At 36.9% G+C, this 72,089-nt stretch overlaps 1 protein-coding gene across 3 annotated transcripts; it reads right to left on the bottom strand.

The window, feature by feature from the left end:
- Positions 1-237: 237 nt before the first annotated feature.
- LOC131971267 (vasopressin V2 receptor-like) lies at positions 238-45,014 on the bottom strand. Of its 3 annotated transcripts, none has more exons than XM_059332621.1 (7): positions 44,465-45,014; positions 42,336-42,402; positions 21,914-22,305; positions 15,016-15,261; positions 10,162-10,308; positions 7,331-7,898; positions 238-1,162 (listed from the first exon to the last, which is right to left on the bottom strand). In XM_059332621.1, exons 3-7 carry the CDS (start codon positions 22,301-22,303, stop codon positions 963-965), a joined length of 1,551 nt encoding a protein of 516 aa, XP_059188604.1. In that variant the 5' UTR covers positions 22,304-22,305; positions 42,336-42,402; positions 44,465-45,014; the 3' UTR covers positions 238-962. The 3 variants fall into 3 exon arrangements, with proteins under 3 accessions (XP_059188604.1, XP_059188602.1, XP_059188603.1); XM_059332619.1 differs by having other exon boundaries at positions 238-1,165; XM_059332620.1 differs by having other exon boundaries at positions 238-1,165; positions 44,461-45,014.
- Positions 45,015-72,089: the final 27,075 nt, after the last annotated feature.

The following is a 72,089-nucleotide window of genomic DNA, read 5'->3' on the forward strand; positions in this document are numbered from 1 at the left end:
GCATGTAGAAGCATGAGTGAGTGAAATTATCTGTCCATGCAGCAAGATCATTTCACTCAGATTTAGTGTTTTTATCTTGTTTTTAGACACACCTTTTTTGCAGTGTGTGTGTCTGTGTGTGTGTGTGTGTGTGTGTGTGTGTGTGTGTCTGTTAGTGTGTGTGTGTGTGTGTGTGTGTGTTTTCCATCTGCATCAATCCCCTCTGTTCCAGTTCCTCGTGTCTCGACTGAGTGAAAACTGCTAAAAAAAAAAAAAAAACCCACTCTTTATGTTTCGAACCAGATTCCTCCTGAGCGAATATGAATTCGGCCTGGAGCGTCCGCCTCTAATCCACTTTCTTTGATTCACCAAAGTTTGTTCACATTATTAGATTTCTCCTGCAGCTGTAACATCCATGTCATCCCTCCTGTCTGTCCTCTGTCTGCCGCTACACCCAGATCTTTGTCTGTCTGCTGCTTTCTACATTATAGGTGTGCCGTCAGGCTGCTAATGCCGTGACCCACCTCTCGCATTCCTGCTGCTCTGCCTCTCTCTGTCTGAGCAGGGGGGGGTTTTTTCCTCATATGAGTCAATGCACCAATGCACAAAGTCCTTCAGCAGTCTTTACGTTCAAGGCCTTTCTGCATTGTCACTAGCAGTCACTGTATATTCCACAGCGGCCCATAAAATGGTGTTGACATCCTCAATGACACCCTTCCTCCCTGCCCGGCTGGAGAGGAACGGTGATTACTGATAGAGGGCCTGTTGACAGTACAGCTGTCCTTTGTTGTTGGAAACATCTGGTAGAGGTCAGTGCGCTGTGTTCTCAGGCGGCGTCGCTGGAGGTGGTGGTGGCGGTGAGGGCGGTGGCGGTGGCGCTGGTGGCGGTGGCAGCGCGTCCTTGCAGCAGGGCCTGTGTGCATCCGTGCGTGTCTTTTTCAAACATGCCTGTTTGTATCTTTCCCATCAGTCTCTCCCGTCTGTCAGTACAGGCTGTCCTTGGTGGTGGAGGTGTGTGTGGTGGAGGAGTCGTCGGGCAGAGAGCCCCGGCGGCCGGACCGCGAGCGACACTGCAGCAGGCTCTGCAGCTCCCGGGACACGCTGCTGGAGAACGCGGTGTAGATCCACGGGTTGGTGCACGAGTTCAGACTGGCCAGCAGCATGAGGATGGTGAAGGCCACTCCTGCTGAGCACACACACACACACACACACACACACACACACACACACACAAACACACACACACACACACACACATATATTATAAGACAAGTGCACTTTCAAATGCAAGGACAAATTATAAAAGCATGAAAAATATTCACGTTTAGCTGGGGACGGATGATTACATCCCTTTACAGCCCTTTTTGTGTTTATTCTGGTCATTTTGTGTCTCTTTTTGGTCATATTGTGTCTTTTTTTTTAGGTCATTTTGATAATTTTGTGGTCAATTTGTGTCTTTTTTTGATAATTTTGTGGTCAATTTGTGTCTTTTTTGGTCATTTAGTTTCCTTAGTTTTGGTCATTTTATGTCTTTTTTTTGGTCAACTATTCAGTTTGAATGTAAACATTCATGATTATTGTTTTTCATTTGTTTTTCTCGACGAAATGCCCCTAATTTGAATACGAGCCGTCCGGAGCTGACTTTTTTTTCGGACTTTTTTGTCCCTGTAGAAGGGCAGGGTCTTTTTTCTCCCCTGAAATAATCCTGGTTACTGATTGGATAGAACGTTAAGCAGGATGTGATGTAGCACTCTACACCAGTTCTACACCTATTACACCTTCTACACTCCAGTTCTACACTCTACACCTATTCTCAACCTTGGGGTCCGGACCCCAATTGGGGTCTTGAGATGATTTCTGGGGGTCGCCAAATCATTATAGAAGTCAGCTCTGTCTCCACTTGGTCATATTGTGTCTTTTTTTTGGTCACTTTGTGTCTTTTTTTTTGATAATTTTGTGGTCAATTTGTGTCTTTTTTGGTCATTTAGTTTCCTTTTTTTGGTCATTTTATGTATATTTTTTTTTTTGTCATTTTGTGTCTTTTTTTGGTCATTTTGTTTCTTTTTAGGGCCGTTTTGTGTCCTTTTTTTGTCATTTTGTGGTCATTTTTTGTCATTTTGTGGTCAATTTGTGTCTTTTTGGTCATTTAGTTTCCTTTTTTTGGTCATTTTATGTCTTTTTTTGGTCATTTTGTGTCTTTTTTGGTCATTTTGTTTCTTTTTAGAGCCGTTTTGTGTCTTTTTTTTGTCATTTTGTCTTTTTTTGGTCAATTTGTGTCTTTTTGTGGTCATTTTTTGTCATTTTGTGGTCAATTTGAGTCCTTTTTTGCTTAATTTTATGTATTTTTTTGGTCATTTTGGTCAGAGAGATGTTTTAGTTGTTGTCTGCTTCATTATTTGTCCAAAATTCGTCATATCAACTGAGTTTGTCTGATCTGAACTGTGAGATTCTGTTCAGTGAGTGGGGGTCGCGACTCAAAAAGGTTGAGAACTACTGCTCTACACGGCAACAACACAAGTCATTTGTAAAAGCCGGTGAAGCAGTGTTGCCAACTTAGCGACTTTGTTGCTATATTTAGCGACTTTTCAGAACCCCTTAGAGACTATTTTTCAAGAAAGGGACTGGAGACAAATCCAGCAAGTTTTTCTGGTGTTATTGGAGATTCGAGGCTTGTTAAGCATGAGGATGATGAAGGCCAATCCTGCTAAGCACACACACACACACACATTATAAGACAAGTGCACTTTCAAATGCAGGGACAAATTATAAGAGCATAAAAAAATAGTCACGTGTTCAGCTGGGGACGGATGATTACATTGTTCTCTCTTATGAAACAAACAGAAATATGTAGAGCAACTATTCAGTTTGAATGTAAACATTCATGATTATTGTTTTTCATTTGTTTTTCCTCCAGGGACAGCTGTAAATATCCCAGAGGGAGAAAAAAATCTTGCATACTTCCCTTTCCACTTGTTTAAGTGCTATAAATATGGTTTCTTTTGACGCAATATGTCAGAAATGCTTATTTCTTTATGGCCAGTTGAGGACAATACATCAGGAAAAACAGATTTTTGGAATACAAAGCTGATAATAATCAGCTGTTTGTGTGTGTGTGTGTGTGTGTGCCAGAGATAAGGGCTGTCTGCCAGTGAACAACCTCATTCATGTGTATGAGCACTTGTATGTCCATGTGAGTACATTCTGTTTAAGTGTGTCTTTCCGTGTGTGTGTGTGTGTGTGTGTGTGTGTGTGTGTGTGTGTCTGTGTGTGTGTGTCTGTATGTGTCTTTGTTTCTGTGTGTGTGTGTGTGTGTGTGTGTGTGTGTGTGTGTGTCTGTGTGTGTGTGTGTGTGTGTGTGTGTGTGTGTCTGTGTGTGTGTGTGTGTGTGTCTCGGTGTGTGTGTGTGTGTGTGTGTGTGTCTGTGTGTCTGTGTGTCTTTCCGTGTGTGTGTGTGTGTGTGTGTGAGTGAGTATGTGTCTGTGTGTCTGTGTGCGTGAGTGTGTGTCTGTGTCTGTGTGTGTGTCTGTGTGTGTGTGTGTGTGTGCGTGTGTGTGTGTGTGTGTATGTGCGTGTGTGTGTGTGTGTATGTGTGTCTGTGTACGTGTGTGTGTGTGTCTGTCTCTGTCTGTGTGTGTGTGTGTGTGTGTGTGTGTGTGTGTCTGTGTGTGTCTGTGTGTGTGTGTGTGTATCTCTGTGTGTCTGTGTCTTTCTGTGTGTGTGTCTGTGTGTTTCTGTTTGTGTGTGTGCCAGAGATAAGGGCTGTCTGCCAGTGAACAACCTCATTCATGTGTATGAGCACTTATATGTGCATGTGAGTACATTCTGTATAAGTGTGTCTTTCTGTGTGTGTGCGTGTGCGTGTGTGTGTGTGTGTGTGTGTGTGTGTGTTTCGATGATGTGTACAAGCTGTTGGCATGGAACATTGTTGATGAAATGTCAACATCTGGCCTTGTTGCAAAACCAGCCGGGGATACAAACAGGTTATTTACTGGCCACTGATGTTTGTCTTCAGCTTTAGATCTGAGGACATCCACCTCGTACAGACTAGCAGCCACACCTTCAAGTCACACCAGTCTCACTCGCTGGGTCACTGGCTGCCAGTAAGGACATCAACAGATGCTGTTTGTGTGCCAAAATGTACAGAGCAGGCCAGAGATGTCATCCAGAGGTTTCTGGTTGTGGATCAAAACAAACATTGTTTCTGACCTTGTGTTTCACTCACTGTTACCACATCTGAGCGGGAACCAGGTGCCCTTGGAACAATGACTCAGTATTTAGACTCAATAAAGACTGTTTCCACTACCGCCCAATACCTGGAATGAGGCGGGTCTCACTCGCCGAAACGCCCCCAATTTGAATATGAGCCGTCCTGAGCTGACTTTTTTGGGACTTTTTTTGTCCCTGTAGAAGAGCAGGGCCGTTTTTTCCCCCTGAAAAAAGCCTGGTTACTGATTGGATAGAACGCTAAGCAGGATGTGACGTAGTACTCAACACTATACAACAACACGCAACATTTGTAAAAGTCGGTGAAGCAGTGTTGCCAACTTAGCTAGTTTGTTGCTACATTTAGTGACTTTTCAGACCCCCTTAGCAACTATTTTAAGAAAGCGAGTCGAGACAAATCCAGCGACTTTTTCTGTGTTATTGGAAATTCGATCTTACTCTTCTTAAAGACGTTAAGAAGAGTAAGAACGAGTCGAAGCGACACAGTCCCCCTGCAGCAGTCTCTCCCAGCTGCAGAGCCTGAGGGGATGTTAACCCCTTAGCGTCCAGTCTGCAAATTGCTAACAGGCTAACAGTTAGCTCTGTAGCAGTACAGTGTGTATGTGCTGCTGCTGCAGGAGGTGTTCACTTAGCGATCTCTGTTTGTTTACAACAAGCCCTGGACACTCTGTGCACAGTTAGTGATGCCGGTTAATACAAGATCACTTTGTTTGACGTTGTGCATAATTAGCAATGCTGCTGGTGGCCCAGCGGCAAAAACAAACAGCGGCTGTCAAACAGCCGAACACTTGGAGAACTGGCTGTGAACTTCAATTCTGAGGTGCTAAATTTAACATTTGTGTGGACAATAACACAGTGATAAACTAACTGAATTCCCCCTCGTGGATAAATAAAGTAAATTTGATTTGATTTGATTGATTTGATTTAGCTTACGGCTGACGATCAGAATGTTATCAGGTTATTTCTATTTACGTTGCAGCCACGAACGTCTTTGGAACGCGGTTTGGAGACACTTCTGTGTGTTTGAGTGATTTAACGAGCAGTCAATGGACTTTATGTCTTCTTATATCAGGCGGCAACCTCCTGGTCTGAGCAGGGAGGCAAACCAGGAAGTGCCTTAAGCTGCATTCTACCAAAAATTCCAGCAGGGGGCGCTAAGTTTGGCTGCAAAAACATTTCTGTCCATTCATTTCAATGCAAAATAACAAAACTTCTCACTTGATTTATTACCTCAGAAATGTTTTTTTAGGACAACACTATGGTCTCAATCACTGGTAAAAAATCTTCTTCAAGACAATCTCATGTTTATAGTGTAAATAGTGGCCCCATTTAGAAGAAAATAGAAGATAAAGAATCGTATGATTTGGGGCGGGGCTACCTTTGATTGACAGGTCACTAACAAGGCGAGCCGTCACCAGGAGAGAAGCAGAACAATGCGTATCCACGGCAATGTGTCGATAACTGATTTTAACTGAAATTCCCATTGGGGATGAATAAAGTAATTTTGATTGATTTGATTGATTGATAAAGATATATAACGTTATATAGATATAAAAAAAGGACGTTTAGCGGTTTGGTCTCATAACTTTGACCCTTTCACTGTATTTTCACTTAATGACAGTTTATTTGAACGTTTTGTTCAGTAAAAATGTCTTGTTCAGTGTTTGGTTGGACTAACAGACACTCCAAGGAGTCGCTGCTCAGTTTTCTGAGGTCAGTAAAGAACATTTTGTTTTTGTGTTTTTGCTAGCCAAAATGCTAACATCCCAGTTAATGCTAACGCTAACGCTAACATGAATTAGCAGCAGCTTCTCTCAGTCAGGTTGAGGTGTAGAGAGGCTGTAGTCAGTGATATTGACTATACAGTCTATGTCTTATGTTAGTAGCTAGTAATGTTGCGGGTTGCTATCACTTCTGCACAAAAACGATTACCAGCAGGACGTCCCGTAGGCTCAGTTCTTCCAACCCAGAGGGTCTGGGATCGAATCCCGCTCGGAGCCGTCCCTGCAGGGCTGCAGCACCTTTCAGGTTTATCTTTTCCCTGCTGCTGTGTTTCAAGGCACCTTTCCAGTCTGCTGACTTTGTTTTGGAACAGAAACTTTCAATGGTCTATTCACACCATCATGGTTTAATAAATGGACATTTATTGATACAGACTCCTCGACCTCTGAGTGCCAAGTCACATTTGGAGTAACTTAATACAGCGGCTCAAGGTAAGGTCAAGCTTTTGGTTTATTATGAGCTGCGGCCGAGCACTGATTGTCAAACAGTGGTTTCACAGTAATACATTTGTTGCAGGAAAATGGGTTTGTCTGTGTTGCTGTGTGCTGTTCAAAACAGGGTTTTTAACTGGTTATCGTGTTGAGCCTGTTTGGGTACGCTTAAAATAAGAAATTAACTCTTAAAACAAGATAAATTAAAGCTGCCAGCAGCGATGAACTGGCCCGAGCAGAATGACCTGACTATTATTTGTTTCTTACCAAGATAAAAAAAAACCTTTTTGTGTCTTTTTGTTTTTTTTTTTTTCTTTTTGTGTCTTTTTTTGGTGACTTTATGTCTTTTGTGTCTTTTTTTGTCTTTTTATGTGTTTTTGGTCATTTTACATCTTTTGTTTCTTTTTTGGTCATTTAACGTCTTTTTGTGTCCTTTTTTGGTCTTTTTGTGTATTTTTTTGTGGGTTTTTTTTTTGTCTTTTTTGTGTCTTTTTTGTGTCTTTGTGTCTTTTTTGTGTCTTTTTTTGTCCATTTTGTCTTGATACATCTTTTTTTGGTCATAAAATGACCAAAAAAGACAAAAAATGTACAAAAGAGATAAAAAATTAAAGCTGCCAGCAGCGATGAACTGGCCCGAGAAGACTACACTGCAAATTCTTTGTTTCTTACCAAGATAAAAAAACTTTAGAAGTGTTAGATAATTTATCTTGTTTTAAGAGTTAATTTCTTATTTGAAGCGTTCAACATGCTTATTTCTAGATTTAACAATCTTAATTTAAGAAATCTTGTCAAGGGAAATTATCTGTCCATGCAGCAAGATCATTTCCCTCAGATTTACTGTTTTTATCTTGTTTTTAGACTAAACACCTTTTTTGCAGTGTGTGTGTGTGTGTGTGTGTGTGTGTGTGGCTGACCTGGCTCTGGAGGGTTGGGGTCCCAGGCCGCCCAAAGCTGGACGATGAAGAACGGCGACCAGCAGATGGTGTAGACCAGCACGATGACCAGAGTCATCCTCACCGTCTTGGACATGGCTTTAGTGATGCTGGGGGGCGGGGTGGTTGGAGGGGGAGGGGGGGCGTAGTCGAGGGAGGAGCGGGGGGACCCTGAACGCACCTCGAAGGACCCGAAGGAGTCCTGACAGTCTGAGGCGTTCAGGGTCTGCTGCTGCGTCGGTGATATCGTCACGTTCTCACCGCGGGAGCTGTTGTACTGGATCGCTGCAGGAACATAGTCGTAGCACTCCTGGCTGTTATGGCTGTTGTTATGAGGGTTGTTATTAACAGACTTTAGGAGCTGTCCTCCTCTTCCTCCTCCTCCTCCCGACGCCCTCCTCCCCCTCTCCCTCTCCCGCTCCCTCGCCCGATCGTTCTCTTTCCTGAAACTGTGGAAGCGGAAGAAGATTTCATTCTTCTTTAACTCGGCCATCACCATCCGCTCCGACTTCAGGTAGATGTTGTTGTGGATCTCTCTGAAGATTCTTATCTGAAAAATGAATCAAGAATTAGCAAACAGCAAACAAGACGTTGCATCATTCAAAGACCTCCGGGCCTCGGGGTTAAGTTTTACGACTGGCCCGTGCCAGATTCAGATTCTTGTCTTTGCTATTTGCAGTCTGCCTTGTTTGCATTTTGGCTTAACCCTTTATAGGCTCATTGAAATAATTGGAAATTGAAAATGTCAACCCAACCAAATGTTTTTATGTTTTTTGTTTTGTTTATTTTGTGTCTTTTTTAAGTAATCTAGTGTTTTTTCAGTCATTTTTTGCCTTTTTTTTGTAATTTTGTGTGGTTTTTTTGGGTCATTTTGTGTGTTTTTTATATATTGTTCTTTGCCCCATAAAAGGGTTAAACAGTGGCAGGATATTTGACACAGTATGTGTTGAACTTTACCATTAGCCATAAACCGTCTTCAAGACATTTTTATGCAAACCGCTGCTTTTCCACTCTGTTACAAATAGAAAAGACACCATAAAATTTTATTGCAGCAAAATGATTCTTCATGCTCTTCTGCGAAACAAAAACAATAATTTGAAATGGAATCCTAATGTGATTCATGCTTTTTTTTTTCTTCTTCTTTTATTATGATTTTATGATTTGTTACAGCCAGCTTTAACTTCTAAAAACAGATTTACTGCCAGTGCAATTTAGACACTGCAAACTTTCAGAAGTACTTCATCTTACTTCTGGAAAAAGTGTCAAAAGAGGCCTCTCGATTTGAAATCCGATAATGAAAAAAAGGTCAGTGATTCTATGTTTGGCTGAGATCTGGTACATTCCACCTCCTGGCGGGAGCTTCTTGGAGTGGGCAGATTTTCTGAGCAGCCGTCTCAGCAGTAGTGCTGTGTTAATTAGGGGAAATAACTGGACCCTGGAAATATCTTTCCCTAAATAGAGCGGCGGGGCTGATGGCCCAACCCGCCACGGGACGCTACATAACACCAGCCACGCTCCCCCACGGGTCGGCAAACAATGCACGCCAAATGTACCCGACATTAAAACAAAACAGAATTTCATTCATGCCACACGCTTCATTGTTGGATAATGTTACTCCCAGCGTGTTCTCCTATTGAAAGACATTGTGCAGGCCGGTTGAACCAGTATTACCTGGCACAGTGGCGGTTCTAGACCAGTTTTACTGTGGGGGCCAAGGAGGGGCCAGTGTTTAATCAGAGGGGCACATTAGCACATGAAAAAATGGTAAAGACGATATTCAAGCATTCAAAATATTTATTTTAGCTTATTTAAACATCTCATTTAAGTATATTTTTAAGATACAAATACATTGATTTAAATAATGAGACTTAAAGGAACACTCCACCGTTTTTTCATATTAAAACATGTTATTCGGTCAAGTAAGACGAGTTGATACAGACCTCTTGCGTCTCAATGCGTGCACTCAATCGCCCTGGCGCGCGGCGCCACTTGGCTAGCACTTAGCTTAGCCCAGTTCATTCATTAGGATCCAAACAGATGGACAGTTAGAAGCGACCAAACTCCTCCACGTTTTCCCTATTTAAATACAGCTACACGAGTAGTTAAACGACCAAGTATGGCGACACAAAATAAAACGTGGCGCTTTTCTAAGCGGATAAAAAGGATAACTATAATGTATGGCGGAATAGCACTTGGGAGCACTTCGACTCGGCGCAGTAATATCATCACTCCTGATGGAAGTGAGAGGGAGCGGAAGTGATGATATTACTGCGCCGAGTCGAAGTGCTCCCAAGTGCTATTCCGCCATACATTATAGTTATCCTTTTTATCCGCTTAGAAAAGCGCCACATTTTATTTTGTGTCGCCATACTTGGTCGTTTAACTACTCGTGTAGCTGTATTTAAATAGGGAAAACGTGGAGGAGTTTGGTCGCTTCTAACTGTCCATCTGTTTGGATCCTAATGAATGAACTGGGCTAAGCTAAGTGCTAGCCAAGTGGCGCCGCGCGCCAGGGCGATTGAGTGCACGCATTGAGACGCAAGAGGTCTGTATCAACTCGTCTTACTTGACCGAATAACATGTTTTAATATGAAAAAACGGTGGAGTGTTCCTTTAATGTACACATTCTGGGTTCCTTTTGTGTACAATGAGATATTGTTTGAACAAAAAAAGGTTAGAATTGTTCCATTGTTCATCGTTATAAATAATTGATCATTTTATTATTAATTTGACACAGGGGCCACAGCAGGGGCCAAGGGCTTCTTCACAAGGGCAGTGGCCCCTGAGGGCCCCTGTGTAGAACCGCCACTGACCTGGCAGATGGTGATGATGAGGGCGGGCAGCAGGAACACGGCCACGGTCATCCAGGTGATGTAGGCCTTCAGCCCCCACGGCTCCGCAAAGTGGCCCCAGCACTCGAACTCTCCAGGAGTCACTTCAGTGCGGGAGAAGATAAACACCTGAGGGAGCAGACAGGAGGAGGCGTCAGTGCAGTCTGAGACTCAAAAATGACCCCATAGGTGGTTTGTATAGACAGCAATCTACGATTTAGCGCAGGGTGGGCAACTGGAGGCCCGGGGGCCGCATAAAGCCTGCAACCTCAGCTGAAGTGGCCCTCAGTACAACTACATGCATTTGAGCATGAAATCTTAAAAGTGCAGTGTAAAAATGCACGAAAGTACTTCTTGCAATTAATGTTGGTCTGCTGTTCTTGCACTGAAAAAAAAGAAATCACAGTGGTTATTTTTATTTGCTTCAAACCTTTTGTATTCCTATTTATATTGTTCTACATGCATTTGAGCATGAAATATGTTAAGTTACTGCACTGTAAACATATTTAAAATGGAAACACAAAATGACTAAAAAAGACACAAAATGACTAAAAAAAGACCCAAAATAACTAAAAAAGACACAACAACAGACACAAAATGATACAAAAAGACACAAAAAAGACACAAAATGACTAAAAAAAGACCCAAAATAACTAAAAAAAGACACAACAGACACAAAATGACACAAAAAAGACACAAAATCACCAAAAAAAGACACAAAATATCTAAAAAAGACACAACAACAGACACAAAATGACCCAAAAAAGACACAAACGGACAAAAAAGACACAAAATGACCACAAAAAAAAGACACAAAATAACTAAAAAGACACAACAACAGACACAAAATGACACAAAAAGAAAAAAAATCACAGTAAGTGGTTATTTTTTATTTGCTTCAAACCTTTTGTATTCCTATTTATACTGTTATACATGCATTTGAGCATGAAATATGTTAAGTTACTGCACTGTTAACAATTTTAAAAGTGCAGTTTCATCATCTCTGGTTACGTGCACGGTCCTATATGTGGCCCTGCGGTAGAGAACATGAAAAATTGTGGCCCCCTGCAGCATTGAAGTTGCCCATCCTTGATTTAGAGTATAAAACTCAGAAGTTGATGGGTCGAACAGATGTTTCACCTCGGAGAACGGGATTTGTGTCCCATGTGGAAAACAAAAGTAAATTGTGTCACTTCCTGCATTTACGTAAATTTATTTACTCTTCAAACTGTCTTCTATAACGCCTTACCAGGAAGTTTTTGCCCTAAACCTAGATCAGTGGTTTTGTAGCCTAAATTCAATGAAACTGGAGCCTTTTTTTTTTTTTTTTTACAGCAGTGAACCTTACATTTATGTACATCCTCATACCTACATCACTTCCTGCATTTACATACCTTTATGTAGCATTTAATAATTTTGTGTGTTTTTTAAATAATTTGTGTCTTTTTAAAATAATTTTGCGGGGTTTTTTTTGGTAATTTTGTGTGTTTTTTTTTAATTTGTGTCTTTTTTAAGTAATCTAGTGTTTTTTCAGTAATTTTTTGCATTTTTTTTGTAATTTTGTGTCTTTTTTTGGTAATTTTGTGTCTTTTTTTGGTCATTTTGTGTGTTGTTTTATATATGGTTCTTTGCCCCATTAAGGGTTAAACAGTGGCAGGAAATTTGACACAGTATGTGTTGGACTGTTGTATTGTGTGTCTTTTTTAATAATCTTTTTTTTTTTTTTTTACAGCGGCAAACCTTACATTTATGTACATCCTCATACCTACATCACTTCCTGCATTTACATACCTTTATGTAGCAAGTTCAGATGTGAATTCCACAAAAAAATATATTTTCCTCCATTATATTTTGTTTTAATCTCCTGCCTGTATGTGTGTTTTGCCTCAGTTGTGTGTATGTGTGTGGGGTCCGTCTGTGCGATGACGTAAGACCGTACGTGCGCGCCGGTGAAATCTGTCTTCTGTTTGACCGGAGGTAAGCGCAAAACTACCGTTGTCTTCCATTAAAAGCTCATATAAACATAACTTACAGTTGAAATAATGTCAGATTAACATATATAATGGATGATGATGTCACAGATGTTGCCTGTAAGTTTCGCCGTAGTCTGTACAGCTTATGTTGAGTTTTTTGTGTGTAATTATCTAGTGCTAAATGTGTTAGCATTGGTTAGCTGAGAGAACACACCACGTCACTCATCACACTGTATGCTGTTTTTGTTTCTTGTGCCACTGCAGTAAAATCTTGGGTCTCCTAAATCCTCATTTATCGAACACAACACAGAGAATATACACACCGGTTACCTTTAGTTACTGCTTAAACTGTCTTTTTTAACTCCTTACCAGGAAGTGTTTTGCAGTACAGTGAACCCTCGTTTATCGCGGGGGTTACGTTCCAAAAAGAACCCGCGATAGGCGAAATCCGTGAAGTAGAAACCTTTATTTTTTTACAGTTATTATACAATGAAATACTCCATAAAACATTGAAAGCAAGGAACAAAACCTTTTTACAGGCCCAAGCATTTGTTTAACAAATAAAAGTACTGTGTAAACGTTTGTTGTTGTTGTTGTTTTTTTGTTGTTGTTTTTTTACAAATAACTACTGTACTGTACTGTAAAATAGTATAGTTATAAATAAATAAATAATAATTTTAATCATCAATACGAACTGAAGGGTTAATATTGCGGGGATCAGCACCGCCCCACCGTGACGGATTGGAACGGGAGAAAATGAAAAATTATTATGAAAAAAAATACAAAGCACAGTAGGACAAATAGTGACTCACGTGTACAGTACAGTATTTCACTGCTCTTCTGACTGAGCCGCTGCATCCTGACTCCGCTCTGTGGCGTTTTTACTTATTGCTTACTTATTGCTGCTGTCGTCCTTATGTTATTTTCCTCCTTCGTTATGGAACGAACGGAAGATTCATTAATTCCGTAATGGCGACCTACAGCCGCATAGCTTCTACCTTCCTTTAGCATGTCCAGAAGTTTAACTTTTTCTGCGATAGTGAGCATCTTCCTCTGCCTTTTGGGCCCGACCGCAAGTGCCTTTGTCGGTGCAGAACGTTTTGTCGACATTATGGGTTTTAGAGAAACTTGAAATTGCAAGAGAATTAGCAAACTTCAATTTGGCAAGCGGTTTTACGTACGTGTACATATTAAACCATAACGTTATTGACACACAGGTAGAGAAGACGCGGAGAGACTGTTTAGCCAATCAGAATGCAGAACACAATGCATGATGCAAATCCGTGAAGCAGCGAGACCGTGAAAAGTGAACCGCGTTATAGCGAGGGTTCACTGTACACCAAGGTCAGTGGTTTTGGAGCCTAAATTCGTTCATTTATGTATAATGATGTGTTTCCTAACGCTCTGAATCAGCAAAATGCTCATATGGGTCATTTTGACAAACGCTTCTATGTGTCGTTATAGGTGGTATTATTGACAAACGACCTATTCTGTCATTTAGGTTGGAGATCTTGGGCCGGATTCAGAAAAATGTTCTTAAGATAAAACTTAAGAAAATTCTTAAGATCTTAATAAGATGTTCCTAAGAATGTTCTTAATTGCTTTTCACCATTTTCTTAAGAATTGTCGTATGTCTTAGGAACTTCTTAGTTTTCTCACTTAGGACGTTCTTAGATTTTTAACTTAAGTATTATGAAATAAAACAACTGCCTCTGTGATTTACTAAGAGAACGTAGTAGATTGTAGTGTAATCTAGGAATAAACCTACATGTCACACAGACTAAAAGGACATTTTAATTATTTGTCAACTGCCAGAATAATATTCTAACTATTCTGATCAACTTCAATTAACTAAATTTGTTAACACATTGTCTAGGGCTAAACTGAATATTAAAGAAATCAAATAAATGTCATACAAATTTGTTTAACTAAATAAATATCTTTTTTTTTTCACTGCAGCTGTTTTCAGACTGCTCTTAAAGTTGTGAAGAAATATGAGAAGAAATCTAAGAACGTTGTTTTCAAGAATCTCATTTGTTCTCAAGTTCTATCTTAGGAAAAAAATTAAGGGTAACACTTTACAATAACCAACTAAAAAAGGTTTATAGATGGTTTATCAACCAATTATTAACATTTACAAAGTGCTATACATATTTAATCTTAAAAAAAATTCAACCAATTTCTTAAAGGTATATGCATTATTTAAAAAATCATTAACATACTTAATATGGTGTTTAAAATGTTAAAATGAGTGCAACTAAAACTATTAATAAACTATTAATTATAATGTAGTTGTTTGTTAATGTTAAAGTAACAATAAACTTGCATTAATATACCATCTATTAGCCATTTATAAATGATGTAGTTAGTTAAACATTAATAAATGATGTATTTACCATTCTATATGGCCTATATATGGTTTATAAATGATGATTAAACATTAACAAACTATCTGTTTACCATTTATAAATGATGGTTATTGTAAAGTGTTACCAAATTAAGAAGAAAGTTAAGAAAAAAACTAAAGAAAAGATAAGAATCTCTTCATGAATACCAAATCTTACATTTTGTCTTAAGAGCAAAGTTAAGAAAAAAAAGCATTTTTTTCCTTAAGAATGTTTGTGAATCTGGCCTCTTTTTGGCTTTTTTTTTTCATTCTTCCATTAGCTGAACTGCACTGACCTCATTGAGGTAAAAATAGCGACAACATCTTGAATCCTCCTGTAGAAATCAGGGTGTGAACGCCCGCTGACGTCTCATTTCCTATGTCACCATGTGTTTGTTCTGGTGTGTGTGTGTGTGTGTCAGGTTTTGTTTGTGTGTGTGTGTGTGTGTGTGTGTGTGTGTGTTGGTCCCTGGGTACCTGAGGTATGCTGAGGACGAGCGCCAGGCCCCAGGCCACCATGACCGGGGTGTTCCAGCGGGACATCGCTCCCCCCCGATAGGCCTGCAACGGGCAGCAGATGGCCTGGTGCCGGTCTATCGTCATGGCAACTATCATGTAAGAGGAAGCAAACATGCCCACAATCTGCAAGTACTTGATGGAGCGGCAGAGAAAGTCAGGCCCCTGGAACTTCTCTGTGATGTCCCATATTAGCTGGGGAAGAACCTGCGAAAACACATTAAAATAGAAACACTTTAACACATTAACCCTCTAGAGTCCATGAAAACACCTACATATTACTTCTTCATGACGTGAAGACATAAAAATGAAGCAACGTCGAGCCATCAGCTTCCCTCTAAAGTTCTGGCTTGAAACATATTAACCCTCTCGAGCAGGGGTGTCAAACTCAAATACACAATGGGCCAAAATTCAAAACTTGAATAAAATCGCGGGCCAACATTGAACAAATAAACCTTTTAATATATACCAAACATGTTTTGCTTTAACATTAAATATGGAACCAGCAACGCTTATAAACATACAATATATAACTAAATAGTGCAGACATGCAAAATCAAATTTCAAATAAAAAACACATCAATGTCATTAATTTATTAAATAAAAAATAAATAAAAATCGTATGCCTCTTTTCTATTTGCATCCTTCTGGTTTAAATATCAAAATAAAGTTTTTCAACAGGTTAATACATTTAAAAATGAAATAACAATAATAAATCTAGTATTAGCGGTAAATGCGCCGTATAATACCGGTGGGTCAGCTTTTATAGTACAATAATAATATAATAATTTGATATTGGCTCGCGGGCCAAATAAAATTACACTGCAGGCCAAATGTGGCCCGCGGGCCAGAGTTTGACACCCCTGCTGTAGAGTCCATGAAACCACCTATTACTTCTTCATGACGTGAAGACATAAAAATTAAGCAACATTGAGTCTAGCCATCAGCTTTCTTTTAAAGTTCTGGATTGAAACTCCATGCCAGATTTTTTTTGGATTATATTCGGCCAAGTAAAACTGGAGATAATGTCAAATATATTTAGTATAAAAATATAGAACTAGATAATATCCTCATTTTACCTGTTACATGTAATATTTCCAACCTGTTTTCATATTTGCAACATTTAAAATTCTGTGTATTGAATTATAATTTTCAGGATCAGATTTTATGTTTCCTTTGTTTCTTTTGGGTTCAACATTTGTATCAAGTAAGTCAAAGTTAAAAATTAATTGTCAGGACATATAGGTGAGGTATCGCTGAAAAAACTGGTACCAACATGGCATGGTAAAGATTTTTTACCACTCAAGTTCGAGCCTCTTTATGTTTTCTATTTCTATTTCTTTGGTCTTGGTGTGTTTTTTCGAGTCTTTTTGTGTCTTTTTTTGGTCTTTTTGTGTCTTTTTTGGTCTTTTTGTGTCTTTTTTGGTGATTTTTTAAAAATCTTTGTACGTCTTTTTTTTGTGATTTTACGTCTTTTGCTTTTTTTGGTCATTTTGTGTCTTTTTGGTGTCTTTTTTGGTCTTTTTGTGTCCTTTTTTGGTCTTCTAATGTCCTTTTTGGTCTTTTTGTGTCTTTTTGGTGTCTTTTTTGGTCTTTTTGTGTCCTTTTTTGGTCTTCTTGTGTCTTTTTTGGTCTTTTTGTGTCTTTTTGTGTCTTTTTTGTGTCTTTTTTGGTCTTTAGATTTAGAAGTGTTCGAAAATGTATCTTGTTTTAAGAGTTAATTTCATATTATAAGAGTACAACATGCTTATTTCTAGATTTAATAATCTTAATCTAATAAATCTTGTCAAGTGAAATTATCTGTCCATGCAGCAAGATCATTTCCCTCAGATTTAGTGTTTTTATCTTGATTTTAGAACCACTTTTTTGCAGTGTGGGTTTTGCATGTGCAGCCTGAGCTTGATGTGGCTTTGTCATTGACGTTATTGTGGTCCAAAAACTGCTAAGAGCAACTCATGTGATGTAGTAAAAAGCACGAAAGAGAAGAGGAGGAGATGGTTTAATCCTCTAAACTCTAATCTGTTTAAGGGCATTTGCTCTTTTTACATCTACTCACTGTTGTCTTGTATTTCACTGCGATATGTAAGTCAAATAAGTTAAATTGGAATAAAATTTCATTTATATTTGCAACATTTTCCCAAGTGCCCACAAGAGTCATGAATATAGGAAAAAAATGGGTCTCCACATGTTATACATATTGAACAATTTACAATTTTACAACCTCTTCTGTCCTCTCCTCTCAGCTCTGTGTAAACAGACAGCTATTTGTCTGATTTTCAGTAAATATTTGTCACGTGACCTTTCGTCTCAGCAGAATCAATCGTGGCTTCACAGTGTTGCCGAGGAGCAGAATTGAATGTTTTTGCTAGGATCTAGTTATTCCAAACAGTTTAGTGTTTGGTATTTTTGTTTGTTTTTTGTTTTGTTTCTTTCACTTTTGTCAATTCTTATCAATTCTGCACTTTTTGCACTTTTATGTGAAGCACTTTGGTGTAGCTCAGCCGTCTGTAAATCAAATCAAATCAAATCAAACTTTATTTATATAGCGCTTTTCATACATAAAAATGCAACACAAAGTGCTTTACAAAAAAAAATAAGAATAAAAACAAACAATGCACTATATAAATAAATTTGAATGTCTTAAATGTTAAAGAATAAAGTGATTTTGACAGAAATATCACAATTTTAAGCTTCGTTTTGGTGACTTTTTTCTCACAGAAACATTCGTTCCTTCCATCCGTTCTAGAACCGTCAGAAAGTTAAAATATCAAAGGACAATACCAGTTTTTACAGATTCAAAGCACAAGTTTACAGGGTCAGAGGGTTAAAAAAAATCACATGACTTTTACCCAGGAGGCCGCTGTTTGTGCCCTGTGTGAAACCAAAAGTCTAAGAACTATTGGCTACTCATTTTAAAGACACTAAATAATTTTAGGTTACAAACATTTGTTTTAACCTCAGCCATGATCGTATCCTAACAGTTTGACGCCAAAATGTGTGTTAATCCACTGCCAAAATTTGCAGACAGTGCCGAGCTGTTTAGGAAGTGACAGAACTTTTTTGAATAAAGAAACTATATGTTTGTGAACCAATTTTAAAGACTTACACTGCAAAAAAGCCAACTTGTATTTTTTGGCCTAAAACGTTAAGTTGGTAAAACTTGGAAATATAAATTATTGACATTTAGGGCAATAATGTAAGTTAGCACAACAAAGGAAGCCAGTTGTCTGCTCAAAAACAAGTTGGTGAGTTGTTGTTACTTATATCTTTAAGTTGGGGTTCACAACAAGGGACAATAGTTCTGATAACTCTTATTTCTTTGTTGTGAAATGCGGGAAATGGGTGAAATTCGGTCATTAGCGAAAGCTAGCGGCTAACTGATGCTAGCGGCTAACTGACGCTAGCGGCTAACTGATGCTAGCGGCGCTGCTTGTTACAGCTACAAGAGTAGCCATTAGCGTATCAATGCTAACTCAAAATTGTGGTTGCAACATTAGCTGACATTTCATAGCAGCGCTACAATCGTGCCAATTCAGCACATTGCAGAAGTTAGCAGAAGTAAGGATTAAAAGTTATTACAATGTAAAATTATAAGTTAGTACAACTTACAGTTGAGCTGACAAAAATCTGAATTCAGAGTTGAGAAAACTAAAAAAAAAAAAAATTAAAATATTTAGTTTCATTGTCCAACTTGAAATTTTATCGAAGTTTGTTGCCTTGAAATTTTGAGTTCACCCAACTTTTCTTTTTTTGCAGTGTGTATGCGAAGCAGGAACCAGTGGGCTCGGGCTAAAAGCCACATGGTATTGAGAGATGGTCTTTTCATTGGATTTGTTGACAAATATAAAATAACACCAAGACTTTTGTGTCCAGCTGAAACCCACTAAAATTTGATAGCATTAAATTATTTTTTGTTGCTTGTCAGAAGGGTTATTTTTGTGGACACAGCTACATTGTTGTTCAGCAGTTAAGGCTAAGTACTAATAATCACATTAAAAGCATAAATATCAGTTACAAAGACAGCTGGTACAGCACAGTTAATACGGAATAATTTGCAGCATGTGTAATTTAATTTACAGATGTCACATTTAACTGTCTTCTCACTAAATTGCATTAGTGGTAAATAAATCTGTAAACTGTTTACTGTTTCAGGAAAAAAAACCTTTAAGTTAATGATATTTTTGGGGGAAATACTTTATATTAAGGTACATGTATTCAACATTAATCAGTTGTTTATTAGCATGCAAATTAGTAAAATATTGGCTCTCAATTAGTCATTATTAATTACTAATTACAGTATGACCTGCTAATACATTTGATACCAGATTGTATGACATGTTTATATACACACATACTTGCCAGTGGTTCATTAAATGATATATTTGTGTCTTTTTTTGTGTCATTTTGTGTCTTTTTTGTGTCATTTTGTGTCTTTTTAATAATTTTAATAATTTTAATTATTTCTACCACTGAATGAGAAGGAACCAACGATAGATCAATTTCGTTCAAAGGTGTAACCCATCACTTGTTCGTTGCAGTTTTTATGTGCTATAATATATTAAAGTCTTTTTTTTGTTGGTGTTTTTTTTGTCTTCTTGTGTCTTTTTTTGGTGATTTTTAAAAAATCTTTGTATGTCTTTTTTTGTGATTTTACTGTCTTTTTGTGTCTTTTTTTGGTCTTTTTGTGTCTTTTTTGTGTCTTTTTTTGGTCTTTTTGTGTCTTTTTTGTGTCTGTGTCTTTTTTGTATCTTTTTTGGTCTTTCGATTTAGAAGTGTTAGATAATTTATATTGTTTAAGAGTTAATTTCTTATTTTAAGTGTTCAACATGCTTATGTCTAGATTTGACAATCTTAATTTAAGAAATCTTGTCAATTATCTGTCCATGCATAAAGATCATTTCCCTCAGATTTAGTGTTCTATCTTGTTTTTAGACACACCTTTTTTGCAGAGTGGATCAAAGTCCTGTGTTTATTTTTGACCCAAATCTTTGTTGAATCTAGTTCTAAAGTTTCTCTTGTTCCTTTCATGGTCTTTCATGGTCTTAAGTGAGTTATTTTTGGTAATTTTATGTCTTTTTGTGTCTTTTTTTGGGTAATTTTATGTCTTTTTGTGTCTTTTTTGGTCTTTTTGTGTCTTTTTTTGGTCTTTTTGTGTCTATTTTGTGTCTTTTTGTGTCTTTTTTTGGTCTTTTGTGTCTTTTTAAGTGTTTTTGTGTCTTTTTTGGTCTTTTTGTGTCTTTTTGTGTCTTTTTTTGTCTTTTTGTGTCTTTTTGAGTCTTTTTGTGTCTTTTTTGGTCTTTTAGTGTCTTTTTTGTGTCTTTTTTTGGTCTTTTTGTGTCTTTTTTGTGTCTGTGTCTTTTTTGTGTCTTTTTTGGTCTTTCGATTTAGAAGTGTTAGATAATTTATCTTGTTTAAGAGTTAATTTCTTATTTTAAGTGTTCAACATGCTTATGTCTAGATTTAACAATCTTAATTTAAGAAATCTTGTCAAGAGAAATTATCTGTCCATGCAGCAAGATCATTTCCCTCAGATTTACTGTTTTATCTTGTTTTTAGACACACCTTTTTTGCAGAGTAGATCAAAGTCCTGTGTTTATTTTTGACCCAAATCTTTGTTGAATCTAGTTCTAAAGTTTCTCTTGTTCCTTTCATGGTCTTTCATGGTCTTAAGTGAGTTATTTTTGGTAATTTTATGTCTTTTTGTGTCTTTTTTGGTCTTTTTGTGTCTTTTTTTGATCTTTTTGTGTCTATTTTGTGTCTTTTTGTGTCTTTTTTTGGTCTTTTTGTGTCTTTTTAAGTATTTCTGTGTCTTTTTTTGGTCTTTTTGTGTCTTTTTTTGTCTTTTTGTGTCTTTTTGTGTCTTTTTGAGTCTTTTTGTGTCTTTTTTTGGTCTTTTTGTGTCTTTTTTGGTCTTTTTCGTGTCTTTTTGTGTCTTTTTTGTATTTTTTTTGTATCTTTTTTGTATCTTTTTTGTATCTTTTTTGGTCTTTAGATTTAGAAGTGTTAGATAATTTATATTGTTTAAGAGTTAATTTCTTATTTTAAGCGTTCAACATGCTTATGTCTAGATTTAACAATCTTAATTTAAGAAATCTTGTCAAGAGAAATTATCTGTCCATGCATAAAGATCATTTCCCTCAGATTTAGTGTTTTATCTTGTTTTTAGACTAAACACCTTTTTTGCAGAGTGGATCAAAGTCCTGTGTTTATTTCTGACCCGTCTATCTGCCCAAATCTTTGTTGTAAACTTTGTTGAATCAAGCTGTAAAGTTTGTCTTGTTACTTTCATGGTCTTTCATGGTCTTAACCCTCTGGAGTCCATGTATTTATTGAAAATACACATGTTTTATTTATTTATTTATTTATTTATTTATTTATGATATAGACAAGCTGAGAAAGCCAGTTAAAGTTCAATCATTGGAGCTTTCACAGTGTGACATTTATGTTTCTAGACCATTTTTAAAATGTGAATTTTCTTTCTACAATGAAAACTATTATTATTTTTAATTTACATGCAAATAGACTGTTTTGTAGTTTTATTATTTATTATTTTTTCTGCTGTTTTTGTGTGTAGAAATGGTAAAAAAATAAAAATAAAAATAAAAAATGGGACATTTCCATAGAAACCTGTGTCTTTTGTTTGTATTTTGGGTTCCTGGCAGCTTTATACTTTGTTAATTAAAATAAAATGAAAAATCTGACTGATAGCCAAGTTTGTGTGGAGAAAAAGGAGCCATGCATGTGATGTAAGGACAGACTGAAAGATGCTAAACAGAGACAGAAATTAATGCATAGGAAGTTGACAAATTTGAACCAAAATCTCCTGGACTTCAGAGGGTTAAGTGAGTGGTAAACTAACCTGAAAGAGCGCCACCACCAGGTCGGCCACACAAAGGTTAAACATGAAGACGTGCATGGGCGCGTTGTGCTTCCTCCTCCTCAGCAGAACCCACAGCACGAAGCTGTTCCCCAGCGTGGTCAGAGCCAGAATCACGCCCAGCACGGCGATCTCTGCGCGGGCCAGCCCCGGGTCCCTGGCCCTGGGCGCGGGCAGCGTGTGGGGCGTGGTGGTGGATCCATTCTCGGGGAAGATCCCGAAGAAGGATCCCCCGCTGTGAGAGCTGTTAAGGGCGTTCAGTTCAGAGACAAACAGAGACGAGGAGGAGGAGGAGAAGTTGCTCCTTCCCGCGGTGACCAGAGAGGAGAAGGCTAACCCATCCCAGTCCGTTTCCACACTGATGCTTTCCATTCCTGAAAGAGACAAACACAAGCTCTTGGTTCTGGTTTGTGTACAACAGGGGTCTCAAATTCAAATTACCTGGGGGCTGCTAGAGGCAGTATCAAAATGATCAATAAAAGACACAAAATTACTATTAAAAAAATACACAAAATGACAGAATAATAATAATAAATTACTTTAAAAAGTGAAAAATGAACAAAAAAAGACACAAAATTACAAACAAAAAAAAATACATAAAATGACAGAAAATAAATAAATAAATAACTTAAAAAAGACACAAAATGACCAAAAATGACACAAAATTAAAAAAAGACAGAATGACTGAAAACACTAAATTACTAAAAAAGAAACAAAATGACCAAAAATTACACAAAATTAAAAAAAGACAGAATGACTGAAAACACTAAATTACTAAAAAAAGAAACAAAATGACAAATAAAGACACAAAATGACCCAAAAAATGCACAGAATTACCAAAAAAGACACCAAAATATTTTAAAAGGACACAAAATGACAGAAAAAAGACACAAAATGACAGAAAAAAAAACTAAATTACTTAAAAAAGAAACAAAATGACCAAAAAAGACACATAATTACCAAAAAAGACATACAATCATTTAAAAAAGACACAGAATTACTTAAAAAAGACACAAAATGACCCAAAAAAGACACAAAATTACTAAAAAAAAGACACAAAATTATTTTAAAAAGACACAAAATGACAGAAAAAAACCTAAATTACTTAAAAAAAGAAACAAAATGACCCAAAAAAGACACAAAATTATTTTTAAAAAAGACACAAAATTACCAAAAAAGACACAGAATTATTTAAAAAAGACACAAAAAGCCCCATGGTGTAGATGATGCCCTGGAGCAAACCAGTGTAGGATCATGAGACCGTCTACACTACGATTGTAAAAGGCCAGACGTTATCAACAAACAAACAATTTACTTTACTCCACTTTTCCTCCAGTAGTTTCTAAATGTGTCAGCTGAGTATTTATTGTCCGATATTGAGAATCCAAACCAGAACAAGGGGGTCTTTTTATTAAAAACAAAACACATGACCAATGCGGGAGGTGCATGATTAGTTTTTGTGCAAACACCATAAATAGCTTCTGTTATGCAATGTGACTGACAGTAATGAAAGCCAGAGACGGGACCAGTCAAGCAGCCATGTGAATATTGTTGTGTTTTTGGTGCTGTCTCCAATTTTTTAATAAGTCTTCAGTGTGTTCAAGTCCTTCACAGCTGCCAGTTCTGTTTGACGCAAGTCCAGAATGGTTTATTTTCTTTTTCATATTTTCTCAAGGTTGATTTGACAGCTTTCCCCTCTATCCCACCATCTTATTCCTTCACCTCCGCTCTCATAATCGCTCTCATCCCATGCTTATCCCCATACATTCCTGCTCTCCCCTGTTTTTGTTCCCCCTCCGCCTCTCATACTCTCTTTCATCATCTTTCTTCTCTCCTCCACCGTCCGTCACGATCTCAATAAACTTTACGTTTATTTTTCTATGCTTATAAATAAATGGCCTCAAAACAACAGAAAGTTGGAGTAGGAATGAGATGACAATTTAAGAAACAAAGTCGTGGGATGCTCGTGGAAGTCAAATAAACTGCACGTAGTAGAAAGTCTGGGAGGCAGAAAAATAAAGGGAGATGAAAGATGAGTGACAGATGGCAAAATAACAACAAATTAGTGGAAAGAGGACGATAAGATAAGGAGAGAGGAGGTGTTAAAATATATTTCTTAACCCTTTGATGCACAACATGGGTCTAAAGTGACCCGACAGAGTTTTTATGTTCTATATCTTTGCAATAAATTATTTTCATCATTCAGTATTACAGGTTTTCCTCAAACAGTTTTTGATCATAATACATTCAAAGTTTGTGTTTTCCTTTATTCATTTTTGAATAAAATCCCTTTTTGTGTCACTACTCTTCTAATGCACAACATGGGTCAAAAATAACCCATATCCATTTTTTAGCTAAGTAGCTTACTAAGCTAACTACTTAGATAACTTCTTGGCTAAGTATCAAGTAGCTTGCTAAGCTAAATACTTAGCTAACTGCTTGGCCAAGTAGCTTGCTAAGCTACGCTTCTAATGCACAACATGAGTCAAAAATGACCCATATCCATTTTTTAGCTAAGTAGCTTACTGAGCTAACACTTAGCTAACTTCTAGTGAGTATTTAGCTAAGTAGCTTGCTAAGCTTAATACTTAGCTAACTTCTTGGCTAAGTAGTGAGCTTAGCAAGCTACCTAGCCAAGAAGTTAGCTATGTAATAATACAAAAACTTTTTTCTTCATAAAGTATGAGAGGCAAAATGATGAAATAATGATCTTTTGTTATCAAAAACAAGATATTTAAAGAATACTTGGAATATTCAATCATAAAATAAGTTGATATCAAAAGATAGCTAGAGCACAGAAACACACAGCAGCATTAAATAACATTGGGAATGAATGGGGGTCTTGTTGACCCATGTTGTGCATTAGAAGGGGGGTCAATATGTTGTGCGTCAAAGGGTTAAGAGAGTGTGGATTGACGTATTATTCTGACTAATGTGCAAGGAGTGCTTATGTACACAGATGTGAACAATGAAGGCTATAATGTAGGTGCTTGGAATTTTTCCACGTCTAAAAATAGGAGGGAAGCTTTAGTCGTAGTATTGTGTAATTGAGAATGACTAACAAGACATTACAAGGCTGTTCTCACCACTCGGCTGAGGCCTAATGGCCAATTTGCGCGTAATAGCACACTCACCTCTGAGTGTGTGAGATAACACGCTGGAACTTATTGCCAAGGGCTACAAGCTGGTTTTTGCCAGAGGAATGTATTCAGATGAACAGCTGGACCTCTCTGGACCTCTTAGAATCTAAAAGGAACCATTTCTCTAAAGTCACACAACTCTTTGGTTTGAGTCGACCCTCTGCTGCCACAACAACACGGTTTTAACCCTGAAGTTTGTAGATTTAGTCAGTTATTGAAACCTTTTTCATTCTGCCTGTATAAACCACTTAAAAAACTGTTTACCAGGCCATTTTGGTATCTTTTTTTTCAGCACAACCTCACCTATAAGGGTGTTTTTACTACATCCCAATACCTGGAATGAGGAGGGTCTCACACGCCGAAACGCCGCTGATTTGAATACGAGCCGTTTCTGGTGTTATTGGAGACTTTTGGAGACTTGTTCTTACTCTTGAGAGTAAGAAGGAGTCGAATCGACACAGTCCTCCTGCAGCAGTCTCTCCCATCTGCAGTCACAGAGCCGGAGGGGATGTTAACCCCTTAGCGTTCAGTTTGCTAATTGCTAATAGGCTAACAGTTAGCTCTGTAGCAGTACAGTGTGTATGTGCTGCTGCTGCAGGAGGTGTTGCACCGGACACTCTGTGCACAGTTTGCGATGCCGGTTAATTCACGATCACTATGTTTATGATCAGCGGAGACGCTGTGCATAATTAGCCAAAAAAATCAAAGAACATGATTCTCACATAAGCACCAGTTTCCTCCAGATGAGCAAGTGCACGATGAAGCCTGTAGAGCACTGGTTCCCAACCTTTTTCTTGAGGGACCCACATTTTTACAATTGTAAACTTTGGCAACCCCCCATTGTCCATTGCTTCTATGAATCCGAAGTCAATGTGACTTTTATGGTACCACCTCTTTTTCTTTTTGAGATATTCAGCATTTTCGTCTCCCTGACGCTTTGACATTTTTCCATTAGCTCTGTGTTTCTGTTGCTAGGTGAGGTTACTGCTAGGTGAGGTTGCCGCGATAACCTCACCTAGAGGTATCTAGGTGAGGTTATCGCTAGGTGAGATTATCGCTAGGTGAGGTTACTGCTAGGTGAGGTTACTGCTAGGTGAGGTTACCACTAGGTGAGGTTACCACTAGGTGAGGATACCACTAGGTGAGGTTACCGCTAGGTAAGGTTACCACTAGGTGAGGTTACCGCTAGGTGAGGTTACCGCTAGGTGATGTTACCGCTAGGTGAGGACACCACTAGGTGAGGTTCCCGCTAGGCGAGGTTACCGTTAGGTGATGTTACCGCTAGGTGAGGTTACCGCTAGGTGAGGTTACCACTAGGTGAGGTCACCGCTAGGTGAGGTTACAGCTAGGTGAGGTTACAGCTAGGTGAGGTTACTGCGAGGTGAGGTTACCGCTAGGTGAGGTTACCGCTAGGTGAGGTTACTGCCAGGTGAGGTCAACATTAGGTGAGGTTACCGTTAGGTGAGGTTACCACTAGGTGAGGTTACCGTTAGGTGAGGTTACTGCTAGGTGAGGTTACCGCTAGGTGAGGTTACTGCTAGGTGAGGTTACCGCTAGGTGAGGTTACTGCTAGGTGAGGTTACCACTAGGTGAGGTTACCACTAGGTGATGTTACCGCTAGGTGAGATTACAGCTAGGTGAGGTTACCGCTAGGTGATGTTACAGCTAGGTGAGGTTACCGCTAGGTGAGGTTACTGCTAGGTGAGGTTACCACTAGGTGAGGTTACCACTAGGTGATGTTACCGCTAGGTGAGATTACAGCTAGGTGAGGTTACCGCTAGGTGAGGTTACAGCTAGGTGAGGTTACAGCTAGGTGAGGTTACTGCTAGGTGAGGTTACCGCTAGGTAAGGTTACCGCTAGGTGAGGTTACAGCTAGGTTAGGTTACCGCTAGGCGAGGTTACCGCTAGGTGAAGTTACCTGTGTATACTGCAGGAGGGATGTTACACATGTCCTTATTCTGGCGATATAGCCTTTATTTTTAAACTTTTCTATCGTGATTTTTCTATCTAAATAAATGAATAAACGTTAAATGTAGCCCTTTTAGTAGTTTAACTTTTTAGTAGTTTGTCCTCTACATCACCGATGTAGAGGACAGCTTCGTTCACTCTGATGTGTTGTTTGTATGCAAACTGCAGGGAGTCGAGTTGGTCCTTGACTTCAGCTCCCAGTAGGCGTAGAATCAGCTGCTCCAAGGACTTCATGATGTGAGAAGTGAGGACTACTGGTCTGTAGTCATTAAGTTCAGCTGGACATTTTATTTTTGGTACCGGCACAACACAGGAAATTTTCCACAGTGCTGGCACTCGCCCTAACTGTAGACTGAGGTTGAATTTGTTGTAATAAGTAATATAATAATAATATAAGAGGTAAAATGAGGAGAACATCTAGTTCTATATTTTGATACTAAATATATTTGACCTTATCTCTACCAAGTATAGTTCTTCTTTGTCTATCATCATTAAACAAAAACTAGCATGGAGTTTTCAAGCCAGTACTTAAGAGTTTTTTAGATCGGAGACTTCAGAAGGTTAAATGGTTTTTCGTATCCTACCTAAATATTAGCCGGGTCCAAAGGTCCTTTGGATCAAAGATACTAATACTCCTTCTTATTATCTGTTTATTATTTTTCCCTTTTTGAAGTTTTTTTAATTAAAGGTTTAGACAACGAGGCCTTTTTTCATGAAGGAATCTCCTGGCCTCGACCTGAGGAGCCTTGTGCCCCGCTCTGTAATTACAGCATAATTCATGAGAGGATTCTTTGTGCTGCTGCAGTCTTTATACCCTCTATATAATCTCATTGTGTATATTTGAACATGTGACTAATTTCTGATGTGAATCCCCCTTTTCAAGCCTGTGAAGATAAGGTGTAATGACTGAGGTCTATACATTACTGCACATTGTTACAGTAAAGCTAAACTAATATCCGCTAATTGTGTTCAATTAAATGAAATGAAAGGATTAATAACAGGTAGGAAAACAGGTAGAAACCCTCTGGAGTCCACGGAAGCACCGGAGCAACACTTCTTTATGACGTTGCAACGTAAAAAAACGAAGCAGCATGGAGCCTGATGTCAGCTTTTTAGAAGTTTCCATGTCCAATTTAGTGCATCAACTCTTTTTCAGCAAAGGTAAAAAAAACACCTCGATCAAATGTAAGTTTTTGCAGAGGTTTTTCAAATTTTGCAGTTTTCATTCAGGATTTTTAATGCAATATTTTGTCTTGAATGTTTTTTTGGTATGATTTTCGTCAATTTTTTTGTGTTTTTCATGTGTTTTTTTGTCTTTTTTTGTAAAAACAAAAAAAAAAAAAGATGTTTTCGGTGTGTTTTGAGTTGGTTTTTATGTGGGTTTTTTGTAAAAAAAAAACAAAAAAAAGAAGAAAAAAAGTGATTTATGTGTGTTTTTGTAATTTTGTGTGTGTTTTTGTGTGTTTTTAAGTGTGTTTTTTGTAATTTTTGGTGTGTTTTATGTGTTTTTTGTCTTTTTTTGGGTGTTTTGTAAAAGAAAAAAAAAGATGTGTTTTTGGTGTGTTTTGAGTTGGTTTTAATGTGGGGCTTTTTGTAAAAAAAAAAGTGATTTATGTGTGTTTTTGGAATTTTGTGTGTCTTTTTGTGTGTTTATGTGTTTTGCGTATGTTTTTAAGTGTTTTTTAGTGTGTTTTTTTTCATTTTTTGTGTGTGTTTTTTTAATTTTGTGTGTGTTTTTTGTGTTTTTTTGTGTTGAAAATGTTGATCCAGTGAATGATGAATGATACCAACATGGCATGGTGAACACTTATTAAGTCGTTTATACAGGCAGAATGAAAAGAAGTCAAAAACCGACAAAACCTGAAGTCTTATCCTGCCTTGGACCAGCCTCTAGTTATGCCGCTATAGGCCCAATGTGTCGGGGGACACGGTACACCGGGCCCCTCTTCTCTTCTTTCTCTCTGATGTCCCAATAAGACATGACACAAGCTTGTATTTTCCCAGAGTACTCCACTTTTCTTTGTTCTCTCTTCCACAGGGTGTGGAGCTGTGGTCCTGCTGGTCTCACTGCTGTGGATCTTGTTGGGCCCCAGATGGGAACGCTCCTCTCCTGGTCCACTCTACTCACCAACACTGCTATTACTAATGGAGGCGCTTCATCACCTGCTGCTGTCTCCTCCCACAACTCCTGCTCCTCTCTATCCTCCCTCCCTCTCCCCCTTCATCCTCTATCTACTCCAGGGGTCTCAAACTCAAACTACCTGGGGGCCGCTGGAGGCAGTATCAAAATGACTAAAAAAAGACACAAAATTACTATAAAAAAATACATGAAATGACAAAAAAAGACACAAAAGTACTAAAAAAAGACACAAAATGACCAAAAAAGACACACAATTACAAAAAAGACACAAAATGACAAAAAAAAGACACAAAATGACAAAAAAAGACACAAAATGACAGAAAAAATACTGTCACTTTACTGTGTTACTTTAAAAAGACACAAAATGACCAAAAAAGACACAGTGACCAAAAAAAAGACACAAAATTACAAAAAAGATACAAAATGACAGAAAAATAATAATAAATTACTTTAAAAATACACAAAATGACCAAAAAAATACACAAAATGACTAAAAAAAGACACAAAATGACAAAAAAAAAGACACAAAATGAATAAAAAAAGACACAAAATGACCAAAAAAAAAACACAAAATGGCTGAAAAAACAATAAATTACTTTTAAAAAGACACAAAATGACAAACAAACAAAAACACAATTACCAAAAAAGACGGAAACGGACATAATACCTCAAGATTTCAGAGGGTTAAAAGGGTTTTTTGAGTAGTTTTTCCCTGTTAAAATGGTTTTTTGAGGCGTTTTTCCCTGTTAAAAGGGTTTTTTGAGGCGTTTTTCCCTGTTAAAATGTTTTTTTGAGGCGTTTTTCCCTGTTAAAAGGGTTTTTTGAGGAGTTTTTCCCTGTTAAAATGTTTTTTTGAGGCGTTTTTCCACGGCCGATGTGAGGGTCTAAGGACAGAGGGTGCTGTTCCATGTCCAGTCTGTAAAACCCTTTGAGGCAAATCTGTGATTTGTGATTTTGTGCTTTATAAATAAATTGACTTGACTTGACTTAAGACATGTGGGGAAATGTGTGCTCGTACATTCTGAGAAGGCCTCTAGCTGTTTTCATGAACTCCTGAAGGACACAAAGTATTTTCTCCAAATATGCTCATGTCTCATTTGCATGGCTCCAAGAAATCAAGATGGATTGTCTTCAGATTGCTCAACTACAGGAGACCCACGCATTGCTACAAAAATTTTCTGGCACCGAAATGTGGAAATTCCAAGAAATTCCTTAAACTGAGGCTTCGTCGAGAGGGTAAATATATGTAATGTAGTCTTTCAGATATCCTGTAGTCTCTGGAAGTGGTTCTACTTTGCTCTTTCCTTAATAACAAAAGTGCAGCGCCGCCTTCCAAACTGTCCGATCGACTTAATGTAAAGCACAAATTATTCCATCTCTGTCTGCTCTGAGTAGTTAGAGCAGCACAGTGGCTTCCTGTCTTTACTTTCAGGCTTTCACTGTGATTAATGATGGAGTCACTGCCTCTCTTGGTTTCCTCTCCAGAGGCAAACGGGCATGCAACCATCCATTTTCATGTTCTCCCTCCATCCTTTAGCTCTTTCCCCGCACACGGCACTAGAGCCTCGGGGAAGACACAAGCAGGTAATTAAAGTGGGAAACATTATAGCGAACAAGCATTCACATCTTTCAACATCTCACTCCTCTTTTTCTCTCTGTTCACACATGTTTCGGTCATTCCTTTTGACAAACGACATCATGTTTAAACTATGTCGACATCCAAACACTGTGTTGGTGTTAAAAGCTTCATAAACCGTCCGGAAGTATTTTAAAGTGTCTTAAAGATAAACACACTTTGTTGATGTTTTGTCAAAATGGCAAATGTGAAAAACGTTCAAAAAAATCTACTCTACACTTAAAAAATAGAAAATGGAGTTGTTTTTTGTTTGTTTTTGTTTTTTTACAATGTAGGCTTAGAGCAGGGGTCTCAAACTCAAATTACCTGGGGGCTGCTGGAGGTATCAAAATGACCAAAAAAAGACACAAAATGACAAAAAAAGACACAGAATTACCAAAAATGACACAAAATTTTTTTTTTTTAAAAAGACACAAAATGACTGAAGAACACTAAATTACTTAAAAAAGAAACAAAATGACCAAAAAGACACAGAATTACCAAAAAAGACACAAAATTATAAAAAAAAGACACAAAATGACCGAAAAAGAGACACAAATCTACTAAAAAAGACACAAAATGATTTAAAAAAAGACACAGAATTACCAAAAAAGACATAATTATTAAAAAAAGACACAAAATTATTAAAAAAGACACACAATTATTAAAAAAAGACACAAATTTATTTTAAAAAGACACAAAATTACCAAAAAGAGTAATTAAAGGGACCTTCCACACACAACACGGTAAAGTGCCATTCATATAAAACTCACATTAAACTTTCATATCAAGGTGGGGGCCACAAAATATCGTCACGAGGGCCACAATTGGCCCGTGGACCGCAAGTTTACGACCCCTGGCTGAGGATACTTTGGTCATAAATCTGATGTGATATAAACATATATAATGCCCATGTGAATTGGACTCATAGATAAATTTGTGGCTGGTTTTAGGCAACTCAAACTATTCTTAACAACACTTTTTTAGCTACAAAAAGCAGCTGTTTACCCCTCTGGGCCCACTCTCATTTATTACCCTTCAGACCCTTCGGGCTGAAAATGTCCAAAAAAAACGCTATAAAAACTTTACATATTAATATTTTTATCTGTTTTCTATGCATAAACCTAGATCAGCAGCTCCTGTGTCTGGTGAGGTAAAATAACTGATTTAGTTAAAAAGGTCCGGTGGCTTTAAAGATGGCAGAGATATAACAGCTGTGGGATAATCTGACGGCAAGCGAACGCAGTGAAAATATTCTAAATATACTGTGTACACTTAACTTAACTTTTTATGTGGCTAAAACATGGGTCTCAAACTCGCGGCCCGCGGGCCAATTGCGGCCCTCGTGACGATATTTTGTGGCCCCCACCTTGATATGAAAGTTTAATGTGAGTTTTATATGAATGGCACTTTACCGTGTTGTGTGTGGAAGGTCCCTTTAATTACTTTTTTGGTAATTTTGTGTCTTTTTTAAATCATTTTGTGTCTTTTTTGGGTCATTTTGTGTCTTTTTTGGTAATTCTGTGTATTTTTGGTTATTTTGTGTCTTTTTAAAGTAATTTAGTGGGGGTTTTTTAGTCATTTTGTGACTTTTTGGTCATTTTGTGTCTTTTTTTTAATAATGTTGTGTCTTTTTTGGTAATTCTGTGTATTTTTGGTCATTTTGTGTCTTTTTTAAGTAATTTAGTGTGTTTTTTTTAGTCATTTTGTGACTTTTTGGTCATTTTATGTCTTTTTTTAAATAATGTTGTGTCTTTTTTGATAATTTTGGGTATTTTTGGTCATTTCGTGTCTTTTTTAAGTAATTTAGTGTTTTTTCAGTCATTTTGTGTCTTTTTTTAGTCATTTTGTGTCTTTCTTTTGGTAATTTTGTTACTTTTTTTTGGTCATTTTGATGGGGGGAAAATGCATGATGGGTAAAAAAAAGCTAAAAGAATCTAGTTGTAGTCTTGTAAATAGTTTCCCTGCAAGATTGACAGTCTGTCTAAAATCTCAGTGTGAGACTAAAAACCTAATGTAGGTAGCATTATGTGAGTTTAAAGACACTGACAGTGTGATATTGAGTGTCTAAAAGCTCATTTAACTGCTGTTCTAATTCTGTTCGAATTCTAATTCACACACAAATACACTTTTATAACATGTTCATTTTTGTTTTTAATTGTTTTTGTTATTGTCATTATAACTTCTTGATGTTATACATGTGTTTTTTCTATTATCAGTTCATTACTTTCTAATAACTATGACATTTTAGGTGGAGGCTTTAAATAACCCCATCTGGTTTTCTGCCTATCCCTGCACTTTATATTATATGTTATCTTTGTCATTTTATGTAATTCTAACTGTGCAAATAAAATAAACCTAAAAAAAAAAAAGGTTGAACCTGCTTGGAGGAGCCAGTGAGTCACTCAGATGAAATGTTGGCATCAGTAGCAGACAAACAGGTGCATGAACCCAAACATAATGAAGCATCCGTCTCTCTGTGTGCATGTCACCACCTTGATTTGTTCCCTTTGACCAAATTCGACCCGATGTGATTAATGAGGAGCTCTCTGTCCTCATTAGCAGCCCAGTGTACACTCAAACAACCTGTTGCTAATCCTGCACACCTCCTCCTGCCCTCTTCATTTGCTCTTCTTCCTCCTTTTTGTTTCATTCCCTTCACCTGTTGTTGTTTCTCTCTTTCATATTCACCTCCCACTTCATTTCTATGCACCATCTGCTGTCATTAAGGATCAAAACTGCAGAGGAAACTGTTTCGCTTATGCTTATTATTTCTGTTTGATTTCAATTATCCTCCTCATGAATGGACAGTGACAGCAGGAAACAGGATTTAAATGGCCCGATCTGCATGGAAGCCGACTGAAAATAAACACATGAATGGAGCTTTAGATGGCACCGTGTGATAGAGTTTATCTTTGGTATTCTTTGCTGCTTTTCTCACTGTGGCCTTAGATCGCACCGTGTGTCTTTTTTTGGTCATTTTGTGTCTTTTTTTGGTCATTTTGATGGGGGGAAAATTACGGAGCCCCCCAGGGGACACGGGGGGAAAAAAAAGATGGGTGAAAAAAAAAAAAAAATGATGGGTGAAAAAAAAAATGATGGGTGAAAAAAAAAAAAATGATGGGTGAAAAAAAAAAAAGATGGGTGAAAAAAAAAAAGGACGGACTTTTGCGAGATCCTGAGATACTTTTGCGAGATCCCGAGATAGTTTTGCGAGATCCCGAGATAGTTTTGCGAGATCCCGAGATACTTTTGCGAGATCCCGAGATACTGACGAAAGAAGAGGAGCAATGGAGGAGCGATATTCGCCTATTTTCCGGCCTTCTAACTGGAATAGCGTCACGAAAACCGCACCAATTTCCCCCAGGATGGTTTTATTTTGTACAGAAAACTAAGACTGACATTTCACAGGCTTGATCAACTCCCCAAAATCAGCGAGTCTGGCGAAAGATTAAAGTAACCGGGCCGAATATATGTCCTAGTGCCCAACGGCAGCCAGAGTGCTTAGGGACCGTCGCAAAAGTGCAACGTCTTTCTTTTCTATTTTTAATAACTCACTGGAAATTCATCTAATAAACACCAAACGACTTCTGATGTGTTCATGAACTCACTGTGGACTTCCCACACCCTTTATTTTCAATACACACCTTTTCAATTCCTTTTATTCAGTGTGTACAATATTTAAGCCTTTTATTTTGTAATAGCTCTCTTGTTTTTATAGATATCAACACCAAACCACTTCTGATGTGTTCATGAATTCATTGTGGATTCCCCACATCCTTTATTGTCATTAAAAACTTTCAATTTTTTTAAAAGGCATAAGTAATCAGTATATATAATTATTTCATATCTTAGGCTTTTATTTTGTAATAGCTCACTTGATTTTATAGATATCAACACTAAACCACTTCTGATGTGTCATATCTCGGGATCTCGCAAAAGTATCTTAGGATCTCGCAAAAGTCTTTTTTTTTCACCCATCATTTTTTTTTCACCCATCATTTTTTTTTTCACCCATCATTTTTTTTTTTTTCACCCATCTTTTTTTTTCCCCCGTGTCCCCTGGGGGGCTCCGTAGAAAATGCATGATGGGAAAAAAAGCTAAAAGAATCTAGTTGTAGTCTTGTAAATAGTTTCCCTGCAAGATTGACAGTCTGTCTAAAATCTCAGTCTGAGACTAAAAACTCTAAACACTTGTCTTTAGGTGTGAACTGGTAGTTCTCCGGGAGTCTTTTCCAAATCTTTTCTGATTCTTCTGGTGTAGGGAGCATTCTTTGCTGCTTTTCTCACTGCAGCCTTAGATCGGACCGTGTGTCTTTTTTTGGTCATTTTGTGTCTTTTTTTTATCATTTTGTGTCTTTTTTGGGTCATTTTGTGTCTTTTTTTAAATAATGTTGTGTCTTTTTTGGTAATTTTGTTTCTTTTTTAAGCAATTTAGTGTTTTTTCAGTCATTTAGTGTCTTTTTTTAATAATGTTGTGTCTTTTTTGGGTCATTTTGTGTCTTTTTCTATAATGTTGAGTCTTTTTTGGTAATTCTGTGTATTTTTGGGTCATTTTGTAATTTTGTGTCTTTTTTAAGTAATTTAGTATTTTTTGCAGTCATTCTGTGTCTTTTTTGTAATTTTGTGTCTTTTTTGGGTCATTTGTGTCTTTTTTTAAATAATGTTGTGTCTTTTTTGGTAATTCTGTGTATTCTTTGGTAATTTTGTTTCTTTTTTAAGTAATTTAGTGTTTTTTCAGTAATTTTGTGTCTTTTTTTAATAATGTTGTGTCTTTTTTGGTAATTCTGTGTATTCTTTGGTAATTTTGTTTCTTTTTTAAGTAATTTAGTGTTTTTTCAGTAATTTTGTGTCTTTTTTTAATAATGTTGTGTCTTTTTTGGTAATTCCGTGTATTTTTGGGTCATTTTGTCATTTTGTGTCTTTTTTAGGTAATTTAGTATTTTTTTCAGTCATTCTGCATCTTTTTTGTAATTTTGTGTCTTTTTTGGGTCATTTGTGTCTTTTTTTTTAATAATGTTGTCTATTTTTTGGTAATTCTGTGTATTTTCTTGTCATTTTGTGTCTTTTTTGTCATTTTGTGTCGTTTTTAAGTAATTTAGTTTTTTTCTGTCATTATGTGTTTTTTTTGGGGTCATTTTGTGTCTTTTTTGGTCATTTTGTGTCTTTTCTAAGTAATTTAGTTTCTTTCTGTCATTTTGTTTATTTTTTGGGTCATTTTGTGTCTTTTTTTAAAAATGTGTCTTTTTTTGGTAATTCTGTGTCTTTTTTGGTCATTTTGTGTCTTTTAAGTAATTAAGTTTTTTCTGTCATTTTGATTCTTTGTTGGTCATTATGTGTCTTTTTTTGCTAATTCTAATTTCAATTAACCTCCTCATGAATGGACAGTGACAGCAGGAAACAGGATTTAAATGGCCCGATCTGCATGGAAGCCGACTGAAAATAAACACATGAATGGAGCTTTAGATGGCACCGTGTGATAGAGTTCAACCTTGGTATTCTTTGCTGCTGCTTTTCTAACTGTGGCCGGAGATTTTTATTTACATACTGATCAATAGATTTGTACACAATAAAGGTCTGGATGAGTCATGTGGTGCCACTCGCTCGGCTGTGCAGCAATTAATCTGCACGACAAAGCAGATATGGCCACGCTTTCTCCTTAAAGTCCCACATATCGCTAAATTAGATCCCCATCGGCACTCCAACATGCAGCATATATTCTCCATTTGAATGAGTCGATTCAATGCAAGATGGACAGTGTATATATATATATTCATGCATTTCAATTTGTGCAGGCACCTGCTGTACTCATTAATTCACCGCTCTGTATCTATAATTTATTCTAGTGTGTGTCACTCGCCTCCAAGCTGCAGCAGCAGTGTGAAATAAAAGTAAATACTACTGTCTTGGCCAAACAAGCCATTAAATGTTAATCATGTGTGGCCACACCTCATTGCACACGCTGATAGAGTCATTAGCGGCCCACATTTCACTTGAGGTTTGTATTCACAAACATCACCGCCGAGTTTATTTTCATAATACACCAACCGGTGGACAGAACTCACCAGCTCTGGCTTTTAAGTGTCCAAGTCTCCTTATCAGCTCTGATAACAGACCACTGACTGTTGTTCTTGTTATGTATCATTAACCAGCACACCGCCATCAAGCTATGACCCAAACAAAAAACCGGGGCCCTTTTTTTTGACATCACACAACTGATATAAAATTCACAGTATTCCCACTGAAGAATGGAAACTGGGCCACAGTGTTACCACATCAGCGAAAACAGGCCCAGAGGTTTGTAGCTGATATGGTTAGATCCGGGCCACAGGATGAAATGAGACTAAATTGACCATAAAAAATAACAGTAATGATGATGATGATTATTTTTCCTGATGGAGGCTACAATCAAGGAAGTCGTTTAGTGCATATGAGACATTTTGCCAAACACAAAAAATAAAAAAAGGAAGGAAAGTGTACGCTTTAATGGAAAAACCCTTTAAAAGCACATTGGCTGATAAAAACGCCTGCCCCCCCAACACAAAATATTCAGTGATTTGTTGATTCAACTGACTGAGCTGGAGAGATTTCTCTGATTGCGATTATACTAGTAGACAAGAAAACTGCTGCAATCACAAAGATACAAGTTCTCACAAGAGACATTTTAATTGTCCATCTAAAGCATGTGACAGGCTGAGAATTTCCCTTAAATCCACTCCAGGCCAAAATAAAAAAAAATCAATATCCTTTTAAGTGCAAACTATATTTAGAACATTTATTTATTTATTAATGCTGTCTTCCGAGCTATAAACTGCTTTTAAAAGACAGTAATTTGACCTCACAGAACACAGGATCTACTGTTGACTCTGTCAGTTAGTGAGTTTGCTCTGTCTTAGCCAAACAACCCATTAAATGTTAATCATGTTGGGGCCTCATTGTGCACCCCACACCACTCAAATTGCTCACTGCCTACTCCAAAAAAACAAGTTTTGACAGAAAATATTGTGGGTGCACATTACGCAGATGCATGTAAAGTGCTATTGCAACAGTACTGGAGCAGGAGATAAGGTAACGCCTTTAAAAATAGAACTTTTTTATATGGATTTTGCATCAATGTGACTATGCAAAGCTACTCAGAAGGCTGCTTCCTGAGACAAATAACTTTATTAAAGTATATTTAGGGCCACGGGGCAATTGCACCAAGCACTGGTCCCATAGAGCAAAAGCTGTAGGGACCAGTGCTCGGGGCGAATTAATACACCGATACACAAGTCTTGTGTATCGGTGTATTAATCCACATTTCGATAGGTCATATAGTTTTTTATCAATCCCTGTTCAATGACCATGATCATTTTTGGAGAAATTCTGAGATTATAATTGGTGTGTATTGCACGGAATGTTCGCCAGAGTGTAGAGGGAGAGAAAGAATTGTCAAAAAATAAATTTGAAAACTGCGCTCCAGGCTGCAAATTCCACTCTACAAAGATAATTTATACATAGAAAAGGAAATTAGTCTTCTCACTCACAATCCTCTGGTAAAGCTGTCAGAGTAATAGTTTGGGCGTACAACGCACAGATGCGCCACCAACACGCACCAACAGCCTCATTGGCTCCCATATTAAAAACGCAGGAAGATTTCTGAAAAAGGGAGATGTAACAGTTTTTCTAGATCACTCTAACAAAGCTATTTTTTCACTTTTCTAAAAAAAAACATATGTAGACGTTCAGGAAGAACTCAGGACGCTCAAAGTGAAGTCGGATCAATGATAGGTAATATGGTTTTGCCAAAAAGGCTTTCTGCTCGAGGCCAGAAATTCCAGTCTGTCCACCTCTGGCTGCTGTCACTGTTCCAGGACATTCAGGTGGCAGTTAATCCTGTTGATTGCTCTGCTCTGATTGCCTTTGATCTTTGCTGTGATTACAGTTACAGATACACACACACACACACATGCACGTAAGCGCGCACACTCCTCACACATGCATACACATGCTTCAAACACACGCGCACGCACACACACACACACACACAAACAGGTAACTTTATGTGATTTTAATTACACACACGCACACACACACACACACACACACACACACACACAGGTAACTTAATGTGATTTTCGCTACACACACACACACACACACACACACACACAAATGCGCACGTTAGCGCGCACACTCCTCCAGATACATGTTTCACACACACACACACACACACACACACACACACACACACATTTTGAGGTTAAAGGGCATAGTTTGAAATCTCTGAAGAATCTCATCATAGTGTACACACACCGGCAGAAGCCCCCGTGGTCCTTTCAGAATTTCCCCAGAGGAAATTTTCTAGCTAACATTATTATACATTTCATGTGGCACACTTTACTGTCTGTTCGTTGTGGCTTTTCAACATTTTAATTTTCCAGCATTCTGCTAGTCAAACTGTGTGATGATGACACCATTTCTAAAGGCTTTTCATATTAGTGCATATTGGGCAACAAATACACAGACGTATGTATCTTTCTCCTGTTTTAGCCTCGTTCAAAATCCTCCGGCTTGTTATTGCCCCTCTCTCACGCTCTGTTCATATGTTCTGTCCACATCTGTAATATTTTGAAGGTCACAAAATGTAAAAATCAATCTATTGAGAAATGCTGGTCATTGTCGACTAAACTCCAACATTGTGTGACTTAAAAGCCCAATTCAGTGGCCTGCTGCACTTTCTTGTAAGCACATAGGTTTATATAAGCCCTTTCAATGGCCGCCTGCTGTTTTCGTTTCATTTCACTTTCAGTTTACTTTGGTTTAGGCACCAGAACAGGTCACTGTGTTATTCAGTTTGAGCTACAAAACTGCCTCTCTAAGGGCTAAAAAGTTCCTGGTTAGTCATTATAAAAAAACGTGATTCCTTTAAGGGGAAGAGTGGCCACCGGGAAAGTCTCAGGCCACGCCCTCTCAAAAGGCCCCCAGAGGGATTTAGAGACTCTGGAGGTGACGTATGGTTTTCGACCATCACGTAATCGCTTAGCGACAGTTTCAACCATGACGTTACATACGCGACGGATTAAACACGGGAGACTCAACTGTGGCCGCCGTCGCTAACTGTGCAGAACGTCAGCAGCTGATCATAAACAAAGCAGCATGGCTAATTATGCACAGCGTCTCCGCTGATCAACAACATAGTGATGGTGAATTAACCGGCATCACTAACTGTGTACAGAGTGTCTGGTGCTTGTTGTAAACAAACAGAGATCGCTAAGTGAACACCTCCTGCAGCAGCAGCACATACACACTGTACTGCTACAGAGCTAACTGTTAGCCTATTTGCAGACTGGACGCTAAGGAGTTAACATCCCCTCTGGCTCTGCAGCTGGGAGAGACTGCTGCAGGAGGACTGTGCTGCTTCGGCTCGTTCTTACTCTTCTTAACGAGCCGCAGTTCGTTAAGAAGAGTAAGAACGAGTCTCCAAAAGTCTCCAATAACACCAGAAAAAGTCCCTGGATTTGTCTCCGGTCGCTTTTTTGAAAAATAGTCGCGAAGGGGGTCTGAAAAGTTGCTAAATATAGCAACAAAGTCGCTAAGTTGGCAACACTGCTTCGCCGGCTTTTACAAATGGTGCGTGTTGTTGTGGCGTCCAGTACTACGTCACATCCTGCTTAGTGTTCTATCCAATCAGCAGTGATTTTTCAGGGGTGAAAAAAGCCCCTGCTCTTCTACAGGGACGAAAAAAGTCAAAAGCCCGCTCCGGATGGCTCGCATTCAAATTAGGGGCGTTTCAGTGAGTGAGACGTGCCTCATTCCGGGTGTTGGGCGGCAGTGGAAACAGCCCTACTGTGACTATGCAAAGCTACTCAGAAGGCTGCTCCCTTAGACAAATAACTTTATGTAAGTACAGAACACCTGCTGTTTTTGTTTCATCTCATTTTCAGTTTAGTTCAGTTCAGGCACCTTAACAGGTGACTGTGTCATTCAGTTTGAGCTACAAAACGTCCTCTCTAAGGGCTATATATATATATATATATATATATATATATATATATATATATATATATATATTGTTACAACATTGTTCCATTTTATGTTCCATTTTATTCCAATTTTTTAAAAATAATTTAGATAAAGTATTGAAAAAAGTCAGAATAAATGTTCCTTTATTTCCTTTGTCTGATCCATCTCAGCCCCAATAAGTTTAATAAGTCATAAAACCAGATAGATGAAATAGATTTCATATCAACCAAAAAGGTTTACGTATGAAAAAAGTTGACAAAGACGAAAACGAAGGACATTTTCACAATAATTTTAATTTGTTTAGTTAGTTTTGTAAGCTCACAATACAGTTTCAGTTAGTTATCTTTTTTTAAAAAAACTCTTGTTTTTATTCTTATTTCAGTTAACAAAAATGTTTTTCAATTCTAGTTTTCGTTATTTCGTTAGTTTGCGTTAACTATAATAACCTTGCTTTGTACCACTTTCCCTTACTTCACTTCCTCCTTCTTGTTGTTAATAACTAAAATGGCCACTAGAGGGTGCTGCCAAACAAAATATAACTGCCCATTACATGAGCTAATATTTACCTGCTGTAGGTTTCTCTTCGCCCATACTTATGGGATAATAAGCGCTGATAAACGTCCATTTAACAAAGAACAGGAACAGGATCAAAAAACCATTAGAGCATCTGAACATTAAAGCATGTAAACATGTCCCAGTATAGAAAGCCAAAATATAAATAAATATGAACCTGAAAATGAGGATAACATGTCTCCTTTTGAAAAGCCAGGCTATAAATCAGTTCACTTTGAAGGTGCAAACTTCTGTGTACCGTGAAAACACAGCCGCTCTGAAGTCACGAATCTCCTTTTTAATCTTCGTCAAGACCTTTTGATTTTAATAAAATACGGGCGGGCATGCAGATAACTCTGTATCTGCATGCAGGTGCATATTAACATGCACTGCAAAAAAGGGTTAATCAGTGACACATTGCAAAAAAAAGTGTCTAAAAACAAGATAAAAACACTTAATCTGAGGGAAATTATCTTGCTGCATGGACAGATAATTTCACTTGACAAGATTTTCTTAAATTAAGATAGTTAAATCTTAAAATAAGCGCTGATAAACGTCCATTTAACAAAGAACAGGAACAGGATCAAAAAACCATTAGAGCATCTGAACATTAAAGCATGTAAACATGTCCCAGTATAGCTTTTGTAAAGCACTTTGAGTTGCATTTATATGTATGAAAAGCGCTATATAAATAAAGTTTGATTGACTGATTGATTGATAGAAAGCCAAAATATAAATATGAACCTGAAAATGAGGATAACATGTCGCCTTTTGAAAAGCCAGGCTATAAATCAGTTCACTTTGAAGGTGCAAACTTCTGTGTACCGTGAAAACACAGCCGCTCTGAAGTCACGAATTTTCCTTTTAATCTTTGTCGAGACCTTTTGATTTTTATAAAATACGGGCGGGACACACAAACGAACAAAGAAACAGACACACACGTAAGAGCAGAGCACCCCAAGGTGAGTTTTTATGCCTCTCACCTTGTTGTCAGTGCATGGTAAGCTTTCTCACGCGTGTCCTTTTCCCTCGGCGCTCTCGTCTCAATGACTGTGGAACAAAGCATTAAGAGCAGTCACTATTACAGTCCATTAACATTACATGGGAGGGCAGATCACATGCACAACCTGACGTTTCCCTTTGAGCTCTTTTAATCCATGGAAAAAAACTGACAGGACCACATGCATTTTCAATTAGGCGGTGCTAAAGAATATTTCCAATCAAGTGCACCCGTCTGTGTGCCAGACATATTGTATATATTAGCCTTTATTGCATGTGTTGAATCAGGAATGGCAAATACATGCTGAGAGTATCATTACTTCAGTTTTATGTGTCTAATTTTTGTCCAGAAGGATATTCAGTCGTTTGAAATAAAGAGTTGAAGACACACTACGAATCATAGATGAATAAATATGACATACTGCTTTATTTTTACTGGATAAGGACAATTTGACTAATAATTCCAGTGCTAAAGCATTAAAAACAGATGTGCAGCACATGGAGTTTATTGCTGCTTCTCAACTTTTATCCCTAGTTGGGCTTAAACATGTTTAATTTAATTAAAAAATAAGACTTTCAGTAGAATAAAACCTTAATACAAGATACAACACAATATACATTATACATATATAATCAATACATTAATGTGCCACAGTCATAGATATACTTTCCAAAATAAAACTCATAAAAATATTTTTTTCCTATATATACCCCAATATTATGAATTATTAAAAGACACATTCTTTTTTCTTTTTTAAGATTTTTTAAAGATTTTTTTTAAAAACAAGCTTTTTTTATGCCATTTTTTATAATATACATCATATATAATCAAGACATTAATGTGCCACAGTCATAGATGGACTTTCCAAAATAAAATTCATAAAAATATTTTTTTCCTATATATTCCCCGATATTATGAATTATTAAAAGAGACATTCTTTTTTCTTTTTTAAGATTTTTTAAAAGTTTTTATTATACTTTTAGTATAATAAAACCTTAAAACAAGTTTTTTTATGCCATTTTTTTATAATATACATAATCAATACATTCATTTGCCACAGTCATAGATGTACTTTCCAAAATAAAATTCATAAAAAGATTTGTTTTCCTATGTATTGCTTTTTCCCCAATATTATGAATTATTAAATGACACATTCTTTTTTCTTTTTTCAAGATTTTTTTTACAAGAAAAACAAGACCTACCTCTTCTATGTTAACAGTTTAAATGTTATTCTAATTAGAAGAATACGATAAATGATGCTGATGATGACAGCACCAACCATTTGTGAGAAATCAAACCCCAAATTATGTATAAAATAGTGAATCCAAAGCTTGCGTGTCATACTGCGTATGTTGCATGAGATGGTGTAGATGTCCAGAGAGATGACCTAGATTAATCAGTAAACAAACCATTCACTCACAATGTGGACACATAAGTTCCTGCAGACTCCTTGGCTACAAAGTTTTATTGAATTATTGTAAGTTTTTTGGCTTAACATCAGTACAAATATCACAGAGAGTAGGCTATGCACTGCAAAAGCCAACTGACAAAAAATAACAAATAAATAACTAGAATGAAGTCAAGAAATGCTCAAAACAAGTAAAATCATCTGCCAGTGCAGTAAGAAAGAATTCTTTAAATATGTAAAAAAAATATCTAGACACTGGAAAAACCAATGATGTCTTAAAATAAATACAGATCTAGTTATTTTGAGCAATTTTGGCTTGAATAGTCCGACTGTAGTAACATCGAAATAAGCCAGAAATACTTGAAACGAGCATAGAAAATGCTTTTGAAATATCATTCAACTACATTCAACTAAAACTCCAATATTTTAGGTAAAAACTCACCATATTCAACAGTTGAATAGCTTGAAAAGCATGAAAAAGCTCATAATGTCAATCCTAAAAACAAGTCTTTAAACAATAAGATAATTAAATAAGCACATAATAATAATACTAATAATGAAATAAGCACATAAAGCTATGGTCAGTAGGCACATTACACTCAAATCAATATAATTAAGATACTATTGCTACAATAAAGAAGAAATACTTGGTAAGCTTCATGTTTTTTGCAGCATGAATAAAAACATGAATTTAACGCACTTACTTATGATCCTGTGGAGTCGTGCAGCTGTTTGACAAGAACAGAAAACATTCTCCAGTGCTGTCAATCCAAACCAATCCTGCGCTCAGCGTGATATCTCCTCAATGAATGTGTCATCATCACCAGAGCCGGCTGGAGTTTGTATTTTCTGTCAATGTGACAAAAAACAACTTGTGCAATCTGCGTTGAAAAAATAAAAAAAAAAGTCCTTTTTCTTTGTGCGCGCCTGCTGCCAGTGTTGGAGCTCCTCGCTGCGCTGGAGTTCACCAGTATATGTCAGAGTAATCCATTTGATAGCCACGGGTGTCCCGGCTCCTTGTGCGTCACGTTATGTGTGCTCCTGCAATGTGCCGTGTGCCTCCAGCAGCACCACCAGCAGAAATGAATCTGAGCCCCGGCTGCTACTACCTCCCCCCTCCCTCCACAACTATCCCCTCCTCCTGGGTCAACCAGCCTGTCCTCTAGGACTGAGGGTGGAGCGTGGAGCAGGGGTGGAGGGAGGGTGCTATACATACCTATGAAGTGTGTGAGCGAGAGAGAGAGAGAGAGAGAGAGAGAGTGTATTTGTGAGTGAGGGAGGCAGGAAGACAGTGAGAGACCAGGTTTATCTGCATGTGCACGTGGGGTATCTGTGCGTGCAAGTGCATATTAACATGCACTGCAAAAAAGGGTTAATCAGTTACACGCTGCAAAAAAAAAAAAAGGTGTCTAAAACCAGATAAAAACACTAAATCTGAGGGAAATGATCTTGCTGCATGGACAGATAATTTCACTTTTTTAATGAGTATTTAAAGGTATTTAAATGCTGGAAGTGATGTAGGTACACTGCAAAAAAGGTGTGTCTAAAAACAAGATAAAAACACTAAATCTGAGGGGAATTATCAAACAATACAGAATGCACAACTCATACATTACATTTTGATATCTTAACTGACCTGTCACCTGCAGCCTAAATGTTGTGTTTTCCATTTCCACTATAAATTGATGTGTGATAATTCACCAGAATACAGGAAATTAAGTGTTAAGTGCTCAAAATTTCCTTCGGGGAGACAAAATAAATCTGTGACTTCACGACCACTCTGGACACATTTCTCATGCGATCATTTCTGTTTTTTTATGCAGTCTAAAAGAAAAAAGTTGGATGTTGAAATGTTGTACCAAAACTATTTGAAATCAGGCAGATTTCATGGCTCAGCACACTGCAAAAAAGGTGTGTCTAAAAACCAGATAAAAACACTAAATCTGAGGGAAATGATCTTGCTGCATGGACAGATAATTTACCTTGACAAGATTTCTTAAATTAAGATTGTTAAATCTAGAAATAAGCATGTTGAACACTTAAAATAAGAAATTAACTCTTAAAACCAGATAAATGATCTAACACTTCTAAATCACAAATAGCCACGGGATATGACTGTCATTAACTTGCATTGTAACGAAATCCGTGTCAGTTTCACGGAAATTTGAGTGATTCCATGGCTCTTCCACGGATTTTGAGTTAAGGAAATCCGTGGCTATTTCACGGATTCCTATGAGACCATGTTGAAAAAAAAGTGAAATTATCTGTCCATGCAGCAAGATAATTCCCCTCAGATTTAGTGTTTTTAGACACACCTTTTTTGCAGTGTACCTACATCACTTCCAGCATTTAAGTACCTTTAATTACTGCTTAAATTGTCTTTTTTAACTCCTTACCAGGAAGTGTTTTGCCGTAAACCAAGGTCAGTGCTTTTGAAGCCTAAATTCATACATGTGTGTATAATGACGTGTTTCCCAATGCTCTGTATTAGCAAAATGCTCATATGGGTAATTTTGTCAAACGATTTCTAGATTTAATAATCTTAATTTAAGAAATCTTGTCAAGTGAAATTATCTGTCCATGCAGCAAGATAATTCCCCTCAGATTTAGTGTTTTTTTCTTGTTTTTACACACACCTTTTTACAGTGCACAAGCTTGTTTTCAGGTTAATGTTTGTGTGGACAGAGAAGCTCCTCCCCTCATTGTAATGATTCATGTCAGATGTGAGTTATTGATACACGCCACTCGTGTTTTTATTCAAAGCTCTCCCGTGTTTTGCACATTTTCTCTCCTGCCATCTCTTCTGTTGTTGGTGGACAAGGGCCGGTGCACTTCCACCTATCCAGGAATGCCGATCAGCTGAGTCAGCCAGGCTCTGGGCGGGTCACGCCCTTGCTGCACACACAGAGCAGTGAAGGTTAGCACAAAGAAGGAAAAAAAAAAAAGTGCTGTCTCTCAGCTTTAATGTCAAGGCTCTTTCACGCACGCACACGTGATGGTAAGGAAATACAGCTGGCATGCACGCACACACAGGTGTACACAATGAGGGAATTCATAAGGTCAGTCATACACATGCAGAAATGTTGCACACACACACACACACACAGAAATCATAGCAAACAGGGAAATGTTGCTGATGGACCCGTATTTATTTTGACAAGTTAATTGCAGCTTCCCTTTTACTTTTTCCTTTAAAGCTGCAAGGAAACTGTAGTTCATTGACATTTTAATGTGTTATATCATTCCACGTTCAGTGCCCCCCCAGCAACACAAACACACACATTCTTGTACTTCTATCTTTGTGGGGGCCCTCATTGGAACAGTGAATTCCCTAGTAGTTAGTTTTAAATAGTTTTTAATAGTTTTAAATTTTTCACTAGTTTTAGTTTTAATTGGGTTGTGAATTTTTGTTTTCAAATTCAGTTCGTTTTTATTTCCATTATAGTTTTAGTTAGTTTTGTAACCACATAATAAAGTTTCAGTTAATTATCACTATCATGTAACTTTTAACCCTTAAAACAAAGTCAGAAATCTAAAAAAAAGCCTTTAAAGAAGTGTCATTTTGCAAAAATGTCCTCACTCTGTTCTGGTCCTCACTATGTAGGAAGTACAAGAACAAATTTGCAAATTTACTAGATTAAAGTGCCAAATCTACAAGAAAAATATGTGAAGATTTAAGGAATTTAAAGTGGTAAATCTGCTCGAAAAAAGTTGCAGATTTACGAGACAAAAGTGGGGGAAAAAACAACTTTTTTCTTGCAGATTCACCACTTTAAATCTCATAAATGTGAACATTTTTTTCTCGTAGATTTGACACCTTAATTTCGTAAACTTTTTTCCTCAAAATATTACCACCCTCCCCAGTATGTAGTATCCTCCAATATTCTCTGGGGTTGAAATTTGGAATTTGGAAGTATTTCAATGAGTGTCCTAAGGGTTAAAACAAAGTCTGAAATCTCAAAAAAGCCTTTAAAGAAGTGAAAATGCGGACATGCGAAATGTCTTCACTTTGCAAAAATGTCCTCACTCTGTTCATTAAAAACGTGTCCTGGTCCTCACTATGTCGGAAGTACAAGAACACACACACACACACACACACACACACACACAAACAACATGCTATATCCATGGGGCCCTCTGTCTGTCTAGCCCAAAGCCATTGATCCTAGTTTTTTTGCCTTTATTTCCTTCATCTGATCCATCTTCATTATGTATGAAAAAACTATAATTTTAGTTTTGTTACCACATTTTCAGTTAATTATCATTATCATGTAACTTTCACCCTTAAAACAAAGTCTGAAATCTCAAAAAAGCCTTTAAAGAAATGAGGACCGAAATGTCCTCATTTTGCAAAAATGTCCTCACTCTGTCGGTTAAATACGTGTCGTGGTCCCCACTATGTAGTAGTACAAGTACAAGTACAAGAACACACACACATTCTTGTACTTCTATCTTTGTGAGGGCCCTCATTGGAACAATGAATTCCCTAACAATTTTTTATTAGTTGTAGTTTTTTGTAATGGGGTATTTGTTGGGTGGGAGATTAAAAGAGGTCACAGTAAATGTCTGAAATCTCAAAAAAGCCTTTAAAGAAGTGAGGACTGAGATGTCCTCACTTTGCAAAAATGTCCTCACTCTGTCGGTTAAATATGTGTAGTGGTCCTTACTATGTATGAAGTACAAGAACACACACACACACACACACACACACACACACAAACAAACAACATGCTATATCCATGGGGCCCTCTGTTTGTCTAGCCCAAAGCCATTGATCCTAGTTTTTTGCCTTTATTTCCTTTGTCTAATCCATCTTCATTATGTATGAAAAAAATATAATTTTAATTAGTTTTGTTACCACACAATACAGTTTCAGTTAATTGTCATTATCATGTAACCTTTACCCCTTAAAACAAAGTCTGAAATCTCAAAAAAGCCTTTAAAGAAATGAGGACCGAAATGTCCTCATTTTGCAAAAATGTCCTCACTCATTTGGTTAAATACATGTCGTGGTCCCCACTATGTAGGAAGAACAAGAACACACACACATTCTTGTACTTCTATCTTTGTGAGGGCCCTCATTGGAACAATGAATTCCCTAACAATTTTTTATTAGTTGTAGTTTTTTGTAATGGGGTATTTGTTGGGTGGGAGATTAAAAGAGGTCACAGTAAATGTCTGAAATCTCAAAAAAGCCTTTAAAGAAGTGAGGACCGAATTGCAAAAATGTCCTCACTTTGTCGGTTAAATACGTGTCATGGTCCCCACTATGTAGGAAGAACAAGAACACACACACACACACACACACATATACACACAAACAAACAACATGCTATATCCATGGGGCGCTCTGTCTGTCTCGCCCAGAGCCATTGATCCTGGTCCAGCAGAGACTGGATTGTCTCATGATGTCATGAAACCTGGCGGTGGTCCCCTCACTGCGCCGCCAGGTTCACATCAGATGTCTCTGTGTGTCCAGCCACTCTGTCCTAGAAGAGGAGGTGGGGCCGTAAGCTCCCTGAGAATCACTCTAATATGATTATCCTGGCTCCTGTGGTCTTAGAGGACATTTAGTCACAAAGCAGTAAAGCAGCAAATTTACTCTACAATCCACTTTGTGCATTTAACAGCGTCAATAAAGAAAAAAAAAGCCATTAGTGGGACAATACAAACACGTCGAATGTGTCACGGAGAGATAATGAATGGATTGTGCAGCGTTTTATCTGGAGAACATCAACCTACATTACATTTTTTTCTTATCTGTCATCAGGTAGAGCATCTTTTGCACATGATGTTCAGTTGCAGAGCAGCATGAAAAAAGTTTAAAAGGAATGTCAAGACCTTTAAATATCTCAATCTATGACAACATTTTCCTCAGAGATTTCTGGCTGGACATTCTCCCACATGTTGAGGCTTATTTCCAGCTCCAAAAGAATTGGGCCAGAAATAAAAATGACAGCTGTTTTCCTCTGAGAGGGGGTCTCTTCTGCAAAGACCTTTTTCAATAACTCTTCTCAGGGACTTCTTTATGCGTTCAAAGGTGTTGAAATTACAAAAAAAATAACATCTTGAGGTTAAGAGAAAGATGGAGAATGTCCTAAATACACTGAACTGGATCCAGAAACAGTCAATCAATCAGGTCGGCTTTTCAGTCCAAAGTGTTTGGCTTCATCTTCGTCTCTGTCAGAGAGAGAAAACATGGCTACCATCATCCTCCACACAGAGGGATGGGGTTTAACCGAATGTTCACTCAGAGGAACAAAAAGTCCATCAGAGACATTCGTCTTCCTGTATGACAGCCCGAACTAGGCCATGTCTTAGGTTAGAAAGTGCACGGAGCACAGAACAACACCTGGTCTGACGAGGCTGGCTCCGAAAAAAGTTCAGGAACATCTGAGGGAATCATTAACTGTCAGCCGACCCATGAATAACAGAGACCCGAGAAGAATTTTTGGGGATTCACCATGTGTGGATTGGTCATAATGAGGAAAAGATACAGAGGGAGAGAACTTTGCCAATAAAGTGCAGTTTTTATTTCTATCAAAGGTCCTATTAAAGTCATTATTCTAAGCACTTTTTTTCCACAAGATGCAACAAGAATGAAGATGAATCACCTTTGCAAACTAGAAATAATAAGCAGCTTCATTTAATAATAAGCAGCTTCATTTAAATTCATCATCTTTTTCATGTTAAATCTCGACCTGAAAAGTAACTAAAGCTGTCGGCTAAATGTAGCGGAGTAAAAAGTGCAATTTTTGCCTCTAAATGTAGTGAAGTAGAAGTATAAAGTTACATACACTGTAAAAATGTTTGCAGAAATTACAGTAAAACGCTGTCAAATTGAATCAGAAACAGTGCGTAAAATTAAGGAATAGTGCAAAACTTTTATGTAAAATGAATGGAGACTGAAGAAGAATTTGGGGATTCACCATGTGTGGATTGGCAATAATGAGGAAAAGATACAGAGGGAGAGAACTTTGCCAATAAAGTGCAGTTTTATTTCTATCAAAGGTCCTATTAAAGTCATTATTCTTAGCACTTTTTTTCCACGAGATGCAACAAGAATGAACATGAATCACCTTTGCGAACTAGAAATAATAAGCAGCATTGCACTTATTTTTAATTTACTTTTAGAACTTTTAAACTGTAGAAAACATGTAAAATTAATGGAGACTGCAGAAGAATTTTGGGGATTCACCATGTGTGGATTGGTCATAATGAGGAAAAGATACAGAGGGAGAGAACTTTGCCAATAAAGTGCAGTTTTATTTCTATCAAAGGTCCTATTAAAGTTATTATTCTTAGCACTTTTTTCCATGAGATGCAACAAGCATGAATCACCTTTGCAAACTAGAAATAAAATACACATTTCAGCCTCATTTTGGCTCAGCCTCATGCTAGTTAATTCTCCTCTGCAGAGCTATAGAAAAAAACAACAACAACTATGAAATACAAATTTTGTCAGTACTTGTACATACATTTAGGTATCTGGAGCCTATAAAACCCAAAATCTGATTTGGCTCCCCTTCCTCTGTCACATACAGGCTCATTAGAATAAAGCACCTCAGTCTGAATAACTCCTCCCAAAGCACCTTAGAAAAAGAGTGCCATATTTTTCTTGCAAGCCAATTGGAGCAGACTGGGCTTTTTGGGAGGCTTGAAGAGATAAAGGCTGTTTCCACTACAGCTCAATACCCAGAATGAGGCGGGTCTCACTCGCCGAAACGCCCTTTTTCTGTCCCTGTAGAAGAGCAGGGTCTTTTTTCTCCCCTGAAAAAAGCCTGGTTACTGATAAGATAGAACGCTAAGCAGGATGTGAAGTAGTACTCTACCCGACAACAACTGTAAAAGCTGGTGAAGCAGTGTTGCCAACTTAGAGACTATTTTTCAAAAGTGACTGGAGACAAATCCAGAGACTTTTTCTGGTGTTGTTGACTTTTGGAGACTCGTTCTTACTCTTCTTAATGAGCCGCGGAGTCCTCCTGCAGCAGTCTCTCCCAGCTGCAGAGCCGGAGGGGATATTAACCCCTTAGCGTCCGTTGCTAACAGGCTAACAGTTAGCTCTGTAGCAATACAGTGTGTATGTGCTAACAGGCTAACAGTTAGCTCTGTAGCAGTACAGTGTGTATGTGCTGCTGCTGCAGGAGGTGTTCACTTAGCGATCTCTGTTTGTTTACAACAAGCACCAGACACTCTGTGTACAGTTAGTGATGCCGGTTAATTCACCATCACTATGTTTATGATCAGCGGAGACGCTGTGCATAATTAGCCATGCTGCTTTGTTTATGATCAGCTGCTGACGTTGTGCACAGTTAGCGATGGCGGCCACAGTTGAGTCTCTCGTGTTTAATCCGTTGCGATGATCTAAAACCATACGTCACCTTTTTGTAATGGAGACACGCAGAGTGAGCGGACTTTGAGAGGGCGTGGTCAGAGACTTTCCTGGTAGAAACTCTTCCCCCTAAAGGAAACACGACTATTATGAGCTTTGCCTCCTGGCTCACACTTACAGGGGTTATCTACGAATTATAGCACATTACTGTTCATAAGCACAACTATGAACTCTGAAAGAAATAGACTGGAGAAAACAAAGCTGTAAGCCAGTTTTCAGCACTTGGCAACATGCAAAATGTTGCTCATAATGGTCAGTGTTTCAGAACCAGTTGGAGTTTTTTAAAAGGGGAAGCGTGTTTGACAGCTGGCGTGTCCGGAGCAAATAAACACAGGATCAGAAACGAGCTGCCTTCATAAAGCCAATATTCATTAACCCTCTGGAGTCCATCTATTTATTGAAAATACACATTTTATTTCCAGTTATAACTTTATTTATAAATGATATGTAGACAAGCTGAGAAAGCCAGTTAAAGTTCAATCATAGGAGCTTTCACAGTGTGACATTTATGTTTCTAGACCATTTTTAAAATGTGAATTTTCTTTCTACAATGGAAACTATTACTATTTTTAATTCACGTGCAAGTAGACTGTTTTGTAGTTTTATTAAATATTATTATTTCTGCTGTTTTTGTGTGTATAAATGGTGAAACAAAATGGTACATTTCCTTAGAAACCTGTGTCTTTTGCTTGTATCTTAAAACTATGATAACCAATAACTCTGCCTTTCACAGTAACTGTTTTAAATGTTTTTGCATGTGTTTTCTCTTTACTCTCGACATCATTGTAAATGAGGGATTGCCCTCAAAGGATAAATGAAAATGAAAATTTTTGGGTTCCTGGCAGCTTTATACTTTGTTAATTAAAATAAAATGAAAAATCAGACTGATAGCCAAGTTTGTGTGGAGAAAAAGGAGCCATGCATGTGATGTAAGGACAGACTGAAAGATGCTGAACAGAGACAGAAATTAATGCAGAGGAAGTTGATGAATTTGAACCTAAATCTCCTGGACTTCAGAGGGTTAATCTCCCACTATATGAATAGATACTTCCTACGGCCACTGCACTAGTCTGATAAACACGATGTTGAAAAAGGGACCAAAGAAGACACAAATGACCAAAAAAGACACAAAATGACCATAAAAAGACACAAAATGACCAAAAAAAGACACAAAATGAACATAAAAAGACACAAAATGAACATAAAAAGAGACAAAATGCCAAAAAAGACACAAAATGAACATAAAAAGAGACAAAATGACCATAAAAAGACACAAAATGAACATAAAAAGACACAAATGACCATAAAAAGAGACAAAATGACCATCAAAAGACACAAAATGAACATAAAAAGACACAAAATGACCATAAAAAGACACGAAATTAACATAAAAAGACACAAAATTACCATAAAAAGACACAAAATGAACATAAAAGACACAAATGACCAAAAAAGACATAAAATGACCATAAAAAGAGACAAAATGACCATAAAAAGACACAAAATGAACATAAAAGACACAAAATTACCATAAAAAGACACAAAATTACCATAAAGACACAAAATGAACATAAAAAGACACAAATGACCAAAAAAAGACACAAAATGAACATAAAAGACACAAAATTACCATAAAAAGACACAAATGACCCTAAAGAGACAAAATGAACACAAAAAGACACAAATGACCAAAAAAAGACACAAAATGACCATAAAATACACAAAATGAACACAAAAAGACACAAAATGAAAAAAAAAATGACACAAAATAAAAGAAATGAAAAATCTGACTGATAGCCAAGTTTGTGTGGAGAAAAAGGAGCCATGCATGTGATGTAAGGACAGACTGAAAGATGCTGAACAGAGACAGAAATTAATGCAGAGGAATGCATAGAAATCTCCTGGACTTTAGGGGTTTAAATCATTGAAAAGGCCTACATCGGGTCCGATCCTGAGAACAAGACATTCCACATACACACATGTAGCCTCCATACTATCATCCCTGCCTAAATATGCAATCAGCTGTAGCTGGCAAGAAAGATCTGGATCATGTCTGAACACAGCGTCGCTGCTTTCTTTTCTCGCATCACTCAAATCCACGTGTGATCCATGTGTGATCCATGTGTGATCCATGTGTATCCTGGAGGGCCAGTACATCAGATCCGTCTTCACAAGCTTCCATTAACATCCAACTTGGCAGAGAGAGTCACAGGTCTGACTCTCAGCCTATCAGTCTGTGTCTCCTGCAGCCATTAGGATGACAAAGCACAGGGAGATAATAGCCGTATGGCTCTATGAGAAGTGGTGCGACCATATGCAGACTGAGCTCGCTGTGATATGATGAATTAATCCACCGCTTCACGCTTAATGCTTTGAAATTTCTAAACAGATTATGTCATGCACAATTTGTCTTTTCAAACGAACATCGGGTAAACAAGACACACATTCATTATGTCGGCACTTCTCTAACAGCGGGACTTTTGTTTACAGAGCACTTGTAGAGAGTTCGCTGTGAACCACAAACTGCATCCCAGAGGCTTCGTTTCCTGCCAAAGTGCCTCATTAATAAAGTCTCTTTGCTTTATTGATCTCACACCTGCTTAATAAAGTTTTGATTCACTCATAAAAAAGGGATTTATGCAGCTGTTTTGGTCATATGCTGTGGAAAAAGTTCCTCTTTAACCCTTTGGATTTTGGGGCTATTTTGTTGGTTTTTGACTCCTTTTTATTCTGTCTGTATATAAACAACTTAAACCTCTGAAGTCCAGGAGATTTTGGTTTCAATGTGTCAGCTTCCTCTGCATTAGTTTCTGTCTCTGTTCAGCATGTTTCAGTCTGTCCTTACATCACATGCATGGTTCCTTTTTCTCCACACAAACTTGGCTATCAGTCAGATTTTTCATTTTATTTTATATTTTACATTTTATTTTACCATTTTTTTGTGATTTTGTGTCATTTTATGGTAACTTTGTGTCTTTTTATGGTCATTTTGTGTCTTTTTTTTGGTAATTTTGTATCTTTTTATGGTCATTTTGTGTCTTTTTATGGTCATTTTGTGTCTTTTTATGGTAATTTTGTATCTTTTTATGGTCATTTTGTGTCTTTTTATGGTCATTTTGTGTCTTTTTTTTGGTAATTTGTGTCTTTTTATGGTCATTTTGTGTCTTTTTATGGTCATTTTGTATCTTTTTATGGTCATTTGTGTCTTTTTATGCTCATTTTGTATCTTTTTATGGTCATTTTGTGTCTTTTTATGCTCATTTTGTGTCTTTTTTTTTTGGTAATTTGTGTCTTTTTATGGTCATTTTGTGTCTTTTTTGGTCCCTTTTACAACATTCGTGTTTATCAGACTAGTGCAGTGGCCGTAGGAAGTATCTATTCATATAGTGGGAGATTAAACCTCTGAAGTCCAGGAGATTTTGGTTCAAATTCGTCAACTTCCTCTGCATTAATTTCTGTCTCTGTTCAGCATCTTTCAGTCTGTCCTTACATCACATGCATGGCTCCTTTTTCTCCACACAAACTTGGCTATCAGTCAGATTTTTCATTTTGTTTTAATTAACAAAGTATAAAGCTGCCAGGAACCCAAAATACAAACAAAAGACACAGGTTTCTATGAAAATGTACCTTTTTTTTTCTTCTTTTTTACCATTTATACACACAAAAACAGCAGAAAATAAAACTACAAAACAGTCTATTTGCATGTAAATTAAAAATAGTAATAGATTTCATTGTAGAAAGAAAATTCACATTTTAAAAATGGTCTAGAAACATAAATGTCACACTGTGAAAGCTCCTATGATTGAACTTTAACTGGCTTTTTCAGCTTGTCTACATATCATAAATAAATAAAGTTATTACTGTAAATAAAACATGTGTATTTTCAATAAATAGATGGACTCCAGAGTCCATCTATTTGACCTATATGACCTGATTATTATTGTTTTTATTTTACAAGCTACAAGTTTTTCACTGTAAAATCTACAGACATTTTTTACAGTGTATAGATACAATAAAATACATATATTCTATTCAAAAAATGCTCAAAGACAATATATTTAAAGTTTCACCTCATCAACTTCATGTATTTTTGTAAATATGTGCCGATACTGAATTTGATGCCAGCAGCAACTTTCAGAAAAAGTTGATACAGAGTCAACAAAACGCTGAGAAAGTTGTGAAACGGACTCAAAAAGCACCTGTTAATTGTTAACAGGTGATTGTATCATGATTGTGTATGAAGTCCTTGAAGGTTGTTCAGCAGCAGAGAGGGGCGAGGTTCACCACGCTGCAGAAACAGAAACACTGCGTGGGCAAATAATCCATCAGGGCAAGAAAAACATTTCTCAACGTATAATTGCAAGGAATTTAGGGATTTCACGGTCAACAATCCATAACACCATTAAAAGATTCAGAGAGTTGAAGAAATCTCTTCATGCAAGAGGCTGACAAACCAACACTGGATGCTCCGGGACTTCAGCCCAACATGTTAGATAAAGCAATAGAACAGAATCTCACAGTTCAGATCATACAAACTCAGTTGATAAGACGAATTTTGGACAAATAATGAAGCAGACAACAACTAAAACTTCTTTCTGTCTGTGCATTTTTATATTTTTTTGTTACTTTTAGAGCCAGAGACTCCTTGGAAAGTAATAACTTGATACTTTGGGATTTGTCAGAAAAGACACAAAATTACCAAACAAAAGAATCAAATTGACCACAAAATGATCAAAAAAGACACAAAATGACCAAAAAATTACATAAAATGAAGAAAAAAAGAACTCAATTGACCACAAAATGACAGAGAATGATCACAAAAAGACACAAATTGACCAAAAACGACACAAAATGACCAAGAAAAGGGAAAAAATGACCAAAAAAGACACAAATTGACCACAAAATGACAAAAAAAGACACAAAATGACCAAAAAGGGGGGAAATGACCAAAAAGGACACAAATTGACCACAAAATGATCAAAAAAGACATAAAAATGACTAAAAAAAACCCACAAAATGACAAAATAAGACACAAAATGACTAAAAAAAGACACAAAATGACCAAAAAAGACACAAAATGACCAAAAGAAAGACACAAAAAGACTAAAACACATTAACACATGAACACTTTAACACAGTGGAGACAGAGCTGACTTCCAAAATGATTTGGCGACCCCCAGAAATCATCTTGCGACCCCAGTTGGGGTCGGGACCCCAAGGTTGAGAATAGCTGGTATAAAGGACATTACTACATGGGTTGGTTGGTTGGTTGCTGCTTCTACTAATGCAACTTAAGACTGAAAACCAAAGATCAACAAAATGCAGAAACTCCGCCCACTTCCCTCTGCCCGAGCTCATCAGAGACGGACTGACGCAACGTGGAGAAGTTTGTTGTGGTCGGACAAGTTAACGAGGAGAAGGACCGTCGAGGTTCAAAGTTCAAAACCAGCAGCATCTGTCATCATATGAGGTAAAGTTCTGGCAACCACAGCTGCCGGTTTTTTAACAAAAAACTGGGCTTTTTTTTTTACAGTGTACTGTACTATAAATATACAAGCCAGCACTATAATTTTTGCATTTATTTGTTTTAAAAGTACTTTTTTCTCACTTTTAAATGTGCTAAACACCAAATCTCTAACAAAAATATACTGCAATATTTAATGGTTAAATCTGTAATGTATGCGGCATTTATAAAGTATTTTCTTGTCAATTACATGGCAGAACAGCGTTTCTTTTGATGGAAAATCATTTTATTTTTTGTAAAATACGGAATAAAATGGCAATCTTAAACATGAAATCAACAGTGCTAATATAATTTTACCGTAATATTAAAAAAACTTCTACCGTATTTATTACGGGAAAGTTCTGGCAACCACAGCTGGTGGGTTTTTTACCGTAAAAACGTTTGTTTGTTTTTTTACAGTGTACTGTAATATAAATATACAAGCCATCACTGTAATTTTTGCATTTTATTTTTTGTAAAAATACTTTTTTCTCACTGTTAAATGTACTAAACACCACATCTCTAACAAAATATACTGTAATATTCAATAGTAAAATCTTTAATTTATGCAGCATTTATAAAGTATTTTCTTGTTATGGAAATGCGTTTTATTTACGGTTAAATATGGAATAAAATGGCAATCTTAAACGTGAAATCAACAGTGCTAATATCATTTTACGGTAATATTTTAAAAAGTTCTACCGTATTTATTACAGTAAAGTTCTGGCAACCACAGCTGCCATTTTTTTACCGCAAAAACAACAGGTTTTTTTACAGTGTATATTTTTCTGATCAGATTTTTTTTTTTTTTTTTTTCATTTTTGAAACTGATATTTTCAATTCAAATGTATCAAGCGAGTCCCCCGGCCACAGACCCAAGAGACTGGTGTTCATATCCTGTTTAAAAGTAAAAGTCAAGTATCTAATGCGTCATGCAAAAATATAAACATGACATTTATTTGGACTAAAATAGCTTTTGGGGTTTAGGAATAGCATGGAACGTACCACACAGGGTTCCCAGCCTGCTCTGGAACACAGAGGTGATTATAACAGTCAGGATCTGAAATCTGTTTGTTTTTTTCTCAACGTTCTCATCTGTTTCTTCTCCTCTTCGTGGCCCCTCTCTTGGTTTATATGTTCTGTTTTTTTTCTGCTCAGACTGTCAGAGCCCTTCGTGTTGGATGGCAATGATGGATTTTCTGTGTGCACAGCAAACATACAAAAGGCTCCGATAAGGGCAGGATAAACAACAAAGCAAATATATTGACCGACAATGGGAGACAAGAGAAGAAGCAGGTAGAGAACGCACACAAAAGAGAGGGAAGAAAGAAAAACATGAAGAAAATCAGCCAAAGACAGGATGGATAAACAATGAGGGGAACAATGTTTCAGGGGTTTTAACTCTATAGAGTCTGGGAATATTCTGTCCATTTATCAATCCTTTTCATGTCTTTTTTGTCTTTTTTTGTCATTTTGTGTCTGTTGTTGTGTCCTTTGTTAGTTATTTTGTGTGTTTTTTGTCATTTTGTGTCTTTTTTTGGTCATTTTGTGTCTGTTGTTGTCTCTTTTCTGGTCATTTTGTGTCTTTTTTGTCATTTTGTGTCTTTTTTTGCCATTTTGTGTCTTTTTTTGTCTCTTTTTTGGTCATTTGATGTGTTTTTTTGGTCATTTTGTGTCTGTTGTTGTGTCTTTTTTTGTCATTTTGTGTCTTTTTTGGTCAATTTGTGTCTGTTGTGTCTTTTTTGTCATTTTTTCTCTTTTGTGTCATTTTTTGTCTTCTGTGTCTTTTTTGGTCATTTTGTGTCTTTTTTGTGTCATTTTGTGTCTTTTTTGTCTCTTTTTTGGTCATTTTGTCTGTTGTTGTGTCTTTTCGGTCATTTTGTCTCTTTTTTTCTAGTCATTTTGTGTCTTTTTTTAGTCATTTTGTGTCTTTTTTCTAGTCATTTTGTGTCTTTTTTTAGTCATTTTGTGTCTTTTTTCTAGTAATTGTGTGTCTTTTTTTAGTCATTTTGTGTCTTTTTTTGATCATTTTGTGTCTTTTTGCGTCTTTTTTGTCTCTTTTTTGGTCATTTTGTCTGTTGTTTTGTCTTTTTTGTCATTTTGTCTCTTTTTTGTCATTTTTTGTCTTCTGTATCTTTATGGTCATTTTGTCTCTTTTTTCTAGTCATTTTGTGTCTTTTTTTCTAGTCATTTTGTGTCTTTTTTTTTCATTTTGTGTCTTTTTTTCTATCCATTTTGTGTCTTTTTTTTGTCATTTTGTGTCTTTTTTTGACGTCATGAAGAAGTCGTGCTCCGGCCCTTTCCTGGACTCCAGAGGGTTAACTGAGCATGAAGATGCTTTTGAAATGTTTTGTTATGATCCACTAATGAGAGTTGTGTTTAAGGAAGTGCCGTTGGAGCCGTCCATCAGGAAAGGCTGGAAGAAAAACAAACTTTAACTCCAGAGTACTTTCCTCCCTGCACACATTATCTGCCGTCCATCCTCCCCTATCCTGCATCTCCTCTGTGGTTGGGAACAGGAAAAACAGGATTGTGTGTAATTCATGCGTTAAAGATGGATAGAAGGCTCTGGAACGGTAAATATCTGCATCCTGGAAAAAGAAAAACAGACACCATGAGGAGAAAGTATTAGAGGGATTAAGTGGAAAGGAAGAGAGCAGGGTAAATTAGACGAGGAAGAGGAGGAGGAGGAGGAGGAAGAGGAGGAGGAGGGGGGGGGTATTTGTCTGCACTGTAAAAAAATTCTGTTGCTTTTACAGAAAAAAAAACTGTCAGCTGTGGTTACCAGAATAATTCTGCAAAAATGTACAAATGTAAACAACTTGTAAATTTTACTGGTATTCAGTGAACAATAACTAATAACTGACTGTTAATTTACTGGTATTCAATGCACAATAAGCAAAATCTGCATGTAAATTACCTGGGGGCCGCTGGAGGCAGTATCAAAATGACCAAAAAAAAGACACAAAATGACACAAAAATACACAGAATTACCCAAAAAAGACACAAAATTATTTTAAAAAGACACAAAATGAGCCAAAAAAGACACAAAATGACAGAAAAAAAAATCCTAAATTGCTTAAAAAAGAAACAAAATGACCAAACAAGACACATAATTACCAAAAAAGATGCAAAATTATTTAAAAAAAGACACAAAAAGACACAAAATGACCCAAAAAAGCTAAAAAATAAAAAAAAGCTAAAAAAAAAAATAATAATAACAACACAAAATTACCAAAAAAAGACACAAAATTACTAAAAAAAGAGACAAAATTATTTTAAAAAGACACAAAATTACCTAAAAAATACACAGAACTACCAAAAAAGACACAAAATTATTTATTGGAGTCAAAAATTTTGCATAAATAGTTAGTATAAAAGCAGCATCATCCTGTTAAATTAGCAGTAAAAGACGGTATAATCTACAACTTTAAAATGTTTTTTTTTATTTAATTACTACAGTTTTAGGATGTAAAATTGACAAGTTGTTTTGTAAAGATGTTTACATTTGTACTGTATTTTTTAGGGAAATATTCTGGTAACCACAGCTGCCAGTTTTTTCCTGTAGAGACATTTTTACAGTGTGTGTTTAGTGAAGGGAAGAGAAGAAGAGGAGCTCCAGTGACGTCACAGTGAAATAAAAGGCACGCTGCAGGAGCATTGTTCCCGCCGAGCCTCGAACGTGATCGTCCAGAGAAAACACACTGGAACACAACGTGATAGTTGTGGGAGGCGGCGTGGTGTGTGTGTGTGTGTGTGTGTGTGTAGTGCGGAGCATGTTTCCATACAGATGGAAGTTTGTTTAGAGTAGCGTGAGTGTGAAGAGTGAGTATGCAGATGGAGATGCAGATGTGGTGAATAGCACTCTGTGAGCTTCAGGGTCTCAGGATAAACTGGCAGCGTCCAGACTTTTTCCCCAATTTCTCAAAGTCAGCCAACAGCCCTCACTGCTCTGTACCCACAGTCTGCAGGGTGTGTGTGTGTGTGTGTGTGTGTGTGTGTGTGTGTGTGTGTGTGTGTGTGTGCATATACAACATTCCATGTTTCATCTTCTACATCTGTCTGTATTATATATGCATGTGTATAGTTGTATATATAGAAAGGACTTCTCACATTTTTCAGGCCCCCTGGCCTCAAACTCAAATTACCTGGGGGCTGCTGTAGGCAGTATCAAAATGACCAAAAAAAAGACATAAAATTACTAAAAAAAAGACACAAAATGACTAAAAAAAGACAAAAAGAGACGAAAAAAGACGAAAAAATGGCCCAAAAAGAGACACACAATGACTAAAAAAAGACACAAAATGACAAAAAAGACACGAAATGATAAAAAAGACAAAATGACCCGAAACAACACAAAATGACACAAAAAAGACACAAAATTACTAAAAAAAGACACAAAATAATTTAAAAAAGACACAAAATTACCAAAAAAAAAACAAAATGACCAAAAAAGACACAAAATTACAAAAAAGACACACAATTTTTTCAAAAAGATACAAAATGACCCAAAAAATACACAAAATTATTTTAAAAAGACACATGACAGAAAAAACTAAATTACTTAAAAAAAGAAACAAAATGACCAAAAAAGACACAAAATGACCAAAAAAGACACAAAATTATTTTTTTAAAATACACAAAATTATTATCACACACACACACACACGCGTCATTTTTATGTGTCATTATTTTTTTTCTATTTGATAGTTGCTTCTTTTAATTTAACTTATATACAGGTAGAGGCCTGTAGAAGCCCTTTTGAGTTTCATGTCGCTACCTTGCACCTTCCTTTTGTTGTTATCTCTTTATCCTTGTCTTTTGACCTCTGTCATTTGTGCAAAATAAAAAACTTCAAACAACATACCATGTTTGATCTTCTATCTGTGTGTATTATCTATGCATGTGCACATATAGTGGTATTTATAGGCAGGACTTTCCACATATTTCAGGCCCCCTGGGGCCTCGTTTGGTCCTGTATTGTTATTATTATTCTGACCACAATGGATATAAGCTGAGTTCTTACTGTGTGCTGCTCTTTGCATCATGACATTTATAGTTTACTGCTTAAAGGAATATTTTCAGGCTTACTCACTTTCTGGCAGAGTTAGATAATAAGATTTATGACACTCTCATATCTGGCTGTTAAATGTAACTCTGCAGCCAGCAGCTGATTAGCTTAGCTTATAGAGTGGAAACAGAGGAAAAAACAGCAAAGCTCACTCTGTCCAAAGATAACAGGATCAAACTAGCAGCACCTCTAAAGCTCACTGATTAACACTTTATATTTTGTTTGTTCAATCTGCATAAAAAAAAGTGTGAAGATTAAATTTTTCTGTTTTATGAGGGGTCATGTGCCAGACTATTTCTTGGCCAGACAGTAACTTCCCTTCTGCCTGGCAACAGCTCAGAGGCAACAAACCATAAAAATAGAATAGGAGAAGAGCGGACAATCCCGTTTAAATCAGCAGAGCAGAGCAGCGGCCATTTTTATCTGTACCATTACCTCTGACAGCTGTAGGGGGCTCGAGCCTGAACTTCCTCACTACAAAGTAGAGTTTATTGTTCATTCTCTTCATGTACAGCATGGGTCTCAAACTCGCGGCCCGCAGGCCAATTGTGGCCCTCGTGATGATATTTTGTGGCCCCCACCTTGATATGAAAGTTTAATGTGAGTTTTATATGAATGGCACTTTACCGTGTTGTGTGTGGAAGGTCCCTTTAATTACTTTTTTTTTGGTAATTTTGTGTCTTTTTTAATAATTTTGTGTCTTTTTTTAATAATTGCGTGTCTTTTTTGGTAAATTTGTGTCTTTTTTAATAATTGTGTGTGTTTTTTGGTAATTAGGGCATCGGGGCAATCGCACGGGGCAAAGCCCACTACTGTTATACTGTGGATTTTTTCTTCTTCCTCTTCCAGACGCAATTTCGTCCCGCTACTCGTCCTACAACTTGAAGAGTTGCAGGACAAATTATATATCAAAACGTGCGGTTTGATCGGGATCGGTGTGCTATTACTTTTCTCTACGGAATACGAATTTTTCGCGATGTAAGTTTATCAATCCCTGTTCAATGACCATGATCATTTTTGGAGAAATGGGTGTGTATTGCACGGAATGTTCGTGTCACAGTGTGTGACATCATCGCCAGAGTGTAGAGGGAGAGAAAAAATTGTCACAAAATACATTTGAAAACTGCGCTCCAGGCCGCAAATTCCACTCTACAGAGATAATTTATACATAGAAACGTAGGAAAATTAGTCTTCTCAATCACAATCCTCTGGTAAAGCTGTCAGAGTTATAGTTTGGGCGTAGGACGCAGAGATGCGCCACCAACACCACCAACAGCCTCATTGGCTCCCATATTAAAAACGCAGGAAGATTTCGGAAAGAAGGAAGATGGAACAGTTTTTTAGATCGCCCTAACAAAGCTATTTTTTTCTTTTTCTTTTAAAAAATCATATGTAGACATTCAGGAAGAACTCGGGACGCTCAAAGTGAAGTCGGATCAATGATAGGTATTATGGTTTTGCCAAAAATGCTTTCTGTTCAAGGCCAGAAATTCCACCTGTTAATGTTCCGGGACATTAACAGGTGTCGGTTAATTCTGTTGATTGCTTTGGTCTGATTGCCTTTGATCTTTGATGTGATTACAGTTACAGATACACACACACACATGCGCACACTCCTCACACATGCATACACATGCTTCAAACACACACACACACGCGCATGCACGTACACACACACACAGTAACTTTATGTGATTTTAATTACACACACACACACACACACACACACACGCACACACACATTTTGAGGTTAAAGGGCATATAAATCTCTGAAGAATCTCATCATAGTGTACACACACCGGCAGTAGCCCCCGTGGCCCTTTCAAAATTTCCCCAGAGGAAATTTTCTAGTTTTGTCTTCTAATAATTGTGTGTCTTTTTTAATAATTTTGTGTATTTTCTAATACTTGTGTGTCTTTTTTTAATAAGTGTGTGTCTTTTTAAAATAATTTTGTGTCTTTTTTAGTAATTTTGTGTCTTTTTTGGGTAATTTTGTCTGTCATTTTGTTTCTTTTTTTAAAGTAATTTAGGGTTTTTTCTGTTATTTTGTGTCTCTTTTGGGTCATTTTGTGTCTTTTTAAAATAATTTTGTGTCTTTTGGTAATTCTGTGTCTTTTTTGGTCATTTTGTGTCAAGTGACAAATATTCACTGAAAATCTGTTTACACAGAGCTGAGAGGAGAGGTCAGGAGAGGCTGCTGGTAGAGGTTGTAAAGATGCTGACTCCATAGAGCTGCAGGACACATGTACTGCAGTGAAACACAAGGCCACAGAGAGTAAAATGTAAAAGAGCAAAAAAACCTTCTGAAACTTAAGCTTGGGGTTAAGAGGATTAATTAACTCAGCGTATAGCCTTAACTGTTTTCATGCACTGTGTAATTTAATTTTGTTGGTAATTACTGTACATTTCCTGGAGGCTGACGGACGTCAGCTTGTTTTGGAGAAAAAAAGGCCCATTGTGGATAGATTTGTAGGCTAAATTACACCTTTCCACATATTTGTTCTCTTGTTGTTATGACGTGCAGGAAAACAGTCGGCACGTAACAGATTTGGAGTTTTATAAGTATTTAACAAAGATACAATGTGTTAATTAGAGAGCTTTGTTTCCACTCCAGCAGCAGCTTCACATTCAGCAGACAGACGGGGAGTCGGGCCGTGTCCTGAAATATCAAACTTTAATTTAATTTAATGTACTTTTTGTCTTTTGGACACATCTCGTGTTCTATTCAATCTGTGTCATATGCTTTGGATGTCTGGATATATATAAATATCTGGATATATGTGACTTTTTGGGCTATTTTGTCCATTTTTGAATCCTTTTCATCCTGCCTGTATACACCAATTAAAAATGTTTAAATGCCATGTTGGTATATTTTTTTCACCTATATGACCTGATAATAATTTATTTTTTATTCTGACTTACTGGATTAAAACATTTTGAACCAAAAAGAAACAAAGAAAAACCAACATAAATGTGATCTTGTGATTGTGTGTGATCCTGTCATCAACTCTGGTTTTTATTCTAGTGGGACTTGATTTTATTTGTGTCTTGTGTGTTTAGCGTAACAATTTTGGTAATTTTGTGTATTTTTTAGTCATTTTGTGTCTTTTTTGTGTCTTTTTTGTTCCTTTTGTGTATTTTTTTGTTCATTTTTGTTTCTTTTTTGTTCATTTTGTCTTTTTTTTGTCATTTTGTGTCTTTTTGGTCATTTTGTGTCTTTGTTAGTCATTTTATGTCTTTTTTTTAGTAATTTTGTGTCTTTTTTTTTTAGTAATTTTGTGTCTTTTTTTTAGTTAATTTGTGTCTTTTTTTAGTCATTTTGTGTCTTTTTTTTTTGTCATTTTGTATCATGCTTTGGCGCTTTTGGTGACTCCAGAGGGTTAAATTCAAAAATGTATAATAATTGTCACAAATCCATACAGAACGTTACATAAATACACCTCTGATTCTGTTCTAAAAACTTTCGAGATTTTAGAGATTTCTGTATTTTCGGCGATTGAATGACTTGATTGATTGTACCCCTCTGTTCTCTAAACCACTAAGAAACCCCTTATTATTAATATATATATATAATAAAGCTGCACATCCTCTGAATGCTCTAGGTCTCTAGTTTGTTGTAAAGTTTCATGAGGCTGTGATTATCTGAGAGGTCACAACAGGTCATTTTATACAATGAGGTCAAGATTCAAGAAATGCTCTCAGTGCAATAAACTGGTTGCTAAAGGGACTAACATCATTACACATTAATAAAATTGGGATGATTGAATCCAGAGTCTCAGCTTTGAGACTTGATGTTCTGCTGGCAAGTCAAAGGAATGCTAATAGGTTAATGACCTTTTTGGTTGATATTGTGCCTACATATTCCTATATTAGTCTGTCTTTGATCACATCACAATACACAAACACACACTGTAAAAAATGTCTGTAGATTTTAGGGTGGAAAACTGCTAAAACACGACAGTAAAGGACCATAAAATGATTAATGAGTTAATTCAGTTTCAGTGACAATGAAACACTGTAAATGTATATATCAGCTAAAACAATATTTTTTACTTTAAAAAAACCAAAACATTACTCTACTATTAAATAAACTAGCAATATTATATATATATATATATATATATATGTATATATATGTATATATATATATATATATATATATGTGTATATATATATATTATATATATATGTGTGTATATATATATATATATATATATATATATATATATATATAAGCCATAACTGTAATTTTTTCATTTATTTTTTGTAAAAATACTTTTTCTCACTGTTAAATGTACTTAACACCATATCTCTAACAAAAATATACTGTAATATGTAATGGTAAAACTATTTATAAAGTTTTTTCTTGTCAATCATATGGCAGAACAGCGTTTCTTTTGATGGAAAAACTTTTTATTTTTTACAGTAAGACATGGAATAAAATGGCAATCTTAAACGTGAAATCAACAGTGCTAATATAATTTTACCGTAATATTAGAAAAAGTTGCACCGTATTTATTACGGTAAAGTTCTGGCAACCACAGCTGCCTTTTATTACCGTGAAAACAATAGTTGTTGGGTTTTTTTGTTTTTTTTACAGTGTATATAAGTTTGTCTTTGATCACATCACCACACACACACAGCCACCCTGAGGTCAGGTGGTTCTCCAGCAGAGGACTAATAGTTTGTTTCTGGTGCTGCAGGCAAAATATAATCAAGCTGCCATGTGCAGTCAGCAGTGTGTTCTGCACTTGATTGATGCAGGCGAAAGGGAGGGTATGTACACAATGCACAGAGAGCAGGAGGAGGAGGAGGAGGAGGAGGAGGAGAGGGTCAAAAGGAGCCATTAACTCAATTCTGCTGTGAGGCCGCCTATAGCAGGTTAGCCTGCTCTGTCTACCTGCACGACTTGATGAAGTACAGACTTTTAACAAACAGGAATAGTAGTATGTGTGTGTGTGTGTGTGTGTGTGTGTGTGTGTGTGTGTGTGTGTGTGTGTGTGTTGGGGGAATAATGGCAGTGGAGTCCAGTTAACCGTCTGGAGTCTCCAAAAGCTCCAAATCCAGACTTCTTCACCACATCCAGACTAGAAAACAAAGCAGACTAAATACACAAATTACTAAAGAAGACACAAAAAGACTAAAAAAAGACACAAAATGACTAAAAAAGACACACAAAAACCAAAAAAGACACAAAATGACTTAAAAAAAGACACAAAAGGACCCAAAAAAAAGAAACTAAATGACCAAAAAAAGACACAAAATTACCATAAAAAGACAAAACGACTAAAAAAAGACACAAAATTACCAAAAACGAACCAAAATGAGACGACAGAATGACCAAAAAACCCACAGAAGACACAAAATGACTAAGAAAAGACACAAAATGACCCAAAAAAAGACACAAATGACTAAAAAAAGACACAAAAGGACCCAAAAAAGACACAAAATTACTATTAAAAAAAGGACACAAAAAGACACAAAATTACCAAAAAAAGACACAAAATTACTAAAAAAAGACAAAATGACTAAAAAGGACACAAAATGAGAAGACAGAATGACCAAAAAAAGACACAAAATGGCACAAAAAAAAGACACAAAATTACTAGAAAAAGACACAAAATTACCAAAAAAGACACAAAAAGACATGAAAAGTAGAAAATAGCCCTATAAGACTCCACAGAGATAACCAGCAGATGAGCAGCAGATCTTTGTTTAGACAAATGGATGAAGAGTTGCGTCTGGAAAGAAGAAGAAAAAAAGACAATGGATTATGTATCAGTTTCACTTTATAAATACAAAGTCAGACAAAAGGGGAAACTGGAGAAGAAAAACAAGCCTTTTACTCAAGTGAAAGAGTAACTCCCGGTTGGAAATCGTCTCTAGATGTTTCACTTAACGAGGACTGAAGGTGCACTGTAAAAAAAAAAAAAATGTTGTTTTTACAGTAGAAAAAATGGCAGCTGTGGTTGCCAGAACTTCACCGTAATAAACGGTGCAACTTTTTAATAAGATATTTATTATTAGATACTATTATAAGATATAAGATATTGGCACTGTTGATTTCACGTTTAAGATTGCCATTTTATTCCATTTTTTACCATGTAAATAAAAAGTTTTCCATCAAAAGCAATGTTCTTCCATATAATTGTCAAGAAAATACTTTATAAATGTCGCATTAATTCAAGATTTAACCATTAAATATAACAGTATACTTTTGTTAAATATATGGTGTTTAAAACATTTAACAGTAAGAAAACGTTTTTTTCAAAAGATAAATGCAAAAATTACAGTTATGCTTAGGGGTGTGACGATACTCTCAGCTCACGAGAACGAGACGAGATTTTAAGAAAACTAGAATGACAAAATATCTGACTGGACCAACAGACTTTTATTTAACCAAGTTGTACACATTTTGAAATGTTTTATTATAACTCTTTACATGCATGATGTAAGCATGAGCTTTTAATAAACTTCTTCCACAAATTGAAACTAAAACTAAAACTTATAAAAGTTAAAATAAGATAAATAAAAAATAAAAAAAACCCTGAGGGATGAATGAGACTAATCGCTTAGCGACCGTTTCGACTGTGATCACATACACTATGGATTAAACACACGAGACTCAACTGTGGCCGCCTTCGCTAACTGCACAACATCAGCAGCTGATCAAAACAAAGCAGCATGGCTAATTATCATAAACATAGTGATGGTGAATTAACCGGCATCACTAACTGTGCACAGAGTGTCTGGTGCTTGTTGTAAACAAACAGAGATCGCTAAGTGAACACCTCCTGCAGCAGCAGCACATACACACTGTACTGCTACAGAGCTAACTGTTAGCCTGTTAGCACATACACACTGTACTGCTACAGAGCTAACTGTTAGCCTGTTAGCACATACACACTGTACTGCTACAGAGCTAACTGTTAGCCTGTTAGCACATACACACTGTACTGCTACAGAGCTAACTGTTAGCCTGTTAGCACATACACACTGTACTGCTACAGAGCTAACTGTTAGCCTGTTAGCACATACACACTGTACTGCTACAGAGCTGACTGTTAGCCTATTAGTACTGCTACAGAGCTAACTGTTAGCCTATTAGCACATACACACTGTACTGCTATAGAGCTAACTGTTAGCCTGTTAGCACATACACACTGTACTGCTACAGAGCTAACTGTTAGCCTGTTAGCACATACACACTGTACTGCTACAGAGCTAACTGTTAGCCTGTTAGCACATACACACTGTACTGCTACAGAGCTAACTGTTAGCCTGTTAGCACATACACACTGTACTGCTACAGAGCTAACTGTTAGCCTGTTAGCACATACACACTGTACTGCTACAGAGCTAACTGTTAGCCTGTTAGCACATACACACTGTACTGCTACAGAGCTAACTGTTAGCCTATTAGCACATACACACTGTACTGCTACAGAACTAACTGTTAGCTGCCTATTAGCAGGACTTTGCCACTTCGATTCATTCTTACTCTTCTTAACGAGTCGCCGGCCCCCTGCGACGTCATTCTGGCTGCTTGTTGCTTCCCCTCCTTCTCCTCCTCTTCTTCTTTTCATTTTACTGCCCCCAGAGGTCACAAATAGAAGTTTGGATAACTCACAAATCTCGCAAGACTGATTTTTAGCACAAGAAATATCGTTGAGTTTGATCTCGTCACACCCCTAGTTATGCTTGTATATATTACAGTATATTTTTGTTATATGCATTGTGCCAGTGTATTTTTTTTTTTAGAACCTGTAAAAAATACTGTTTGGCTGATACATTTACGGTGTTTCATTGTGACTGAAACTGACTTAACCCATTTATCATTTTACGGTCTTTACTGTCATGTTTTAGCAGTTTTTCCACTCTAAAATCTAATTTTTTTACAGTGTGGAAGATGGATGCTCGCCCAAATGTGGTCATATAAACACATGCTACCTTAAAGGTGCTGTGCTTTCTGTCAAAATACACATTTGTTTATGTCACATCAACAAACCTGTGCTCCCCTGTGGAAAGAAACCCTTCAAATCCGAGGTGTTTGAGTGTATGCACACACTCTCAAGAAGCATTGCATGTTTCCAAATACCTACTTATCATGCGCCGCTCTGCGTGCATGAGTTGCACTGACGTCACCGTGTTAATGATGATTATGATGATGGTGTTTATTTATCGGAGGAGGTGGAAAAAAAGGTAGATGTGGGATTGAATGAGTGCAGTGTCGGAGGGCTGCAGAGAGCCAGGAAGAGAGGAAGAAGAGGGGGAGCGAGGAAGAGGGGTGAATAGTTCTCTGTGTGGGGAGCGAGAGAAAAGAGAGAGCCTCTTGTGGTATGTTTACATGTCAGTGGAGTTCCTCGTCTGATTGATCGTATCTGTGTGTCAGCGTGTGTTGCTGAGAGGGTTTCCATGGTGAAATACAGGGTTTCCCCCATGCCATAACTTAAGTGGAGCCATTATGTGTATAAAGTGTTGTGCAATGATATGTTGCTGTATGTAATTTCATTTAAGTAATGTCTGGCCTGTGCAGTGAGGGGGAGTGTATTAAAAGGTTTGCTCCTGATTATTCCTCCATTGTAATTTATCATGGCGTGAACCTACAAATCTCCCAGTGGCAGGAAGTGTAAATCCGAGCTTTGGCTGGAAGCAGCTTTGGACTGAGAGACACCAGTGGAGGTGTATTTTATAGCAGAGGGAGGCAAATCTGATGTGCTTAATGGAAATTAAAGGTAACTGCATGTAATAACTCCACATTACTCAACTGTTTTTACATCCAAGATTATTAAAAAAAGAAAGAAAAGGTTTGTTAGTTTGATTAACCCTCTGGAGTCCATCTATTTATTGAAAATATACATGTTTTATTTACAGTAATAACTTTATTTATATATGATATGTAGACAAGCTGAGAAAGCCAGTTGAAAGTTCAATCATAGGAGCTTTCACAGTGTGACATTTATGTTTCTAGACCATTTTTAAAATGTGAATTTTCTTTCTACAATGAAAACTATTACTGTTTTTAATTTACATGCAAATAGACTGTTTTTTAGTTTTATTATTTTTTCTGCTGTTTTTGTGTGTATAAATGGTAAAAAAATAAAAATAAAAAAATGGTACATTTTCATAGAAACTTGTGTCTTTTGTTTGTATTTTGGGTTCCTGGCAGCTTTATACTTTGTTAATTAAAATAAAATGAAAAATCTGACTGGTAGCCAAGTTTGTGTGGAGAAAAAGGAGCCATGCATGTGATGTAAAGACAGACTGAAAGATGATAAACAGAGACAGAAATGAATGCAGAGGAAGTTGACAAATTTGAACCACCAGAGGTTTAACCCTCTAAACCCAATTCAAAAGTCTTTA

This window comes from Centropristis striata, chromosome 5, assembly GCF_030273125.1.
Source record: "Centropristis striata isolate RG_2023a ecotype Rhode Island chromosome 5, C.striata_1.0, whole genome shotgun sequence".
Lineage (NCBI taxonomy): Eukaryota > Metazoa > Chordata > Actinopteri > Perciformes > Serranidae > Centropristis > Centropristis striata.

What these genes read in the sequence shown, in the direction of transcription:
- LOC131971267 (XM_059332619.1), bottom strand. Translation starts at nt 22,303, where the DNA reads ATGGAAAGCATCAGTGTGGAAACGGACTGGGATGGGTTAGCCTTCTCC. An exon ending in TGGTGGTGGCGCTCTTTCAG is followed by an intron (nt 15,262 to 21,913) that starts GTTAGTTTACCA and finishes GTGTTTTCGCAG; the next exon opens with GTTCTTCCCCAGCTAATATG. An exon ending in TCATCATCACCATCTGCCAG is followed by an intron (nt 7,899 to 10,161) that starts GTCAGTGGCGGT and finishes TTCATTTTTCAG; the next exon opens with ATAAGAATCTTCAGAGAGAT.